This window comes from Sander vitreus, chromosome 5, assembly GCF_031162955.1.
Source record: "Sander vitreus isolate 19-12246 chromosome 5, sanVit1, whole genome shotgun sequence".
Taxonomy (NCBI): domain Eukaryota; kingdom Metazoa; phylum Chordata; class Actinopteri; order Perciformes; family Percidae; genus Sander; species Sander vitreus.
The window spans coordinates 28,902,841-28,974,929 of NC_135859.1; the positions used below are offsets into that span (position 1 = coordinate 28,902,841).

The window sequence follows — 72,089 nt, forward strand, 5'->3', positions numbered from 1 at the left end:
CACACACACACACACACACACACACACACACACACACTCAAGGCTAGACTCATTCTGGAGATGTCAAAAAGGCCTCTCACTCTTTTGGATTTATTAAACCCGAAACAAATCGGTACTTCTAACCCAAGAGGTGACCTTTTCAAAGGAAGTGCTGTTTTTTGTCACCTCAGTACATGCCCTCTGTGTTGTTTCGCTACCTGAGGAAAGCAAAGGCTAGAAGGTGTCTCTATTGGTTTGTGATGAAATGTTTTAATCTTGACAATTAATACTGTTTTTTTGTAAAGTGTTTTACTACTTACATCGTTAAGTTGTAGTACCTCACGTATCCCATTAAGACTGGGCTAAAGTTGGTTCGTTCAACATAATTTCAAAATAAAGTTCGGACCATCTTCAACATATTCATTTGAATTCTGATTCAAACACTGATAATATCTTGCCCAAGTCATTGAAAACAATTTAACTTTTCAACCAACTTTAGGCAGGTTTTAATCTAAATCCTAATCCTAAACAATCACTGTGTTCACTGGGATTGGCTGCATGGCATTTTCTGGAAGTCCTTGCTTAAATATGTTGTGACTATTAGTATTTCTGAGATTGCTCTAATGAAATCTTTGCTCAGTGTTGACGTTGGACAGGAAAGATGGAAGATGAATGGAACACAAGGGAACCTGTGTAGTAAACCCCTGGAATTCCCCTTTTACATTAGAGGTTTATAAAACTTCATTCATAATTAATAAATCAATGTTCTTTTGATTTTATCACTGTGCATCCATTAAAATATTCCTGCTGGTTTGTACATTCGGTAAATTACAAAATGTCTCTTTTTAATGAGAAAGATGAGACAATGTGGCAATAAACAGATTGCACAGTTTAAGTTTTTTGTACTTGATATCACCTTTTCTCAAAAAAAGTTCAGTAAACACTACACAGTTGAAAATGTATCAAGATGTTGCAGTTTGAAAGGAGCGGTGTTGCTACATTGTAAACTCTTAGAGATATCTCCGGAAGGTTAATAAATCCCAGAAAATATTCAAATTTCTTTGTAGTTTTTTCAGAAAATGACTTGAGGTAAAGACTTCAATCTGTAAGTAAGAGCCAGCACCGGAGAAAGTGACCCTGCTGGGGCCCTGTCAGGCCCCAGAGGGCCTCATTGAATGTGTGGGTGATTGAGTGTCTCTCCTGGTTCTTGGTTACAGTTGGAAAGTAGTGTGCCTGTCAGATTGTCTTCCCCACCCTGCTGTGCTGCTAAGTGTCCTGCTAGCCTCTGGGGCCTGTGGATGGGCTAAATACCAGTGTAATTGTCTGCTCAGGGCACAAGCACCGTTGTAATGTGTTGTACAACACCACCATTAACACAGGCCTGGGGCTGTAGAGACATTAAATGGCCGGGACTGTGTAGTTTATGTCCTCTTCCCCTTACTCTCTTTCTCTCTCTCTCTCTCTCTCTCTCTCTCTCTCTCTCTCACTTACACACTAACACACATACTGTCCAGCTTTGAGGGACCTGACTGGGAAATGAAACGTGATTCTATTGACTTCTGTTTTATCTTATGCCGTCTTTTGTACAGCAATATATAACCATCAAAGGTAGTGTGAGTTATTTCAGTCTGATGTCCTGTGTCTGCAAATGTAGGTATGTTTGTTTCTGTAAATGCAGTATGTGCAGAGTTAAGTACTGATTGTTTCTTAAGTTATTAAGTTATCTTGAGAGCTTTGCTTGAAAAATGTATATTTTAATGATGCTAACTTTCTCTTTTTATTGTCCAGGCACTACAGTATAATCCAGATAAGAGAAGATTTGAAAGAAATTCAGATATTTTTTATCTAGGTTACCTTTATCTTACTGTGCCATCACAAAATTTAAAAGCAGCAGTGTTATGTTTGTGGACTTTTTTTGCCTCGCAGGTTGCCCTAAACATCTAATTAGTTAAGCATTTTGGGGTTACATTCAAGACCTGCATACACTAAGCTGAAACCTACTGAAATTTGGTCTTCATATCATTTAATATATATTGTGACTTACAGGTGTCAATGTGTAGCGATAATATTTCCCTAAGAAGATGGTAGAATTAATGTTTAAGAAAAGGCAGTGCTCTTTTTAATTAGGATACAGTGTGCATTTATAATAAAGCAAATCATAGCATTTCTAATTCCTGACCTCCGTTATGGGAAGTACGATAACTGATCTAATCTAACTGTATGTCATTTGCTAATTTCCAGGTTTTTCTTCCTCCCTGACCCCCAACAAAAGTGAACAAAATGAGTAATATCCTTATCTGAAGGGGTTTCATGGGTTTTGTCCTTCAATTTAGACAAATTACTGTCCAAACTAATATAACATTTAAATTCCTAACATTTGAAAACATGTTTATCGCATAGGGTGTGTATGTAAATGTAATCTGCATGTAAAATACTTACTTACACACTCGCGTCTCTACACATGAAGCTGATGTTGTTTTCCTGATATCTTTGTACAAAACAGACTTGGTTAGTTACGGTGCTTTCCTACCTAATCATGCTCTTGTAGTCACTTTCCCTACGTTTGTTCTGAGCAGCAGCGGCGGTGGCTCAGCGTGGATTGACGAATGGTGTTGCCTTGGCAGCTCTCTGAAACAGCTGAACGACTTGGATAAACATATATGGCAGCTTTAGCACCCACAGGAGGTGTCCTTCTTTTCATAGCAATATATTTCACTCTTCCTGTGTCCTTTACTTTGGCATTTTTCTTACCCTGTCGACTCACAATTAATCTCTTGTTTAAACCATAACGATAGAAAAGTCCCGCAAATATTGATCGGGTTGCCTCAACTCATTATTGCATATCCATAACTTTTCGACGGATCACGTCAAAAAGCGATAGACTGACAGGCCATTTTGTGAGTTGATGGGGCACAGTAGCCGAAATGGAGATTTAGCATAGGGACGAGGGCTATGTCACGCCTCCCGGCAGTCATCTTCATCGGGGACAGATTGGTTAACAATGCAGGAGCAAAGGTTCCTCTCTGCTTTATTAGCCTTTGACCCCAACACTGATGCCTTCTGTCAGCCTGCATCGGCCCTCCGTTCTATTCAGCTCTACAGCAAACCAATAATGACCATTTAAGTGTTTTCTGACCTCCCGTAATGGCTGCAAAACACACTGCATCCATTTGAACAATAGTCTCCACAGCTCTTCATTTGTGAGATGAAAGAATGAGAAATATGTGGAAGATTTAACTTGCACACACATGAACTTGAATAGTCCTCATTCATGATAATGCAAAAGCTATTATTTGACTCTTTATTTAGTTCTTTAATAAGGGTGTTTGATGTGGCTTGAAATTAGTAGTAGCTCAGGTTTCACTACCAGGCTTACTGTAAAAGCAGTGGTCACAGTCCCCTGTGGGCACTCGTAGCATTTGCTTTACCACCACCAGCAATATTTCAGAAGCCTTAACTCGTAAGTGAAAATGCATTTGGTTGGTTTTAGTAAAACCAAATGAGATTTTTATTAAGAAGGAAAGTTACTTTACACAGCAACTGAAAATGTTGCTGATGATCATTTAATGTGACACAGATTAGTTTTTTTTAAATTATGAAATTTCCAACCTTGTCTGCTTAAAATTATGTTTATACAACATTTTTTAATGGAATTATGCCCAAATTATGGGTGTTGCAGCATCAAAATATCAGACACACATCACACATACAGAATATACATGAAGTAAAAGGATACAATATACATGAAATAATAATAGGATAGAATATAAGTTTCTACAAGTTGGGAATAAAAACTGTACAACTGTTTAACTAGTATTGATAAAGCTGTAGGTAAACAAACCTATTGTGCAAGTTGCAATTAGTGCAGTTGTGATGTCTATGAGTCTTCACTCACTGTCACTGTCTGTCACTCTTATCTGTCACTGTTACTAGTGGCGAGGCTGTAGGGATGGCAGTGGTGGTCGGTCCACCACTTTAGTCCAAACTGAAATATCTTAACAACTATTCGATGGATTACCAGGAAATTCTATACAGACATTCATTATTCCTAGAGGATAAATCCGAATTACTTTGGTGGTCCCTGTTTTTTTTCCTCCAACACTGCCAGCAAGTTAACATTTTCACTACTCCATTGAACTAGCTCAACATCTGGATTTCCACAAGATTGTGGAACTGAAATTCATGGTGCCCAGTAGATGAAGCCTTGATTGATATTTGTGGTTCAGGGTGAAATATCTCCACAACTGTTGGGTGGATTACTGCGCATTTTGGTGCAGACATTCATGGTTTTTGGAAACAATGGATACCTTATCTTTTCGGCATTGCAGTGACTTCCTTTTGTCATCAGACATCGGTTTCATCATAAATGTTTTGCAGAATTAGGAGTCATTCCAAAAAAGTCAGATATGAGCAGTGATTTGAAACTGAGGGTGAAGGTCTGCGGTGTGAACATCAGCTGAGGGGCATGAGTCTCCACTGTTCAGCGCTCAGAATTTAAAGCCTGTCTGCTCTTTGACTGAGTTTTCTGGGCCATTAAGTCCTGCTGCTGGCCTGATGATGAGAAGCCAGACGCCTATATCGTTTCTAGAGAGGAGAGCGTCCATCTCTACAAGGGTCGTCCTCAGTTGGACCCCCATGGGACCCTGTCAAACTGGCCAGGGCTGATTTCTTTAGACACAGTTCGTATCATTTTAATGGGAGACATTTAATCCCAGGCCAACCTTGTCATGTGACAAGCAACTCTTCATTTCTAAGATTGAATTTTTGTTCCCATGATGATAGCCTCCACTAAGTGCTCTTGTCCCTCACAGCACTGACAAATTCATACAGGTGATTGTTTTCTTTGGTAACTTGCAGGTTGTGCATTGAATACTGTCACACTGAGCAATTTCTAGACTGTAAGACATGGTTGAATGCTCTGGAAAGGCTAAATGGACCTTTAGTTTAGATTATTTTGTCAAACTTTTACACTTGATGTCACATTGTGTTCAAAATCTCTTGTGGTTTAACTACAATAACAACATGCAGCTAGCTCTGTAGCAAGTGTGTCAACATAATGAATTTATCATTAATGTCCTTAATAACGTACATGAAATTACTGTTTCATACACTACTCAACTTCTTTTAAAACTTAACTACAAAAAACATTTCTTGGACCTGGCTTTGTGCATGGGGGTATTTGTCATGTTGAAACAGGAAAAGGGCCTTCACCAAACTGTTACCACAAAGTTGGAAGCATACTGTTGTTTAAAGGGATACTTCACCGATTTAGCATTAAGCTTTGTATCAGCAGAAACACGGTAGTATTTTTGAATGACCGTGCTTCCCTCCCTCATGTCCCCCTGAGAGGGGAGATCTCTGTATTGTGGGTCTGGAAAAATGTATACCGATGACGCAAAAATCGTCGTTTTACGTCATCGGTATACATTTTTCCAGAGGCAAAGGACTACAGCCAGTACTTCCGCATAGCCCATAGGGGGTTGGACTCTGGGCTTTTTCCGGAGATTGCCGAGGTAAAAACGAGTGTCAGCCATCTTGAATCATCGCTTAGCTTCTCAGCAGAAACAGATTTATTCATCCTGAAGGAAATTTTAGAACAACAATTATGAGCATTCAAACTACCGCACACGTGTACCAACGGGATACATTGGTACAGATCGGAGAATATGCAGGACACTTTATTACAGACGGAATACTCGACACAGCTTCGCCCGCCTGCTCTGGCCGGTAAAGGGACATCATCAGCGGGGAACGTTGAACGAGTTTGCGGGTGGAAAACATTAGCCGGCCACCTGTTCCATCAATCCTGCTTGCAAGTGTCCGCTCATTAGACAACAAACTGGACTACATCCAACTTCGACGAAACTCCCAACACAAGTTCAGAGACTGCTGTGTTTTTGTTGTTGTGGAAACAATTGCTGTATCGGACTATCCAGCTACCAGGCCGGCTGGTCTGTCAGCAGGTAAGACTAGCTAGTGGAGGTGAGCTGTGTTAACACGGACTGCCTGGTGCAGAAATGGGGGTGCTTGTATCCAACTAACTGCTAACTGCTGGTGGAGTTTGTGACTGTTAAATGCCGACCATTCTACATTACACGCAAATTTGTATACTCGGTGATGCAGCCCACCAAGCGCTAATGCTAGTAGCTAGCTATGTGTTAGCTGAACTTTACGGAGCATATCATGTGCGTGCACTAACTAGCCTGTTTCGTATGTCGTTTTTATATAATGTTGTTTTCATATATTTTAATTGTGTAACCAATTGAGCCACGGTGAAACGTTGTTTCATGTATATGGTTGAAATGACAATAAAACACACTAAAGTTGAGTTGACTGTCTCACTGTCTGTCTGTAACGGTAGGCGTGGCTTGGGAGTAGATGCTAAAGCAGCGAAGCAAGTGCATTCTGGGATTTGGTGTCTTTCATCCACATGAGCCAAAAACACATTTTCTGGCTTTTCTCAGCCTAGAAGCCAGCAATTTCTTAAAGAATTTTACATTTCTACTACATAAGTGACCCAGTTTAAAGATATATTCATCTTTCCAACGGTGAAATATCCCTTTAACATATCACTATATGCTGGTGGTAGCATTACGTATATTAATTTGAACAAAAAGGCAGAGTCCAAATATTGAACAGCCTCACTTCAAAAGTGCGCAAAAAAATGGATGCCCATGTTTCCATGTATTATATTTAAGATAAAATACATAATCAGTCATTAAAGTCATTGTCAGAGCAAAAAGTTCAGTACAGTAACTCACATCATAGTTAATGCAGAAATGTGTGTGTGTGTGTGCATGCGTGTGCATGCGTGTGCACGCCTGTGTGTGTTTACTTAAGTGTTATCTACCCCTATGACCCTTGTGTACGGTGGATGAGTGTAGAGTATGAAACCCACAGAAAGAGCTTATCCCCGCTTCATCAGACTGAATTACCATCTCCTCTCACATCTGGGCTTTTGTTCCCCTCTTTGGCAGCAGCAGAAATGATTGCACCTTCATTCACTCCCTCCCTCCTTCTCTTAACAGGACAAGTGGGAGGTTAAAAAAAAGCTTCCTTTTGTTATTCCACACAAAGACTGTTTAATAGTTTGGAAATCTTATATAGAGTGCTGAGTGACTGGGAAAAGGTCAAAAGTTCATTCAGCAGAATAAACTTTCTTTCAATATCACCAGCAGGTAAAGTTGGTCTTGTAACAAGCTTTTTTTTGGACACAGCCTCAACCTGAAAATAGACTCTGTATTACACAAGAGCTTTTCTTTTCATGGTGTTCACAAGGAGAGAATTATTACCCCTCACAACTGTGTGTCAGCAGAATTGTACTATAACAGCTGAAAACTCAAAGATCTCATATTCAAATTGTGGGACTGGAATTGGCAGTAGTTAGGTGTCTAAAGACCTTTAAAACAAACTTCAACATGTTGGTGAAGTTGGTGCCAAAAACTCAACAACTTCATTACGAGTGACAAAGGTTTGTTCCCAAAATCATTGCTGTAATACTATGGTTTTAGGTGTCATTGGCAGTGGTAGAAAGTAGCTTTTTACTGTACTTAAGTACAATTTGAGGTACTTAACCTAAGTATTTCTATTTTTTTTACTTTCTACTTCACTAGATTTCAGTGGGAAAGAATGTACTTTTTACTCCACTACATGTATTTAACAGCTACAGTTACAAATTACTTTTCAATTTAAGATTTTACATAGAAAAAAAACATGTGGTCAGTAGGGGTGCACGATTCAGAAAATGTCACGATTCGATTGAATATCGATTTTCGATTAAAAAAACGATTTACAGTATGTAAATGTAGTTACTTTTCCCATGTGATTGCAGTAGACATACAATTTAAAAGAAAAGAAACACAACAAATTAAATGTAGTTTGATATTACTTTATATGTCTTTATACAAAAATAAAAAACTTTTGCAACTAAAAACTGCAAAAGTGCCAAGCTTTGGCCAGCTTTCAAATACATTTAATTCAATATTCAATATGTATAAAACTGTTAAATAAAAAGAGCTTTTATATTTAGCTTTAAAGTGCTGTACTCAGATCAAACAAAAAATACTGCTAAATATGGTATAAGGAGTACTTCAGCTACCAGGTTGACTGTTGAAATGTGAACTTGACTGTGCACATTGAACACATTGCCAAAGTTCTTTTTAGAACTGTGGCAACTACAGTCCATTCAACAGAACTTTTGTGATGTGTCAGAATCACATAATGGATACACATTTAGGTATGTGTGTGTGTGTGTGTGTGTGTGTGTGTGTGTGTGTGTGTGTGTGTGTGTGTAACCAATTCATAGTCCACCACTGGCTGGAATCATTCATTCATTACATTCTTTTGCAGAAACAGAAGCTGGTCTATGTGTTTTGGAGTGAGCATGCGTCGCTGTGCAGTTACGATGTCTCCGGCAGTTGAGAACACTCTCTGACGCAACGGTGGGAGTTTAGAGCATTGAAAGAGAGTGCATTGGTTGACTGGCATGTTAGGAGGAGGTACTTTAGGTTGTTGTTTGTCCACATCTTTAATGTTAATCTCTGGGTGATGCCGTACCATGTGAGTTCTCAAGTTTGTGGTGTTTCCAAAATACTTAACTTTGCTTTGCAAAGCCTGCATATAGCATGATTCCTATCAAGTTCTGTCTTCCCCTCGAGGTTATAAAAGCTGAAATGTGTCCAAACTCTCGCCTTCAATGAGGATGGAGCGTTCTCTTAATACATCCATGGGATGGAGCAGGTTGAATAATTCTTTCTGTGAGGTTTGCCATTGTTTGCACCGACTAAACTACTTCTGCTGCACTCGTTCTTCTTCTGATTATGACAAGAGTGCCCAGACGTCAGTGTGAATTTGACGCAGCGTCGTCTATGGGAATGGCGAGGTAATGACATTTCAAGACAACAGTGTCAAAACGAAAAGAAAAAAAAAAGAATTGATTTTTGGAATTCTGTGAATCGATTTTGAATCGGTAGAGCTTGAATCTCGATTCAAATTCAAATCAATCTTTTTGCACACCCCTAGTGGTCAGCTTCTAAAATGCAATTAGTCAAAGCTGGTCTAGTTTGGCCACATTGTCTTGTCTCAGATGTCTATGAGTTGTTGACGGGACGTTTCCCCTCTAAACTCTTCAGATGGTTTCATTAAAATAACAGTTTGAATCCCAAAGAGATCAAATTCAATATTTCACTAAAAGTATATTAGAGAAAAAAAACTTACTTTACATTCATCAGGTGGCCAGAAACAACTCCAATTAAATTATGTTGCTCTGTAACTGCTGGATGTGTAAATTGACAACTGTTAGCTAACTTACTACTTAAAAGATTATACTGTATGTCAATGTTGTGTTCACAACTTGTGAAAAATGATTATACTAGTCGATTAATTAATTCACCTATTGGACCAAACAAGCAATTTCAAGGCATCACTTTAAGATCTGAAAATTCAGTTTTCTGACATTTTTTTGACCATTCAATGAATCTATTGATCAAACAAATAATAATTAAAAAAGAAAATGTTTTAAGTGGTGGCCGGGTTGGCTCAGTGGGTAGAGCAGGCACGCATATACTGAGAGGTTTATGCCTCGACGCAGAGGTCCAGGGTTTGAATCCGACCTGTGGCGATTTCCTGCATGTCTTCCCCCTCTGTCTCACCTAGCTGTCCTATCAAATAAAGGTGGAAAAACACAAAAAAATATTAAATACATTTTAAATGTTTAATTGCAGCCTTAGTGTCATTCTCGATGGCTAATTGAGAACAAGTCTTTCTGGTGTGTCAGCAACATTAATCTGTATTTAACAGGAGAGCAGAGGACAGCCGGATGCAGTGGAGAACATGTGTACAAGCAGTGTCATGATTTAACATCTCTAGTGAAACTAACACGTCCAGTTGCTTTCAGGCTTTAATTACACATCATAGATTTCTTGCTGATGAACAGGCAGAGAATTAACAGGGAACGGGGCTAATTCACAGCTGCTGCTCTCCTCCACCCACATGCTGTTATTGCTGTACAAGTAGACCGCTGAGAGCAGGCTGCACTTAGCTACACAAACATTAGTATTAACGATTGGGCTGCCAGTTTGAAATTGGTGACAAACTGCAGACGGGCAAAAATTGGAGTCCGAAACCAATCAGGAAGTTAATGAGGAGAAAAATTACTCCTCTTTTCCCCTCCCACCACTGCTGAGGAGTAGAGAGAGAGAGAGATGGTGAGGGATGAGAAAGCACGAGGGAGGCAAATCGAGAAGTCAGAGGATTCTGGGAAACACTGGACATCAGCTCTTGTTTATATTAATGTTATACTGATCATTATGTTATTCTGACTAGATATTTGTGAAAGTCCAACATAATCATGAAAATGTAATGTAATTTTTAATGTTTTAGGCTGTGACTGGAGCACATTTAAACAAAGGGGTATTATCTGGCAGCGTTGATCGTAAAATATCTTTAAAAAACAGAATATTATATATTTTTACTAAATGTTTCTCATGATCAGGGCTGATCTTATGAGAACTGAACTAATGATTGTTTTCAAAATCGATTAATCTGCCAATCATTTTCTTGATTCATTGATCAATATTTTGGTCTATTAAATATCAGAAAACAGTGAAAGAATGTCCTTCACAATTTCTCAAAGCCCAAGATGATGTCTTCCAATGTCTTGTTTTGTTGACCAACAGTCAAAACCCCAAAGAGATTTACTTTACAATGATATGAAACAAAGGAAAACCAGCAAATATTCAAATTTAAGAAGAAATTTAGGTACTGATTACAATTAGTTTGTAGCAAAAGTACAGAAAGCTAGCATCAAATATTCAAAATTTGGCTGCATGTGTTCAGACAATATCTATGTATAACATTTTAAAACTTTGGCTTTTTTGTTAAAGGGAAATAGGATTTTTCATAAAAACATGCCTTTATTCTTTTGTCCTAGAATCCTATGTATTGTTTTGGTATTGATACGGAATCTTGTATCATATTGAAATAGTATAGAAAAATGTCAACTATTACGTGAATATTAAAACCATTCATTGACAAATAATTAATAGATGAAACAATTTATCATACAGTGTACCCTAAAACATATATGAAATACTGGAAAACAGAGCTGAACAATTAGTTGATTTATTGACAATCAATCCACAGGAAATTAATTGCAATTATTTTAATCAATTAACATTTTGAAAGCTAAAATACCACATTATTAGTTCCAATTTCTCAAACTGGAGGATTTGCTGCTTTTCAGTTTAATGGACAATTAAGTGACAAGATGTTACCTTGACGAGTAAATTTCACAATTTTGTGACATTATTTTTTGATTACTTGAGATATTGATAACATCAAAAATCATTAGTTGCAGCCTTACTAGAAAAATATCCATCATCAGTTCCCAGAGCAACATGAGACGTCCTACTGTCTCTTTGTGGATTACAAGAGGACATAATGGAACATTACATGCATTATCATGGACATTATCATTGAGCATTTTGAATTAACCATATACAGTAATAAACCTGTACTTGAGACTGTACATACATACATACATACATATATATCCATATGCAACTCACCAAGAAGCAATGTGAAATGGAGCAACTTATGATCCTTACAATTAAGACAACTTAAATTGTTTGTCCAACCAAATAATTTCTCATTTGAGATGCTAGAACCAGTGAATGTTTGTCATTTTTACTTAATAAATTACTTAAAAGAGAAACCATTTATCAAAATTGTTGCCTAATCAATCAGTTGACCAATTGTTTCAGCACAACACCAAAACTAATTCTAAGTTGTCTATTGTTAAGTACTTCAAAGTCAGTTTCTTCACAGATAAATCTCCTGTTATATGGCTTGATCAAGGTTATAAATGAGGATAAAACAAAACCGTTGAAGGTTCGCAAGAGTAATTAAATGTCAGTAACATTTGAACGCCTGTTCAAACAGCCTGACGTCTCTTGTCATTGTCCTCACAGTGTTATTAGAGTGCTATAAGAGTGTGCAGTTGCTGCAGACAAGTGTTGAAATGGGTGGATGCACAGACAGTGGCTCTCATGTTAACTGTAAAAGTTTGTTTTGTGTTTAGTGCCTTCCCTTTTTGCTGACTGATTCAATTTGCTATATATCCTGAAGAATCGTTTGACCGCGCAGCCATATTTATATCAGGTGAATACAGAGAGGATCATTTATTCTGCAGCACTGATGATACGACTTTCCTCTGTCTCACTATAGTATTTCTCTTCTCCTTTTTATTTACTCACCTTACAGTGCAAAGACATTTTTTATTTTATGTGTGCTGCTGTGCTGTCTACCTACCCAAGGCAATATGAGTTTATCATATTAATGACTTTGAGGAGTATCCAAGAAAAAAAGATTTGTTGCTCATTGCCTGAAAGAAAAGTGAGAGATTTGAGGTTTATTTACTTTTCAATTATATAAACATCCTTTACCATAGTGGAACAACAATTCAATGTTGTTTTGCCAAAACACTGACAAGTAAATATTATCACAGATGTGGTATTTTACCACTTTAACACATTTTGTAATGGCCCGGTTTTAAGGATGTTGATCTCACATTGGGGACTAGTATCCATTTTAGAGAGGGGGTTGTAGCCGATTCTGTGGTCTGTCCCGGGACCATGGTCTCTGGCACGGACCAGTGGTTACTGCCATTAGGGGTGCTCGAGACACTGGTTGTGACCAGCTCCTCAGTGGTCTGCCCTGTGGTCTGTCAAGCGGCTTTAGTATTTTCTCCCCTTTTCTGTCGTTTTGGCAGCACTGTTAGCTGGATAAATGTCAGAGATCATAATCTTTTGTCTATAAAATACACTATATCAGATATATTATGATTATTATTGTTATTTTTATTGATTATGAAGATCACTGGCACGGACCAGCTGGTCTAGCGCCCCTAGTGGTTGTGACCACTGGTCCGTGCCAGAGACCACTGGTCCGTGCCACAGAGCAACTGGTCGCGACCACTGAGGAGCTGGTCGCGACCAGTGTCTCTAGCGCCCCTAGTGGCAGTAACCACTGGTCCCTGTCAGAGACCACTGGTCCGTGCCACAGAGCAACTGGTCGCAACCACTGAGGAGCTGGTCGCGACCAGTGTCTCTAGCGCCCCTAGTGGCAGTAACCACTGGTCCCTGCCAGAGACCATGGTCCCGGGACAGACCATGGAATCGGCTACAACCCCTGCTGCCATTTTAGGTGTGTGATACAGCGCATCTGTCAGTATCAACACCAGTTGCAGCATGGGGTATTATGGGTTTTATGAGATCATGATGGAAACAAGATGACCAGAAGTTCCTGATGTGCATTAATTGCATTTTCTATTGCTGATTGCTACATTTGGATGGAAAACTGTCTACTGAGACAGGCAAGACGCAATGAATCATACAAATCAGCATAGGCACTCTTCAGACAGTCTCTCCTCGAAGACATTCGTGTTATTGTACTTGGTTGTTTACATTAAATTGACAATAGTTGCCTACTTTCACACCTCCACACACACACCTGTTCAATTGTGTGAAGTGGCCCTGACTGTTGGATTGTCTGTCAGCTAGTGTCCTCAGTGGCTCTCTGATCAGGACTCTCTTGTCTGTCTCGTCCCTGCAGCCTTCTCCCCCAGCAGCATCACCACTGGTCACGACTCCACCATGACCTGCAGGTCCATCAGCTCCCTGGTTAACTCCGATGTCAACGCTGAGTGCGAGGTCGGCAGCGAGACGCCAAACTTCACCATCAATTCCATCATCGATGGTGACGCCACCAAATAAAAGAAGCTAAGGATAACTTTACACAACAAAAGCATTACGAGATCAGTTGATCAAAGTTACTGCAGTTACTGTTCGCTGCAGGTTTCTCTGTTTGTGTCCAGCAGGCACGATAACGTATTTTCCACACCTTAGTTGAGAATACAGGTCGTCTTCGTATTTTAGCTAATTTTTAGCTGTTAAATGTTTTGTTGAAGCTAGTTCACCAGCATAGAAAGTGCTCGGAAAGTAAAAAAATGTACAAGTTCACAAATAACAGCACGCAATTACTTGAGAAGCATTCTCCAGAAGATAAAGATAACCAAACATACATTGAATAAGTCTCTTGATTATCAGTAATCAAGATTGGACCAAATTATTCATACTAGACGGTTGTACACTAGTTTTTCCTCTTCAGAATTAGGCTGTTTGGATAAACCCTTTATAAAGGCGACTAAATATACAGTAAATAAGTGACGTATTTTGTTTTTGTAAAGTTGTACACTTGTTGTTCCTTTTCGGAAAGCAACTGTTAATGCAAAGTGAAGTATTTTTTTATTATCCAAAAGATAAAGTGACGCAACATGCTGAATAATGATATTCAAATCCTTTTCAAGCATGCAGTAAAATGGACCAGTGCAGTTTTGACACAGTATGGTTAGATATTAGTGGACGATCTTTTGACAATCAGAATACAGGCTTAGTGTTTGCAATCACCGTTACTTAAATCTCAAGCACTTATTTAGAAATAGTCAAAGGCTAAATTTGGCCAAATGCCCTGGTTGACGTGCAATACATGTAGTATAGGTTAAGATTTTTTAGTTTGTATTAGTTTATTGTTTTTCAGCTTTTGAAGTCTGTTTTGTGGTCCAGTTAACCAGAAGACAAAGTTGAGCCCATCCTTTTTAGTAAGCACTGATTTGGTGATTTGCAGGTCAAAAGATGTCGAGGTTAAATAGTAAGTCAACACTAGGCTGAATAGCAGCGTTTTTCTGCCCTTTTTGGTTGAAAGTTTCAAGTGTGTTTCACCTGTGTTACCACACCCAACTGTGATGTCACGGTGCACTGACACACCCTGGAGTACACATCTACACCACTGCAACAAAGGGGAGAAGTTAAACCACTGGAGGTCAGCAACATAAAGATGTTTAGGTGGTGTTAGGCTACATCTAATAGTTGTTTAAACAGTATTTAGATGACTGTGTATATATATATGTATGTATATAAATACTGTCATTAAGACTTCGTAAAAACTGATACTGGATTTTTGAGGATGAAATAGTAGTTGAAAACTTTGATGATACATCGGATGCCAATTTTTCATAGACACAAACATTTTTGATAAGGATTCCTTAAATTTTAACGAATTGTGACAATTGAGATAAGGTATATTTTATCAGACGTTATAGAAACTTATTAATCTGGTGGTTTATTTAATGGTTTCTAAATGATCTCAAACATTTCTTTGGCATTTCTGTACAGCAATTACTTGTTGACATGTACACCACGATGAATATATCTGCTGATATTGGATAGCCTGGACTATTTATCCACCTAGCGCTATCAAAAACTTTCAAACTAAAATATTGCCCAGATGTATGCCTACACTAATGCCAAAGACATCTTTTGACCTGTTTGTACAGTGTGATCAGATCGTTTTGGAAAAATATGTGAAAATTGCATTTCCTGTTGTCCGGTATAAATAAATGTGTCACTGAATTAAAGTTTTAGAGTAGAAAACATCTCTGATAGAGACTCTGGGATATCCTCCTGCAGGACAACGTGTGACTGGAGGGTTAGCAGGGAGAAAAACAGGCAGGTTAGACATAAATCATGTTTCCCTCCGTTGCGTTGGCATGTGATGAGCACCGGCTGCTTATTTATGGCACCGATCCAGCGGCATCATTTATTCCACAGAATTTGCATGTCTATTGTATATTTAACCCCTTCAGGCCTGGAGTTTTACTAAACACATGGGTGACTGTTTACACCTTGGTACGGCCTTGTAGATACAGCGGAAGCTGAGTACCTGGATTTGTAGCAGTGATGTGTAGAGCTGAAACAATTTGTGGATTAGTTGACCCAGAAAATGAATCAGCAACCATTAATCATTTAAGGCATTTTTTTCAAGCAAGGTTGTTTAAATTGAAGTCCATTTTCTTTTGGTTTTGGACTGTTGTGATGTCACTTTGGGATCTGGGAAAATGCCACTTTCCATTGTTTTCTGATGCTTTATAGACCAAATAACTAATCAGTTAATAAATAAATAATTTGATGAATCTATAATAAAACATAATCGTTAGTTGTGTTTTTTAACATAAATACCTGGTCACAGTGTTGCTTTGTGTAAGTAAATACCCCCAAAGCTGTTTTTTTTATTCTATGAACTAATGAATGTAATCCTGTTGCCCACTTTTGAGTTGTGCTGTTTAAGTGTTAATTAAAAAAACAACTCATATGAGATTTTGCCAACTTTTCTGCCTTTGTGAAGCCGACTAGTACACCACTGTACTGCATATTGTTGATGTGTTTTGTGTTTTATGGAGATTCAGTTCCAATTGCATGCTTTGAAAGTGTTTATTTGTGTTTGCGTTTGAATAAGACAGCAACAAAAGTAATTTGGAGTCTCGGAGTTTATGTCGCTACAACTTTTAGGTAAATAAAAACGCTTTAAAGTGATGGAGTGTAAATGTGATGCTGGAAACAACAATATAAAACAGACAAAGAAAATTACTTGTATTTTCTTTCTGCTGCGTTGTGGGGACATTCATTGGATTCTGCCCCATCTGTTGTAATCAATAACGTGACCATCTTGTTTTTTTATGAAACGCACTTACTCTTAATTTCATCCACCAGTGGTTTTAGAGAGAAGAATGTGGAGTTACCTAGAAGGCTTTGACATTATAAATCACCTCTTGAGACCAGATTGTACAGCAGTATCGATTGATCCTGATATATCACAGAAATTTACTGTCACTTCTGTTTTCAATTAAAGATACAATCAGTCAGATAATGACTTAATTGGATTTTACAGAAGATTGAGTTTTATTGCCCCGTGCTTTACGAGTTTAGTTAAGGAAGGCCATTTTATCATGGTTGTCAGGGGCGACCGGCTGCCGCTTGCCTTGTCCTTCTGTAGCTGTTGCCCCGGTGTACAGCGCAGGGGAGAAAGTGTCACAGGATTGGTTTTCCTTGAGCTGCCTCTGCCTCCATGAATCATGCCCTCACCATAATAGATCAAATCTGCTCGGATCCCACCGCGACACCTGCAGGTGGAGTGATTGCTGCTCGACACAGACAGGAAGTGTTGGATGAGGACGCCGTGAGCTCAGAGGTGGAAACTTAAAACTGTTTTGGATCATTTTTTAGATTATATATTCATGTCTGAGGATGCCACTCTCAGTTGACTGGAGAGTAAAGAATATTCTTTAAGATTAGTTTGGATCAGCTCACCTGCTCAGGTGCCAGAGATAATCTGATTGGTTGTTTGTTACACCCAAGCGGTAACGTCCAGTGACAGAATTTTAATCTGGGGATAAACAATCGAACACATTTGGGAACATTCGTGGCCACATTAGGCCTGTCACCACATAAAGGCTCTCCAACAAAAAGTGTATGACATAAGCCAACATTTTTTTCAGTTTTTCTGCCTGAAGTGCTGTAATTTACAGAAACTCTAATGCAGATTTGCCCTCCCAACTTTCTTAGTTCCTCATACTTCATCAACTTTGGGCCACTAATAAGCCACTAATATCTGTATCGATGTACAGGGCCTTTGGATTTTTCTACAGACTGAAACTGTAAATGTCTCAAATGGAAACAAATTTGAAATACCAAAGCAATTGAGGCGGATATATTAAACACTTTTCAAGATCATACAGTAAATTTACCGAGCTAAATCACAAAAAGGAGCATCTTTTACACATTGAGATGCTGATTTGTACAATTTGTGTAGCCAAACATTTCTCTTTAAACATGTCATTTTTTGTTTTTCAAAGCATCTCTAAATTCCTTGAGTATTTTTGAAAAGGCTAATAGCCAACTTCTCTGCATGTACTGGCTGTAGTTGATAGTCTGTCCTGTTTGCTGGCTAGTAGTTGGACGATCGCAGTGCTGTTTGAAGGACAGGCAGAGCTCCGGTCATAAATGTCCAAGCACCAATAAACAGGCTGAACTAGACAGACTAAACCAACTTAACAGGCCGCTGTGACTCCGAGCATCCACAACCAATCTGAGGACGTTACCCATCATTTGTCTTTACACCTGCTCTGCCTGATCTGAGAGGAGGACCACACTTCTCCACCAGTGGAGTTTCTATAATTGACTTAGACTTTTAGATTTTCCTTTATTCCACGATGACACCCTCAAGAAGGTATATTGATGTAGTTACACATGAAGATATATAAATAAATAAATAATGAATGACTTATCATATTTATAATTATGTTAACATATTTAAAAAAAAGAAAACTGCCATAAAAGGTGAAGAACTGCCAATCACAGGATTGTATAATAATTGTGTAAGTGTCAAATTCAAAAAATATAATATTAGAATAGCTGATTTTGTCATTCATTTTTTAGAGTTTTTCAACTTATTTTGTAGTATCCTAAAAAAAAAAACATAGACTTCCTTTTTCCCTGGAGATTGATGGTGGCTGAGTGATGTTCTCACTGATTCAGACGTCCGGCTAATTTCTCTGTAGGATCTCCGTGTCCCGCCTCCCCGGGGAGACTTAAATCAGCGTTTCTGTGACAGGACTTCTGAGTGGCAGCAACCCCCCAATCAGCACCTAATAATAACTCCACTCGGCAGAGGTCAGCTCCTCCTCCTGCTCCTACACCTTCTGAAGAGGGGCCCTGCTGGAAGAGTTGCCTCTGCTAATATAAACATGAGGTCCAAGATGTTGAATGAGTGACAAGAGTAAAGCAAATATTGAAGAAAAATATAATTTTGCAAAGCAGAAATTAATTTTTGAAAAAACTTTCAAATATTAACAATAACTTGGAGGCCCCACTGCAGTGACTCTGAGGACCCCCTGTTGAAGATCTCTGCTCTAAATGATGTTAATTATGAACAGTAATCCTATACTAACATACAGTTGGCTATCATTAGGCCTTTTTTTAAAGAACATGTATGTTTGTAGATTAAAATCTTTTTTGTGTTTTATATTAAATGCACATTCAGCAGATGATATTTAAATAAGTCTTTCTGCATCTTTAACTTGCATCAAGATAAATAAATAAAATCAGGCTTTATGCCAATTACAGTGCATCCTGCAGTAAAAACTTGTATTCCAGTTTGTGTTTTAGTCTTTTATCAACGAACAACATGAATAAATTTATTATGCGTTGTGGTGTAGGCGTTCACCCGCCACCTCCCACTCCCCACAAATCTACTCGGCCGGCACAAACTGCAAAGCCACTCTAGTCACCTTGAAATTTCCTCTGCTATTTTCCAATTAAAAGCTTAATAGCCCTGGAGACGGGCTTCATGTGGGGAAGTTTACCGTGCTCTTATTCTCTGTAAGCCGCGCAAGGCTCGGATCCCATTATTTGCTTGAATAAACCTTTTTTACGGTCAGAAATGGGCCCCGGCTTTGTCCGGTGTTATGTTTCAATGCCCTCTATTAGTCCAGCAGAAGGGACATATCAGCATCCTCAACATAGTTCCCAAAGGGCTTTTATACATGTGGAGACCTAATCATCTAAGTTATGTAAGATTGTGTAAAAGGTACGAGAAGCTGGGAGCACTTTGTCCAAATTAAGTCTTATAGTCTGTGGGCCTGCAGGCAACAGGGAGGGGAAATATACACTAAAGTCCTGACTTTTAAAATCTAAATATATGAGATCTTTGAGCTGTATGTTTATGTTATTTCCTAAAAATGAACATTTGTGGGAATATGTATCTAAAGAGACCTGAGTTTTGACAGCTGGGATGTCACATTATTCTCATTTGAGTGTAACAATTGAGTTGTTGGACTTAAAAATAAGTGTAAAGCTTTAAGTCTAATTATTTATGATGCTGTCTTCAGTCTAAATGGCATGTTTTTTTTTCATGTTGAATTGTTAAAATATTAATTTTATGTGTCATATTTTTCTCAATCTACAAATCGGTGCCAACAGAAAAGGCACAGACTTGTGCATGTAGTCTTTTAAAGTATTATACATGTTTGATTGGTTGTTTGCTTTATGCAGGGACTTGTTTTTCCCCTCAGTGTTGACAGCTGGGATGTCACATTTGATACTCAGTTGACTTATGGCTACACATCTTTTACAGTAGGTATTTATGGTGCTACTATGAGTTTAAATGTCATGTTTTTTTTTTCCATCTTTACTTGTTTTAAGAAATGTGTATGCTTTATATTTTAAAAATCTACATTTGGATGCCAATAGAAAAGACACTAAGTTATGCGGTTTGTCTTTTAAACTTTATCTTTACCATAAATGTTTCCTGATTGCTGGGGGTGGCTGTGGTTCAGAGGTACTGTAGAGTGGGTCGGCCCTCAACCACAAGATTGGTGGTAGTTTCACTATAAATGTCATGTTTTTCTCATGTTAACTGTTATATAGGCAATTTCTTTAAAAATCTTCAAATGGGTGCCATCAGAAGAAGCACTGACTGTCTTCTAACCTCCTTTGAATCTTTTAATGGATATTTGTTTCATAAAGGAACCTACGTTTCCTTGCATAGAAAATGTTACATTACAGGCCAGTATTGACAGCTGGTGTGTTAAGAAAAGGTTTTATATTTAGCATCAACAAAGTCCAACAGTTAAGTATAGATTTATAAGCTTACACATATCTTTTTAGATATTTTCCCAAGGGGATAAATGAATTGTCCTGCAGTTTGACCTTTTTCTGGACCAATTCTGGAGATAAAGTTGCAGCTTCCTTGCTAAAGCTTTGAGGAGTCTCAACTTTTCATTTCAGCTACTTGATCAAGTCTTACAATCTTTAAATACATGGCGGGGATGTTTGTTTCCGCAACCCAGTATGTTTGTAGTCTTCTTGAATTTTGACAGAAGGTTATTGTCCCGTTTTTTTTAAGGAAACTCTACAAACGTGTGAACCTTGCAGGGAAACATTATCTGATCCTCACTGGCAGGTTGTTTTTTTTTCCCCTCTCAGCCTCACATGGACATTTTTTGCAGCGTGCTTTGACGCAAGTGACAGCGTTTGGTTACTCGTCTCCATAAGTGCGTGTCAGCCCTGATGCATATCTGTGCTGTCAGCCGGGGGAAAGGTGGATCCTCCACAACAAGCCAACACCTCTTATCGTCACCCTGTCATGCGTGTGGCAGAGCAGCTCCATCCAGCTCCATCTCTCGGACTGCTGCTGACAACAACACTCCCGCCCCGCCTCGCCTCTTCGCAGATGCACTTGCGCGTCCTGGAAAACACGCTGACAGAATGAATGGCTACGGGTCCCCCTACCTGTACATGGGGGCTCCGGTGTCTCAGCCCCGGGCCCCGCTGCAGAGGACCCCCAAGTGCGCGCGCTGCCGGAACCACGGCGTGCTGTCGTGGCTCAAAGGTCACAAGCGCTACTGCCGCTTCAAGGACTGCACCTGCGAGAAGTGCATCCTCATCATCGAGCGGCAGCGCGTCATGGCGGCACAGGTGGCGCTCCGCAGGCAGCAGGCCAACGAGAGTCTGGAGAGCCTCATCCCGGAGTCCCTCAGAGTGCTGCCCGGCATCGGCATAGCTGGAGCCGACGAGGGGAACCAGGGAGCACCGCCGAGGACTGAAGAGCTGGAGCTGAGGTGGAGCAGCACGGAGCCGGTGCAGGCCGAAGCACAAACATGCACAGGTGGGAGAATAATTAAGAGGACTGCAGGATGTAGTTTAACTTGAAATGTTTCAATTCCTGATGAATTATGACTTTTATTTGATGGAATTACATCAATGAAAAATGGCCCAAATTATGAAATGACGTTCTTTTTTTGCAGAAAAAAAACTAATAATGACAGAAATAATTAAAAACTGCTACTTATTGCAAGGCTATTGTACATATTAAATAAGTCACAGAGTGCCACATTCTCACAGGACCTTTTTACCAATACATATCTATGTTGTGCATTGTTTTTACAGTTTTCACACAATCATGCATAAAGATTATGTCAGAAAAATATTTGTTATTTAAAATAACAAAAAAATCCGTTCCTAAATAAATACATACAGATGTTTAATCTTGTAGGCTACACAGTGTTTGGATGGTAGCATTGTTTAAAAGTAGCCTACTTTAAGATAATGACATTTGTGTGCATTTTTAGGTCATATGCCTAGCTCTAAATGTTGCTTTATGTAGGGAATGACAACTTTGCTGAAATGAAAGGATTCATTCCAACCATTTCCATTAAAGGTCAAATAAAACATTGTTTGTTTTTGTGACATTTTTACAAAATATTTTTGAAAATGTTTGGATTTTAAGAAAAGCCACCAAAAAAACTCATTAAGCTTATATGAATTATTAAAAGGGATCTGACAGCATTTGTATTAAGTTCATGTCGCATTTTTGTCATTATATACAGTATATAGCCATATTGGAAGTTGCATGATTGTTTTTTTCTTTTTCTTTTACAAGGAATTATTTTACACTAAGCTTACAAAAATAAACAATTATTCAGTGTTTATCATTTTGTAAAATAGCATAGACCTGTGCTCAATTTGAGGCTGCAAAACTCCTTTTTAACAAAAGAATATCAATTCGTAGATAAAGCTGTTTTAATTTCAGTATTTTAATAGTTTGTTACCTTCTGTTTGTTGTTGAGCGAGCAAATACGTTTTTATTGAAGTTTTCATGAAAAAGCAATAGGCCTATGCCCAATATTCCCCCCTGGCGTGATAATTATAGGCTGTACTGAATTAGCCTATTGAATATTATGTTATAATATCTAACAGAACAGTGCAGATTTGGGTTGTTTTCTAAGACTTAAACATTTGGACACAATCACCGATCAGCTGACTCCACATCACGCTGACAAACGGAGCTGAGTGGTTTAAAAGATTACAGTAATCAGCGGCGGACAGGACCAATCGAATGTAATCGCCATATTTCTTGCAGGAGGTCAACTTCAGATGAAATGTTACCGAGCAACAAGCGATCTGTTTACAAAATGTGGTCAAAAGGCATCGACGGTAGATTCCTAACTGACACACAGTCAGCACTTTGTGTTAACAGCTTTGGAGAGGAGAAAGTCAAGTAAATCCGCATTATTCTCTGTGTTGGAGACAACTTGACAAGCGATTAATTCTGTGTTCCGTTTCTCTTGATGAGAGCTTAGGAGAGTGGACTTGGAGTTTGCATTCAAAGGACAGAAATGTTTTTGAAGTCAGATTGGTGTATTTTATTCACTGAATAGGCTACTTTGTGCATGGCTTTCCTGCAACCTGAAATGTGTGTTTCCTGCCCAAACTTGTTCCCTGACTGTCTGTTCCTTGTGTTGCAGAGCCGACAGAGGACGGTCCTGATGAGGGGTCCGGGGGTGAAAACGGGGGGAGCTCCAGTGAGAAGGAGCAGGACCCGGTCAGCTCCCCTGAAGGCTCCAAACCAAACTCCTGCTACACCCCGGAGCCCCCAGAGACCTCCTCCCACCCGGGGGACAGTCGCTACAGCCTCCCTAAAGCCGGCAGCACAGAGAAGGAGGCCAAAGCCGAGAGTCCTCAGAAGTATCCGGTCAGTTCTGGAGAGCAGGGCGTGCTGATCGAAGGCCTCGCCGGCTCCATCAACCTGCCCTTCAGCCTCCGATCCAACCGGCCGCCGCTCGAGGTTCTCAAGAAGATCTTCCCCGCTCACAAGCCTCCTGTCCTGGACCTCATCCTCCGAGGCTGTGGGGGGGATCTGGTGGGGGCCATCGAGGTACTGCTCTCCAGCCGGAGTCCTGACGGGAGCGCGCACCCGCACGCCGACCCGCACCAGGACGCCTTATTGCTGCCTTCAAACGGACACCTGTTCGAGCACACGCTGGGCTCCTACCACCCGGTGTCCTCCTCCGCCAAGTGGTCGGTGGGCTCTGCTTTCCGGGTCCCCGAGTCCCTCCGGTTCACATCCGACTCTGCTTCGGGCGTGGTGTCCACCGGTCCGCTGGGTGTCCCCCTGCAGCACCCGTCCTTCCCGCAGCCCACGCGCTACCCGCTCATGCTGCGCAACTCTCTGACTCGCAGCCAGGCCAGCCCCTTCATGCACAACGACGTGACTCTGTGGAATACCATGGCTCTGCAGCAGCAGTACCAGCTCCGCTCGGCGGCCCAGTACGTGTCGCCGTTCTCTCCCGCAGCCCCAACCGGCCCCGGTGGCTCCGTGTTCCGCAGCTCCCCCATTCTCCCCTCCAGACCATCAGAGGAGCAGCGCATCAGCATCCAGGAGGAGAGCTGCACGCTGGGATCCAAACCCGGCCTCTACTCCCCTGATGAGGAGTACGAAGAACGCTCCGACTCCGCAGACTCCCGCATCCTGAACTCATCCACCTAAAGTAGCAGCTGATGGACTTATACAGCAGGGGACACCACAATGTATTACTATGAATGGACATCCAGTGTGTGTGTGTGTGTGTGTGTGTGTGTGTGTGTGTGTGTGTGTGTGTGTGTGTGTGTAGCCAAAAGGGTCTTTTTCTGTCTTGTTTGAATTGAACTTTGTCAAGCAATCACCCTTTGATAAGGTGATGTTAACCCTCTAACATCCACTCATGCTTTCAAGATGTCAAGTGGACACGACCAAAATCGGATGAATGTAACAGACTCACATTGTTTTTGAAAATCTCTCATCTATTTCCTGCAAGCATGTTTAGTACTGTGAAAGTTTTCGATGTTAAGGATCATCAATGCATGTGAAGAGTATGCCAAATAAAGAGAGTTTTCCAAATGGATCAGATTGTTGTCTTTAGTGTCACTGACTATTAATAATTATTTAATTGCAAATGGTTGGCTGAATTGATATTTAACATAGGTTTCAATATTTCAAATGAAATGTTAAATACAGCTGGTATCTCAATATTGACTTTATTGTAACAGTGGTATGAATTACATAACTAATCTTATACCCTAAGTAAAATCATGTGTAGAGACAAGCAGTGGTAGAAAGTTACTAAGTACATTAACTTAATTACTGCACTTCGGTAATTCTGAGGTACTTTACTCGAGTGTTTCCATGTTATGCTATTTTATACTTCTATTCCACATACGTTTCAGAGGAAAATATTTTAAGACATTACATTTAACAACTTTAGTTACTTTGCAGATTCATAATAACGATACAAAATGTAATAAACTAATAAATTATATAATATTACAGTATACATGTAAAATTAGCTTCACCTTTACCAGCTGCAACACTGTAATGAAAACATTAATGCATCATTAATTATAATTAATTATAATCCATTAATATATATGATTTTGAAGTAGGCCATTCTGCATAATGAGTACTTTTACTCTTGGGACTTTAGGTAGGCTGATGCTAATACTTTGGTACCTAAAGTTTTGAATGCAGGACTTTCACTTTTAACAGAGTATTTTCACACTGTATTACTACTTTTATAAGTAAAAAGGTCTGAATACTTCCTCCACCACTGGAGACGGGACAGACATATCAAATCATAACAATTCAACAAATGCTCTACAGTAATCGGTGTTCTTTTTTGAGGTGACTATGTGGGAGCAATTTGCTGAATATTATAAGTGTAACAGCATTTCACATAAAGCATCGTGTATCTAACAAAATGCAGCTCTGATATACAGATCCGAGCATGCAGGATTTGTTAAAATATCACCACAAAACATAACAGTAACACTCACAGATGCTGAAAAGAACCACACATCTCTAAAAAGTCAACTTTTCATGCTAAACAGCCCTGTTTACAGCTCTGTGACGATGCATTTTCTAGCTGATCCAAGAGGCTTTTAAAATAGTTTATTTAGGTAAGAAGTAGGGGAATTTTCTCAATATATAAGGGTACATTTCAACCTTCGGTTTGTCACAAACATTCAAAATCAACATGGCTTTCACTGGACAAGAAGGGGATGGTCTGTAATCTGAAAAGTAACTAAAGCTGTCAGACAAATGTATAATTATGTAGTATTAATATTTTTCTCTGAGATGTAGTGGAGTAAAATTGTAAAGTTGCATACAACTACACTGAATTTGTACAGTACTTGAATAAATATGTTATACTCCACCACTGATGGTCGGTAATGAATTGGTCCAATACAGAAAAGAGTGTGTTATATAAAATAAATAGTATGGACACTAGTGTCATAGTATTCAGTTTGAAGTTACCCGTACAGGTGTTAACATTATGCATCTTGGTTAAAGAAATGAAAATGAAAAAATGTTAGAATAAAACGCAGTAAAACTAGACATTGTTGGCGGTCATTAAATCAGACCTCTTTTGAGACGAGCTTACAGGCCGAGCATCAGTCAGTTCGACCCGTCTGGAAATGTTCTTGGTACATCTGTGTTGCTGTTGTTTCTCACAGAGGTTTGGAATTAAGCTGCTCTGCAGTGCTGAGAGTCGCTGGTTGGTTTCTTTGACAGTCAGACTCTGCTGTAATCAGACCACAACTGACTTTTACAAGTCAATTAACAGCTGTCAAATCACTAGCTTTAAAAAGTGTGATTTTTTTTACACTCTCATTTATTAGACTTCCTGAATAGTCAGCAGTGGTAGAAAGTGACTAAGTAGTGTACCTAAGTACAATTTTGAGGTAGGCATACTTGTACTTTACTTGAGTATTTCCCATTTCTATTACTTTATACTTCTACTCCACTACATTTCACAGAAATGTGAATTGTTGTACTTTATCTCCATTAGGCAATGACACTATATTGTACTGATAATCCATTTTACAAATAGAGGTGCAGAAACGAAGTACTTAGTGATCATCTCCCTTAGTTAAAACCTTTCAAATGCCGCCATCTAGTGGTGAAATACATCTACATCATGTTTATGTCAAAGGCTAAATCTCACAACTGAACATAACACAGTTAATTAAGTTCAAAGCTGTAGAAAAGCCAAAGAAAAACAAAAAAAAATCCCCATGAATATATTTTTAGACTCATGTTATCATCATTCATTTTCTAAATGTCTCCAGGGTTCGAATCCCAATCCTTGCTCAAGGGCACCTCAACAGTTCTTCCTGAGAGTGGGGAGAGTATTTATTGTATCACTGTCTCTACAGTTTTCCCAAACCAGTCAAATAAAACACACTGTGTGTTTCTGGTTAACTTTCTAAATACAATTTCTGATCACGTTTCTGTTATGAGGTTGTTTTCCTCACTGAAACCTGCTCCAGTCTGCCACCCTGTGGCCCAAATGGGTATTTTGTTTTACTATATCCTCCTGAGGCCTACAGTTTAGTACACAATATCACTGAGGTCAAAGGTGACAATGCTTCATTTATTTCTCATCATCAATATTTTATTGCAACATGTAAAAGCAGCTGGTGCAGCCTCATTAAATGCAGCAGAGACTTCATGCAGGAAAATACTTTTGGTTTGACTATTTTAAACAGGCCCTGTTCAGACCTGGCTTTAACATGTTTCAAGTGGACAGCTACAAGTACATGTGTTCACACCTGATCTTGATTCGTAGTACAGACCTCTGGCTTTAGAATATGTCTCCATATGCATCTTGAGTGACCACCACTTGTGATTAGATCATACTGTCCAGCTCTACATGCAAAAACACATGTACAGCCTTTGTGTTAGCAAAGACAAAAGTACGTTATTGGTTTTAACGGTTTGAACCCGCCGGAGGCAGTAATGCCTAGTCTGAATTTTGTACTATTGGTGGACCAAAACAAACATTGTGAAGGTGTTACTTTGAGCTCTGGGTAATTCTTACAGCATTTCTCACTATTAACAAAATGTGTACCAAACAAACAATCAATCGATGGAGCAATTAATCATCAGATTAATCCATAATGAAAAAAAAAACATTACTTACAGTCCGACAAAAAAAATAGTTGAACTGATCTCCACTTTGTGGCCGGGTTAGGGTTAGGGTCTCCCCTTTCATGTCTTCATCTGTCCTGTGGAAATAAAGGCCTAAAAAATAATCTTTGTAAAACAAAAATGAGCTCCACTTCAACCAACATCAGTAAAATCCTGCTGTTACACGTATGCATACAATACATGAACAATAAAAATCTAATGATATAATATAATGTATAATAGTTTAAAAGTCACAGCGGAAATTTTACATTTAAAGTACATTTTGATTACATAATTTTACTTGAGTAACATTTTCAATGCAGAACTTTACAGTTTGGTGTCAGTACTTTTACTAAAGTAAAGGATCTGAATACTTCCTCCACCACTGCAGTCCACAGGTGAAGGACACATCCTCCTGTTTGTTGCACATTATCCAGGAGAGGTCGAGGTGTCAGACAGAGACAAATGTCCCGCCTGGTGTTGTATTCAGCTGCATGTGTTGCCGGTCCATCAGAGGCTAATTAACATAACAGGATCCCCAGTGATCCCACTCTGCTCTTCTGTCTATACACAGCTCCTGTTACACTTTACGGCATGCACAGCAGGACACTTCCAACAAGATGCTGTTGTTTCAATCAACCCCAAAAGTAAACTGGACAGCGTGTGAGAAAGTGTCATTATGTGTCTGTGTCTTTCTTCAGGTTGAGCCCATTAAAAAGGATCAGTTAAACCTTTGTACTGAGTAATTTCCAGAAACACCCAAAATAAACATTACGATAAAGAGCTATACTCCATTTAAGACAGATATACCCTTGTTTAGAAATACAAATGGTGGAGCTAGGCCTTCAAAACAAACATCATTTTTTTTCTTTTTTAAGTCCTTTTTAAGTCTTTAGGGATAGAAAAAACACCACAAGATTATATGTTTATATTTTACGTTTATTGAATGCTGAAAAATATGGATTGTAGACACATTTTCCAAAGTTTTTTGAGAGAAAAAAAAAAAGAAAGTGTTTGTTTAGTTTTGCATCACGATACCTGGGATCCCTTCAAGGATATGTGCAAACTCCTAAAGGATCCCAACTACCCTACAAGGACCCTTGAAATTCCTTCAATAATGTCTGGAGCCCCGTGAAGGATCGTTGGATCCCTGTACCCCTGTAAATCCATTCAGTGATACCCCTGCAATGATCCAACATTAAAACTCCTTTACTAACTCCTCAAGGGTACCTGGACAGTGTCAAAAAACCCTCCTCTAAAAATGCCTGAAATCCATTTCAAGATTCTTGGACCCTTAAAATTAGAACTCCCTCAAGAACTCATGAAACCTCCTCAAGGACCCTGAAAACTCTTAAAAGATCCCCAGACCCTTGCAAGGACCCCTGAAATTCCGTCAATATTGCCAGAATCCTTTCAAGGAAGCCCCATGTTGACCCCTGGGTCTCATCAGAGACTACTGAATTTTCTGTAATATTTGCTGGATGTCATTCAAGGATCCTGAAAGATCCCCTGAAGACCCTTGAAATTCCAACTCGCTCAGTAAGGCCTGAAATACATTCAAGGATCCATGGAACCCCGTCAATGATTTCCTGTGTTGCCTGGAACCCGTTCAAGGGCCCCTGAACCCCTTCAAAGATTGCTGGATCTCCTTCAAGGAGTCTGAAACCTCTTTAAGGATCATGGAAACTTTCAAAAGACCCCCAAACCCCTGCAATGACCACGTACGTTTCTTCAATAACGCCTGAACCCCTTCAACGATACCGGAAAAGACCAAACTCGTTCAATAACGCCTAGATTACATTTTAGGATCAACGGTAACTTCTAGTGGATTCCTCAAGGATTTCCAGAATTTGTTGCAGGGGGCTTGGGCTCTTCTTGAAGTTCTCGAGGTCCTTAAGGAGGTTTCAGAATCCTTGAAGGAGATCCAATTATCTTTTTGAAGGGTTCCAGGGGCCTTTCAAGTTTTCCAGGCTATACTGAGGGAGTTTCAGGCCATGACAGGGGTAAAGGGAGTTTTCAGGGATCATCGAAATAAATAAAAAAGAAGTTTTGAATGGGCCCATGACAAAGGATGCCAGGCAATATTAAAGACCTTTGGAACCACCTTACCACCCAAGTTCCTTTGAGCCTCTTCTAGATTCCCCAAGACCCTCTGACAGGCCTGTCTTTAAAAGATGCATGGGATTCCTTCAAGGGACCCTGGAAGGTCCTAAAAGATTTGCGGAAACCCATTCAAGAACCTCTGGAGGCCCCTTGCCCCACACTGCCATAATGAGCCAGCGGACACAGACAACAAATTTCACCTGGAGGGTCCAGCTCCGTGCGAATCCTCTTGTCCGACCGTCCAGGCGGCTCTCAACATCAAAGCATTCCTGACGTGGAAGCAGCAGCCTGGGGTGGCCGGTCATAACCTCCGTAATAAATTAGGACGAAGTGGCAAATAAAGCTGCACCTGCAGGCCTGACGTCTTCACCTCCAACACATGGAGGAACTGTTAAAAGGCACTGCCATCATCTGGAGAAAAAATTAAATAAAAACAATGATTTTTAGAAGACAAAAGTCATGTATTTCTCCATTTAATTAAAGTCTAGAAAAATGTGTTTTCTAGAACCCCAGAGCTAAAATAATTTATAATACATTTGCGAGTGATGCAATCAAAGATAAAAAGCCATGATGACATAGTTTGATAGCTAATAGCTAAAACAGCTTACTACCAAAAAAATCCTGTCTCTTAAAGAATATAGATGTCATATCAGATTAATAAAGCCATAAATGCTAAACCAAAACAAAACATTCAACAACAATAAACACATTGTTGAACAATTACTAGCCTAACAAATACTACAAGTACTTTGCTTAATAAAACATAATATTTTAATTCTAGAGATCCCATGAAAAGAAAGAAAATGTTAACAGTAAATAACTCAAGATACCACAAAATGTCCTTCATATGATTAATATAAGAATGTGAGAATGAGTTGACATGTTTTTATATATAAAGTGAAATATAAAGTTATGAGATCTGAAATAAAGAAAATAAGTTACACATTATACGAAAATAAAATGTTACATGTAGGATTTGAGCACTATAGTTTTTCAAACAGGACAAAACAGGTCACTACCCTACCCTTATTTTGAATGGAATATACAATATGTCTTCCTTTTAACATCACTTTGTTCGTTAATTTCACATAACAACTAAGCAGACAAAAGATTAAAGTCAACATTATTTTCCATGCAGTAGGCCATGTGGATGTCTGTATTGTCCTGTTGTCAGTTCCCATGAGAGTCAGTTGGTGCTGAGTGAATGCTATGATGTCTCTTATTTCTTTGCGAGTCAAGCTTTTAGTCAGCAAGCTGCAAACAAAGAGCCAAAGATAGAAAGTTGTCGACATTCCTCTTGTAAATTCATTCATTCAAAGCCATCGGTCACACCCAGCTATGTGCAAATAAGGGTGATAAACAATCACTGGAATTATTGTATTAGCTATTGTATCGCCTAAAGACAATGAAAAAAGAAGCATCTTTCTGTTATAGTTAAGCAATCAAAGGTTGTTTTTTTTATTCTTAGAAGGATCAAATGGCATTGCATTTCAAAATAAACCTCATAAAAATGAGAAGGTTAAAAATAGGATTTAGTGTTATAAGCATGAAGGGATGAGGTAATGTGTATTTAAGCCTATAAGGACTAAGACACAGATATAAAGCAGTTGATTTATTTATTTGGCCTAAGGTTTCTTAAATTTGAAAGGCTTTGTGTTTAGGGTCATGGTTTGGTTAAGGCCTAAAGTTAAGAGTTTTTATTTGTGAGTTTTAGAAGTTTAGAAGGGAAAACTTGGGATCTATTGTTAAGATCAGTTAAAGTTTGTTGCTGTAAGTATATTTTAGGGTGGGTTGTACTTGTTGTGTGTGGGACTATGCGTGCTGACATGGTGTTATTTTTGTCAGGTGTGATTGTTGTGAAAACATTGTAATCATCATCGTCAGTTACTTCTGGCAGGAGGACAGAGTGTAACAACCTGCAGGACACATTTATCACCTGTCTAGCTGCTCTGTGGCAAGGCAGTTTGATCTCTGTGAGATATATTTACACACATCACAGATTAGACACTATGCAGGATATAATGTGCTTATCATCACTGTAATATTATTTATTTATAAGACTTTCATTGTGGCCCTCGGATAGGCTATAGGCCTGGTCTTTTTTCTTCTCTTTTTACATTTTTGTTGCACTATCGCTTAATTAATTAATTAATTAATTTATTTATTTATTAATTAATATGCTATTTGTCAAAGGATTTGCACTGCATCTGATGTTAAATAGCTTGTTCCAACCTATGCTATTTTATCTGGTATTGGTGCCATTGTAGAGGGGATTTTTATAATTCCAGGGTCACTGCACAATAGCCTACAAACATAAAATGTTGGATTGTGAAATACATGGAAAACTGATCTGAAAAGGGCTATGTATGTAGCCTATGTTTTTTGTTTATCTTCAATTGAAAGATTAGATGTGGCCTAATTTACCTGCAAGTTTGATTACATGCATTTAGCACACAAATAGGATACAATAGCCAACAGTAAGATTTTATGGATGAATGCCTTGCTTTTACATTATTAAACACTGTAAGCCATTTTAAGTTTACATCTCTCTAAACTTTGACAATAGAGTAGGCTGACAACATTAACAGGCTGTTTCTTTTACATATCTTTGCCTAAAGGCTCCCCCTATTGTCAATCAGTCATTTATAGCTTATAGACTGTCTGGTTCTTGTCCGGTTTTTAACTGAACTACATTACTGAAAAGTCAACACGTTGCTGAGGAAAAGTAATCAAATTACTGTTAACCAGTACTAAGAGAACTCTCCCCGGCCCCTGCCCGAATAACTGCTCGTAATCCTATTGGTCAGCGCGTGTTTGGAAGCAGCCAATCAGAGGACAGAGAACGCAGACTGAAGAGGTTCATAGGAGTGGCGCTGAGAGTGTCTGCCTCAGAGGAAACTTGGATCTGTTCGGAGTGTGACACTCATTTATCCACTCAATTAACAGCTAATTACAAGCCTGTTCTGGAGTCTGGACTGTGTGTTTCTGTGTGTGTGTGTGTGTGTGTGTGTGTGTGTGTGTGTGATTTATCACGGCGCTTAACGACGTCCCACGCTGCTGTTAAAAACCCGGGACCCGACCGCTGAATCAACTTCTGGAGGTAAACTGGACTCTTTTCTCATGTTTTTATATGTTTATTTACAGAGTATTTTGTGAAGTCTTGGGGGGATAATACAACTCCAATGTTTGATCAAATACACGCATGAAATAACTAATTAAATGCCAAACACTTAGCCCGGCTATAAGCTACATTTTGGGGCACAGAGAGAAGCGATGGTCGAAGTGTGGTTAGACTATTATTGGGCTGATGTGATAAATCATAATGGTCTCTTGAGGTGATTTATTTTAGGCTTCCAATAATAGATTTTTATATTTGCTCACACCCTTTGCTTTCTAACATGTGTAGGCTACAAAATTAAATAGCCTACGTTTCTTTCTAGTTTTATATCTTCAATAGCCTAATCTTAAATAAATGTCAGCAATCATATTGCTATAGAGGTCTCTTTCAAAAGTTTAGCTTTAGTTTGTGTTGACAGACTGGTTTCTGCTCTTTCTCGGTTTTAATGAATACTTTTCCTAATATGTATTTGCAGATGACCTAGTTAAAAACTATGCGTTTATCAAATCTTTTTTTTTCATTTTCCTTGTGCATGGATTTTTCTCTTTTGTGTCGAGACATTTAGAGGTAAAACAAAAATAAACAGCCTAATCTACTGCTAAAGCCTTAGAAGTTCATTTTAACCATCATTAAAATAAGTAAAGCTTGGTTATTGGAGATGTGTTATGATGAGTGATTATTTTATTTAAATGCCATATAAACCTGCATAATAGCTAATAATAATAGGCTAATAATAATAACCATAATGTTTCATATTTGTCAACAGACATACACTGGGTGTACAGACAGCCTGGCGGAGGACTCGGGCAGACATGTCAGACAACGCCGGTTGCGAGTTTGAAATCGACGTGGAGAGCCTGGAGACGGAGAGCGACGACCTGGCAGACTCGTGCAGCCGCCCCGGCTCTGCCCCGCTCGAGGACGACGGAGACGGCGGCAAGGACGACGACAAGCAGGGCCCCAGCGGCGTGTGTCCGGGCGAACAGAGGAAGCTGAGCCGTACGCCGAAGTGCGCCCGCTGCCGTAACCACGGCGTGGTGTCCTGCCTGAAGGGACACAAGCGCTTCTGCCGCTGGAGGGACTGCCAGTGCGCCAACTGCCTGCTGGTGGTGGAGAGACAGCGGGTGATGGCGGCGCAGGTGGCCCTAAGGAGGCAACAAGCCACTGAGGTAGGCACGGAGTGTGTGTGTGTGTGTGTGTGTGTGTGTGTGTGTGTGTGTGTGTGTGTGTGTGTGTGTGTGTGTGCGCTCGCGTGGGTGAATGTGTGGGCCTATGTCATCCACGTTAAGAATGCTTTTATTTAGCAAAAGCTAACAAATTGGACCCCGCAGTAAAAGTTGTTTCACCTCAGTCAATATAGGACACTGCTTTCCTGTGAGTACCCGACTGAATACGCTAAAAACACACAACATTGCCAATTAAACAAAACATCAAATCCAATCAAGTGTACTCAAATTTGGGTTTGCATTATAGGAAGCCTCCAAATGTATCTCCTCAGACCCCTCCTCTCGCTGGCCTCGAAAGCAACGTTTTTGGTGTAAGGATTTCCAGGACATGTTGATCTTGCTTGACATGTCAGAAGCCAATGGCTCGGTTACTGCCGTCCGTTGACATTGCTTCAAAATCCCTAACTTCTGTTCGGATAGAGAGAAAAGTCCATGTTAAAAATGTAAAGATATCTTTAAAACTACATTCAATTAGTTAGAAGTAAAACACACATCACAATCAAATGGCAAAACAATACATTATACTGTACATTGAAATAGGTCATTTGCTTAAAATAAGCTTCAAATGTGACCATAATAGGCCTGAGACGTTTTTGATATATCAACAGAAATACAATTGTTTAGTGTTAAATTACATTTGTTTTCTAATGCGACAGAATTACATCCCTGATATGCTTTTGTTCTCTTTGTTCCCTAGCCTAAAAGTCACTATGTTGATTTTTTTAAGGTAAAGCATTAGCAACTTGAAACATAGCCTACAGTTTTTGTTCCAAATTTGGAATCAGGTTTAGTTTAAGTTTGGATGTAGTGGATCAGATTAAGGTTGAGGGTTTGGCAGGTAATTGAGGTATTTAATGTAAATAGTACCATATCTCTTTGTTTGACTGAATAAACATGAATGTCAATCATTTGTTCTCAAAGTGGCTTCGCATAATCCCTGAAAAGTTCTTAATGTTGTCCCAGTAAATAAACGATCATTATTTAATATAAATCAAGGCCTAATTACATGGTTTAATTATAGAATGTAAAAAGAAGTGGTCTGTCACTGTCCAATTATATGTTTCCATCTTTACTTGTCAACAAACACACATCTCCTTTCCTCAACGTATTTCCTATTTCCCATTTTAATGTGTGTGTGTGTGTGTGTGTGTGTGTGTGTGCGTGCGTGTGTGTTTTGACTGCGGTGACATTCAAATATTTGAGAATGTCTGTGGCGAAATAGCCTAATGAACCACGTCAGCTGTGGTATTTTGAAGATGATACCAGATGGAAGTTTTTCTGTGTGTGTGTGTGTGTGTTTGTGTGAGAAATGTTTATTACAGTCTTGTGAAAATATTGCAGTTTAAATTAATGCAATCAGGTTTAGTTGTAAAACTGTTAAACATTAATTTCTCTCATTTCTTTATCTTTAACATGCCAACAAATTAATGTATTAAACATATGATTTATTAAAGCTGGGCTAATTGATACCTCTAATGTTTAAATGCTAAACATATTGTAGTGATCCTGCTTTAACTTAAAGACAGTAACAGAAAACAGTATCATGATTCATATTTTAAGTATATTATTATAAAGATGTTGGCTTATATTATCCAAACACTGGACTTGGACTTTATAGCTGTGACAAATCAGGCATTTTTAAAGGATCAAGAAAAACATCCTGACAGCACTTCTTTTTCTGTTTTTTTTTCTATTTATCAGGATAAGAAAGGAATATCTGGGAAACAAATCCCAGCAGAGAGGAGGACGATATATCAGCGACACATTCGACCGTCCACCATGCTCGCCAAAAGCATCCTCGAAGGTAACATATCTGACAAATATAGAAACATGTTTTATTTTGTTTGCGTTAGATGCTTCCGATCTTTTTCAGTTTCTCTTGGCTCGACATTCTGTGTCCCTGTTTAACTATGATAAAACCTCACTTTCTCCTGTCTTGGATTTCTATCTTTTCCATTAACAACAACAAAACAGTGCTAAGGACTGGTTTACATCTGTAAGCAGTTACTTGATAAACTTGTTTGGCATGCAATAAGTTCACTAATTATCATCTGCTGTACTGTCACGACTCACAACATAACAAATATGATTTAATTACTGAGCATGATTTATGTTTTTTTTCAATCCAAAGTGAAATTTTTGTTTGGTTTCATTTTGCATGTTTATCAGTGTGAACATTTCTGAATGCATGCTTGACTTCAGCTTTAATCCAAAACACATTGACTGTCATAAACCTTGAATTAAATGGGGGTTCTTTTGATGACAGGATACCGTCCGGTGCAGTCTGATCCATTCCTGGCGGCCAACCCGTCTCTCCCCCCGCCGCTGAGCGATCGCATGAGAAAAAGAAGGGCCTTCGCCGACAAGGAGCTGGAAACCATCATGCTGGAGCGGGAGTACAAAGAACGAGAGCTGCTGGAGAACAGCCAGGCGACCATCTTCCCTAACAGCATGGCTCACCACGCCGCAGAGTACAACTACAAGACGGCCTATTCGCCAGCAGCTCAGGTTGAGCCCCAGCCCAAAGAGCTGTGCAACTTCCTTGGCCGTAACTGCCTGGATCTGTCCATGCAGTACCCTGCCAGCTCAGCCAACGTCGAGCTCATCTCCTCCAACGTCAGCGTGGCCACCACCTACCGCCACTACCCGCTGCAGCCATCACGAGGCGGCTTCATGATGTGGCCCCGCGGTGCAGCCAACCTGGGCGACGCCCTACTCTACCAACAGTGCCTGTTCAATGCCACGGCGGTGCAGAACATGAAGCCAGGTGCTGTGTGGGAGCCCAAGGCGATGCCTGCTGAGAGCCAGCCGCCAGAGCAGGAGGCTGCTAAACTGGAAGGATCCCGAGCAGCTGCGCTGCAGGACTCATCAGACCCTCTACGGGCTGATCCCAAACTTCACGGTGTCACCCAGGGGGGGCAGAGGGAGTGCTCAGCCTTCTCTCCACTCAAGAGGAGCTTTGGACAATCCTTCCCCAACAACTCACATTCCCAAAACTCCAGCCAAGTCCTGAACAAGCTGAGCAAGGACAGCGCTAAGCTTTCCATGAAACTTAACTCCTTTCAATCCCTCATCCAGCACTCGCTGAGTGAGAAAACCAGTGGCGGGGCCGGGCTGGAGCTCAGGGCTCCATACTGCAAAGAGCTCTTAGAGGAGGCCGCACGAAAGTTCAGGGAGGGCTCCGCCAAGGACATTCAGGCCGCCAAAATCACTGACAGGTACGCCAAAGACTTTCTGTCCAAACCTGTGGGAACCAAGATGGCGTCCAGTGAGTCTCTGTCCTTCTCTGTGGAGGCCATACTGAAGAGACCCACACCTGCCATGAGTCGAGCATTCCATTAATTTCCATTAAGTGTCTTTTCTTGCACTATAAACTTCAGGTTTGTCTCAGTTAGAGGACATCTCAAGTTTTGGTTTTGGGGTCAAACTAAGTATAAATAGACAAGCTAGAAAATATATATTTTTCCCAATGTAATATTTATGTACTGTATATATTTTCCATGTGCATGTTTTAATAACTTTATTGTGTAGAGTATTTAAACATTATCCCAATGTTTTCCTCATGTCAATAAACTTTAAACGATTGAACTCTTTCCATAAAAACTCTTGTATTTCATTTTATGCTCAAGTTATGACATGTTTAACTGTGAACAGGTTTTTGTTTAGGTCAGAAGTTAGTCTGCACACACTAGTAAATCACTGTGGTTTTTTTTACATTCACAACAGTTCACACCAAACACAAGATATAGCACTCATAAAAAACAACGTATTGTACACATACTATTACCAGCAGATAGAAAACAGTTTATTGTTTGTTGTTTTTTAAAATATTGTCTGAGGACAATTTTCTTTGACCATTTCTTATTTTGAAATCTTTTTGACACATTTTGTTGATAGTAAGATTTACAAAATAAGTGCAAATATTCAGTTTGCATCTGTGTGTTGTTGGAAAAGTTCCAGTTATTACGGACGGAATTATCAAGGTGATAATTCCGACAACAGCAGATACATTAACTCTTTATGTATAACTAGAATATACAACAATCACATAGATTATGGCAAACTTTAGTGGAACAGAAGTAGTTGCTGTTGACTTTTCATATTTCCTGTCACAAGTCCTCCAGAAATAAGTGATTTGCATATACACAAATCACACAAACAGAACACATAAATTAAGTGTAAATGTAGTCTAACTGTGTTCTGCCGAGGTTTGAAACATGATATCAGCCCATAAATCTGTGAGCAGCATCATCTCATCTGTTCAAGATGCCTTTCTCCACTCATTCCTTTACAGTTACGGACTCTCAGTGTGTGTGTGTGTGTGTGTGTGTGTGTGTGTGTGTGTGTGTGTGTGTGTCCACGCTGAAAGATAGCTTCAAACATGGGTTTCACATGAGCTGCAGAACACTGATCCGTGCAATAATGAACAAGACGAAAGGTTAAAAAAAAAGTCACTAATCTCTTCTTTCTGGCACAAACGTTCACATTTCATCGGCATGAATCTATAGCCAAACCACTTTAAAGCTATATTTTCTTGTCACTTTACTTTTTTTTTTTCTTCTACTCTTAAGCCCACTGAGAAATCTCATGTCAGGAGGAGATTGTGGCTGTGTGATCGTTTCAAAGAGAGTCCTGTTGTTCCTGCTGTAATTGGATTTGATCTGATGATGACATTTTGTGTCACGAGAGAGAGAGCTGACATCATTTTAAGTAGCCTGCGGTGTCAATTTCTCTTACAGTGTGTATGAGGGTGAGAATAGCTTGTGCAATCGTGGTAGGTTTACTATCAGATGGAAAACACTGGTGAAAATATACATTTCCACTAAATATAGGACGTCTTCACTTTTCAATTTATTTTTTGAAATATACACTAAAAGTGTAGTTAGTAAGTCTTTACTAACTACACTTTTAATATAATTTTACTATAGAATATATTTCAGAAAATATATTGTTTTAATTATTCTTTTAAAAATACATACTTTTTATATCATTGTATCTAAAAATTTAAAAATACAAACATTTTTAACTATAAAAATGTGTACTTTTAAAATTAAAACATTTTGGGAAATACTTGTTTGCTGAATACTCTATATGCTTATTCGCTTTTACAGGAGAGTTAGAGACCAAAGATTAATACCACTTTCATGTCTGTACAGTAAATATGAAGCTGCCAACAGCAGCCAGTTAGCTTAGCCTCGCACTTTGACTGGGAACAGGAGGAAACAGCTAGCCTGGCTCTGTCCATTGGTAAAAGGTCTGCCTATCATCACCCCTTGAGCTCACTAATTGACACATTATGTCTGTTCTTTGTTACAAAAAAACTAAGTTTATGACAAGTTGTGGTTTTTAGACAAGTTTGTCAGGCAACCAGTAGAGACTCCATTAAGGCTAGCATTTCCCCCGTGTTTCCAATCTTTATGCTAAGCTAAGCTAACCGTTGAAAGCACAGAAAAATAATAGTAAGTGGACCTTGGGTTAAATCTTTTTTGTTTTTTTGTGACCTCCATTTTATAATGCTTGCCTTGTATTTACATGTTTTGAAATGTGGTTGTAATGCTTACTGTTTAATTTGCTACATTGTTAAAAAGATAATGTATAGGGTGTGTATTGCCTTTTTTGAAAGCTACAGTGGAGAAAGAGTGGGATGAAAAAGCAGTCGACACAGTTTCTTTTACACTTTGGTTTGTCTTTATCATTCTTATCAGTACATGAGGACCTCATGTAAATCCCACCATAGCTGTGCACAACTCCAACCTGAGTAGGTCTAATCAGCAACAAAGCTGAAAACACCTTTGAGGGTATGTGGGGCCTTTGATCTATAACAATGCATATTTCATAAATTGATCTGATATTTTGTATGTAAAGTTGTATGTAAAATGTATAAGAACAGAAGTAAAAAGTAGCATGAATTGGATATAAAGAACAACAACAAGTACAAGTACAAGAAACCTCATAATTGTACATACAGTAAGAAAAGTACTTGAGAAAATGAAAAAAAAGAATTAACATGGAAAATATAATTCTTTATCCAACTTAAACATTTAAAGCCCTGATGTATCAAATCTTGAGATATAACAAGATATAACAAGTGGTCAAATAAGACATTGTTCTGCCTGCATCTTGGTGTGTGTGTGTGAGTGTGTGTGTGTGTGTGTGTGTGTGTGTGTGTGTGTGCGTGCGTGTGTGTGTGTGTGACACAGCAGTTGGCTGCTGAGCAGAAGGTGACAGTGTTTGTCTGCACTAACCGCCACTGATAAGTATCTGCTGAAGTCCGTACTGAGGTCTCATTCCCAAAGTGTGAGATTAACATGTCAGCAGAGTGAACTGGATTGTTGACTCACCCCCCCTCCTCCTCCCTTCTCTTCCCCCTCTCCTCCTCCCTGCCGCAACCAGCCTCTTATCAACACTTGTAGTTCACACAGTAGCATTTTGTGTGGGATACGCAGGTGTCGCTTGGCATTTAGAGGCTTCAATGACTTTCCTTTATGCTGTGATGTTGGGAACAACATACACACACACACACACACACACACACACACACACACACACACACACACACACACACACACACACACACACACACACAGTATATTGTATCTTATATTCTGTGTTGTACTGCTGGACTATGCTATATATTACGTCCAACATTTCACCTTATACTATATTCTATATCCCATACGATATTAACCTATTTTGTGTTAATATATTATACTGTTTAATTTGATACTATATTATATTTTTATTTTTGTCCTTGTGCTGCTGCAACACCTGAATTTACCCTCTGGGGATCAATAAAGTCTTATCGTATCTCAATCTTTATCTTATATTATCTAATGTGGTCATGTCAAAGTTCAACTTTTACAACATTTAAAGGACCATATACCAGTGATTTTTTTCAACATGTTTTCTACAAATTTAAGATTCAACATGCAAGGCTTTATTGTCACATGCAGAGAGAACAAATGGTGCGGTACGATGAATTATCTGTTTGCTGTCGTCTCTGACTGCAATCCATAAAAAATACTTCAAAAAGTTAAACAAATAAAGCAAATATTAAGTTATAACAGGAGATTACAAACAGAAGAATAATTAGACATAAAAAGTATGGAAATTACACATTTTTTATTGAACAAAAGTCTGAAGTGCAGCATTCACTCAAATTATATGTATATTACATTTAAGCTCTTCATTTCTTTATGTACACTATAGGACAAAAGTGTGTGTGGACATCTTTGTCCATATCAAGCCTACGTTTGTGGACTTAATGTTAGCATGCTGAACTAAGACGGTGAGTGCAGTAAACAATAAACCTGTCAAACATCAACATGTTATGCATGGAGACGTTAGCATTTAGCTCAAAACACTGCTGTGCTTAAGTACAGCCTCACAGAGCTGCTAGCATGGCTGTAGACTCTAAAGGCTAAAGGTTTTAGTCTTGTTATAAGTGTATACAGAAACAGTTCAGCCTGGAGAATAGTCCCATTGTCAATCATATGTATTGTTTTGTTGGAACAAAAGTCCAACAAAAATAAAATAAAATGTAATGATCAGCGAGTATGAACTTCCCCTGCTACGATACAACAGCTCCATTCTTCTTCTGTCCTCCTGCCCATATAGCATTTGGCTGCCCTGCCAGTGATTGTGACATTGGTTTATTGCTTTATCACAAACCAGCTCTCAACCCATAACACACACACACACACACACACACACACACACACACACACACACACACACACACACACACACACACACACACACACACACACACACACACACACATGAACCCTTCTCCAGGTGTTGAAGCAAGCCATCCGTTCCACTGTTGCCGTTGTCACGCCAGTAACTCCCAGACCCTCTGATACGCTACAATCCTTTGCACATTAAGAATCTATTAAGCACCACAAACTCAAGCACACACATTCACGGAAAAAATCCCACGGTGGGTTATTTTGACTCTAGAAATAAAGGGCACATGCTGTATTTTGAATTTGTAATCAGCGGGCGTGAAGAAAAGGGTAGGATCCCTATTCATTTGTCTCTACCAGCAGCAGCAGGGAGAGGAACACCAGCCAGTTACTGCATTCCCTCCCAGCACCTTGTAATCCAAGAAGAAATGTGTAGCACTGCAGCTTTTTTGACAAGTTGCTCCCACTTAATTACCATGTTGTCAGGGCTGACAGGCCTAGGGTCCGATAGGGGCGAAAGGCTGGTGGTTCATTGCTGGGGTGTCTGGGAATATCCTGAAAACACAGTCACATACACTCCTCATCTTTTGCAGTTAGTTAACTTGGACATCTGCAAGTACATAACAGATAACAGCAGGGTAGAGAAGTTGTTTTGGTGTTCAAACATGTGGAATAATGTTGTGTTGAGTTTGTTTCCACACACGGGTGGACCGGCGTGATCCCCCCCCTGATGCCTCCATATTTATAAAAAAGCTAAAGTGTACTCTTGGATGCCCCTCTTGTAGATAAGAAATGATAAAGTGCCCTAGGGTGCCCTTCCAGTTGAGAAAATGCAATGCAGTGCCTTCTAGGTTGCCCTTAAAATGGAGAAAACACGATATATAGTGCCCTCTAGGGTGCACTTCCAGTGGAGAAAACGTGGTACCCCACCACGTGCAGCTGGTGCCTTTTTTTATTTTTTTCACGCCTGCCACTCAGACAGCCCGAGTCTGCCACTGTTTCCACACAATGTAGATTATCTGGATAAACTATTCGCTGCATTGGCATCATTGCAGCAAAACAATGGCACTTGGAAAATGAATTTTCGCAGGCTGCCTTATGACTGTGTCCAGTTAAAGTTAGTTTAGAAGTAAGTTTTAATTTTGAAATTATTCCTGCCTCAAAAGCAGCTTTACCATCTACAGTTGCTATATCTAAACCTCCAATCTGCCATGTTTACACAAACACAGGCTGCAGGCCAACACCGACACAATATGTCCGCTGTACTGCACAGCGTCCAGTTGCCTCCTGAGACTCGAGAATTATTTTTTCTACCACCGGCACGACACCTGTGCTCTTGTTTTTGTTGTTGCAGTAGCCTCCAGCATCACTTACAACGTCTGCTCACAGTGGGTGGAAAGAAAGACGGTTTTACAACACAAACTGAAATTTGGAGCACTAAAGAAGACAAGTCAGGCTGTGGCTCAAAGTAAACACCTTCTCCTCAGGTACATAAAACAATTAGTTGGGGAGGGAGAAGTAAGCAGAGATTATATCACATCTGTATACTGCATTGTGCTTTGTTTCAGTAAAAACCAGTTGTTAACAGGGAGTCCACTTTAATTTGCAAGTTGAGGCTACTTGAAGGTGTGTCTAGTCTTCTCTGGAATCATTTTGAAACATTCACGCAAGGATCAAGGAGAAAGGCAAATTCAGCCACTTCAAATCCAGATGATACCAGCATTTGCAAGTTAATGCAAATAATTGTAAATCTTTGAGCAGCCAGTGTCTGGGAAGGTGAACCTTGAGAATGAAAAAAAGACGAAAACAATCACCTTTTACTTAATGTGGCATCTATTTTCACCACCAGCTTGTAACATTTAATGACCCATGTTTCTCATTGCTGCTCCTTTTGAGATGTTCTTGATTCCCCCATTTTTTTTTTTTAAGAAAGAAAAATGTCTTTATTTTGTGACTTATACAAACATTGGCTTCTTCTCCATCTGCGGAGCTTTTGCAGGGAATTTGCTAGTCTAAACATTCATGTAAATGTTATGGAAAAATGCTTTGTGTTGCACAAAGAAACCCAAAGAAAATATCATTATTCTCTGCAGTATACTGTGCGAACTTATAACTAATGTTGTTTCTGTCAGGGTTGTTGTATTTGCTGCCTTCTGCAATCCCCCTGAGTTTTATTCACTTTGTAGCTACAGTTCAAATGGAAAAAAAGAGATGAGTTGCGGCTGTTGCAGCACTGACACCACTGCACGTAGAGGTCGGTGCAGGTGATGCAGCTGTAATTCTACAGTGATAAATGACTACCGCACCTGGCTTAAACTAACTAGAGTAAACACTGCGATTGCTAAGTTAACACTTAAAAGCTCTGATTTGCATAGGCCTATAAGAGTGCATTCAAATGTACACTCCCTATATGGCCTCCCGCCAGGCAAACAGAAAGTCTATGTTTAGAGTGAGGCATCTACTTGTTGTCTTTTAAGGCTGAGTAATAAAAAAAAAGACACTGATAACACAATTTTTTTTTTAATGACTCCATTACTACATTATTTAATGGTTTCATTTTTAAGGCATTTTATGAATGAAAAGATACAAGAACTCTAACTGCACCACAGGGTGTTTTAGGTTATTTTTAGGTATTTATTTCCTTTGTCCCTCGACTGTTCATGTGTAAACGACTCTGAGTAATGAGACAGATAAGAGGAAAGTGTTTTTTTAGTCCGTGAACAAGACAGGCAAATCATCAGGTGGAAATGGATCATGCTGGCGAGCTCTTTTGTCTAATGCCATGTCCTCCCCCCTCTATTGTAAATTGAATAGCTAGGTTTGTAACAGTAGAAGGAGCAGATGTCAATATTGTGAGAAAACCCAATGAATGTTATATATTCAGGTTCCATTCATGGCTTCCACTAACCTGCATTTCTTCTGTGTTAAGTAGAGAATATGTAGATAATAAAAGCACAGTTCGACAGTATACATTATGTGAGTGAACACTTAGCCATATATCCAATACGTTAATTACCTGTACTTTAAGATTGGATTAGATTAAACGTTATTGTCATTGCACAGATTATAGGTATCAAGACAACAAAATGCTGTTCAGCATCTAACCAGAAGTGTAAAAAGCAGTACAGTGCATAGTAATACACTAGATATACACAGTATGAAAAGTATGAACATAGTAAGCAGTGCAGTATTTTACACCTTATGAGCTGCATGTCTTTAGTAAAATGAAGTGATAGTAGTATATATTGGGACACAGCTACAGTGTAAATAATCCATGTCTTCATCATCACCAAGTTTATATAATGACTCTGTTTCCTGTTTAAGAATTCCAGTCTTTTCAGTTCTGAGTGTTGCAGACGGCAACTTGTCTCATCATGTCATGCAGCCAGCTGTCTCAGTACAATATGTATTTCCATAGTAAAATATGGATTTAATAATCTGTCCTCAAACTAGCAGTCAAAATCCAGACTGGAACTTCCTGTGTCTGCATGGGCAGAGTGGGACACTTTTACTCGTCCATCTGGAGGAGCTGATGGTGCTCATATGTGAATGGAGAGCTGACACCAGTGCAGGATATATGCTACTCTTAAGACTATAGTTAACCTACTCCTTCAGTGAGTTAAATATAGGGTGCGTGTACCTGCTTCAGTACATGATAAACATCGCAGTGGCAACGTTTAGAGTCAATGCAGGATTAAGTGCACTGTTTATGTCATGTGGCATTAAATAAGGGTGTGGTTCAACAGGCTTTGACGTCAGAGGCGAGGTTCATGTCCGGTCTCAGAAAAACTATTTATGTTGCTTTTTTTCATGAGGCTTATTTTTAATTGTTTTTCAAATCAAAGACCCAATATACAATACAGCAACACAACAAACACAAACATCAAATTTATAGGATGGCTAGGAGGCAGGCTTTTTAAAAAGTTCCCCTCAGCTCCATAGAGCTTTATACCTTTTTTTTTTACTTGCGTGATTTTAGAAGGGTTCCTGAGATATAAGATTTTCATTGCCAATGACTGCTAATTGTTGTGCATATGACGATACATAATGTGAGCTTCTTTTAGCTCATTGTTTTGGTTTCAACCTGATCTCACAGAATTCCGTGAAATGAACACGGCCCCTTAACTCAAAATCTGTGGCAGTTTCACGGAATCGCAAAACATTCCGTGATGGGCCCACGGAAGAATGCCGTCAAATAAACACGGCCCCTTAAGTTAAGGAAAAGGTCATGGGTGGGCTTACGGTTCCGTGACACGTGAGAAGAACGGGACGGAAAAGAAAAAAGCGACTTTAGGAAACGCAGAATTTCGGACTTACATAGTACTCACTACCATAGTCGCTCTTAATGCTACGTCATCTTCTCATTGACTTTACATTTGCATTGTTTTCTATTGTTTACTATGTAATGTGCTGTTAACAGTTTGTGATCATTTCACGGAATTCTGTGCGACCAGGCTGCAGGCATCTGTTACTAGTAAAAAAGGTTCTCAAGCCCTCTGTACACGACCTGCTGAGCAACGACTTTAGTCAGTCAAAGTTAGTGACTAGCTGGTGAACAGAGTGGAGCATTTAAAGGTGCTGACACACCAATCAGACGACAATGAACTATAGTGACGAAGGCCGACTGTGGCGTCCCTTCACGTGTCCTCACGTCTCCTCACGTCTCCTCACGTCGCCTGTCTTGGCCCAAAATGTTGCACTTGAACACACCGCAAAGATTCAAGGGCAAAGTAGCACGTACGTTCTGTGTCTGCAAGAGACAAAATAACTCTCCATGCCAGGAGTTGGGGGTAATCAATCTGCATTCATAAAGGGAAACGTATGAAGGGAAACCTATGGAAACATTTGCAATGACACGTACAACAAAACAGCGTTTGCCCAAATCTGCCAGCGTCAGCACAGAGCCTGCGGCCCCTCTGCTTCACTCCCCGCTGGGACGACAGTAAACACCGGGAGACCACATTGTCCATTTCCCGGGCTGTCATTCGTTCTCTCGGCAAAGAAGTCTCCCTGCTGTGGGGAAGCGGAGGGACCGAGCAGCCCACTGCGGATGGCTGGCTAGTTGGCTAATGTTAGCTTGCTAATTCCACCCAACATGCTTTCATGCTATACTGGTTACAGATAAAGAGCCAAACAAAGTTATCACTAATTTGGAAATAGCAATGTGCTTTCCTACGCTGTGACACGAGTGTACACAAAACATTAAGTTGTTAATGTTTACTAATTTAGTGGCTGACTCCATCAGGAGTTGGTGGAAACTTGTTTATGTTCAGTGCTTCCCAACAAATCACATTGGGTGTATCCCTGAGGCCTAACAAATGTTCCTTTTACCTGTCTACTGTCAGCTCTGTGTGTTGTAAAGAGATAAAGATGCATGCCCAAAATAAAAGCCCACATTTCTGGTCGGAAGGAGGAGAAACGCACCTACTTTTACCTATCAGTAGTGTTTGGATTATGTGCAAATATCCCAACGCCAATGAAAAAGAGAGGCTGTGTTCGGAAAAAATGAAAAAAGTCTATTTTTACCAAACTTACCTTTTCTTGTATAGAATACTAAGCTATTAGATAGTTTTTGTTGGCATGATTTAATAAATCATCTTTAAATGTTAAACATGCATGTGGCACAGTGAATCCTTAGGATTAACTGTATCTGTGGATCTTAGTGACTACCTTACCTATAGGCCAGTAAGCCTGTCATCAGTGGGTATTTATATTTGCTAATAATATGTTGGCTTCATGACATTTTAATTTTTGAAAAAACTTTCAAAAATTAACAATAATTTGCAGCCTGAGATAGAGGTCAGCTCAGCCACAATAACACCTGTGTTGGAGTTCAGTTCCTTTCACATTATTATGTAGTCGCCTTGCCAGAATGTTGCTGCAAAGGTTGCTAAAAGTGATTCATCCCTTCATTTAACTGCTTCTATCCTTACCTAGTTAACACAGATCAGCAACTTTCTCCTTGTTACCTAAATAACATTTAAGTCAGTGGAATTCTACTGACCCCTGAAGGTTTCAGTGTGTGTGACCAAACCTGTTGCCACTATGACACTTTGGGCCTGTTTAGTCAACACAGCCTGTGCTATTTTCTTTGTTTTCACATCAACACATTTGTCTCCTGTACAATACAGTGTGAAGAAACTGGTTTCCATTTCTTATCTCTCCCGGTGTTTCAAGAGGCTGTTTACGCTGTTGCTGGATGGAATTTAATGTCACACCAGTGTTTAGACAGACATCTTTCTGTGACGCAGGGAGGCTCTTGTCTGATAAATCTATTACTCTTATTGTTGTGCTTTTGCTTATCTGACACCTGAATAAGACAGAATCTGCTTTCCCCAAAACCTTGTATAAATACCGAGAAAGAGTTGTGATCTATGATCTGATACCTAAACATGACCTAAGAATAACATTATTGTAAGTTCCAAAGATCAGGGGTCATAAATATCTCTATTATTTTTCCGATAAAGAAAATGTCTCTGCATGGTTCAGATTTTGTGACAAATTATCAACTGAAATTTATATTTGAACTAGAAGGGAATGAGAGAGCACAGACCTCTGCCAAGGCAGGCCCTATCTCACAATGTTAATGAAGTGTCAATTTTCCCAGTCGGGAACTAATATTTCCGATTATTCCGACACCACAATGTAGCACAAAGGCCCTGTCTCACAATGTTAACAAAAGTGAAAGTTTATTTGTGTATCTGCCCTGTGATTCGGATCCGCTCCCAAATTTTTCCGCAATCCTACTGAACTTTTGTTGCATGTCGTTTCCGTCTCTCTTTCTCTCCCTTATTTACTGTCATCCATCAACTAATAATAAAGGCCTAACGGCCTAAAAATATACTTCTCTTGCAACCAATCTCTTGCAAACATTTCTTTCATTTGAAAACGACCCTTCCTTTTCTGCCCGCGCTGGACTAACTTGAAGCCTGCAGTCAGGAGGGTCGTTACCCTAATTTGGTGACACCTATTAAGGCCTCTGCGACGGCTTCCCTCCTTGTTCCATGCATTGAGCCAGTATGTGACAAGAAGAAACAACAAGAAAGTAATCTGCAGTTCAGGTCTGGTCTTCTCTTTCAGATTTAGCTCTAATTAGTAATTAGTAATCTGGTCTTCTCTTTCAAATGTAGCTCTAATTAGTAATGAGTCATCTAATTATTAGTAATTCTTCAAACAATGGGTCCTTGATTTCAGACAGAGGTGGGCAAAAACAGGCTGCTTATTTTTAGTTGGTGAACATTGATTTTGTCGGCCGAAACAACTAACAGAGTTTATAAACTGTTGCTAGCTACCCAATTAAGCTATGGTAGCTCAACTGAGATTTTAAAGCATTTTAAAATGAGAACCCTGTGAAAGGGCTTTTAAATATGCACTAGTCAAGTAAAGTCAAGTCAATTTTATTTTATATACCCCAGTATCACCAGGGGCTGTAGTACTTAAGTCCGGATTCGGACTTGAGTCCGGACTCGTTGGTATTTGGACTTGGACTTGTCTCAGACTCGGCTGTTGGACTCGCCAAATACTCCAGTTGGTCTCGACCGAGTCCAGCACTATATGCTTTTTTTCCCCTTTTCTTTAAATAACTTCCTCCTTCAAAACAAAACCATTGATGAAGCGCGCTTGTTCAGAATACAGGGATAGGCTTAATTCATAATCCCTCTAGAGCGGGCATTATTGGTTCTCGGTATACAGTATGCCTGGCTGCGTCATATGCCTCAATCATCAGCCATCAATCATTTTCATTTTGGCCACAGACACAATGTCAGCGAGCACTTTGTACTATGGATTCTTCAGGACAAGTATTAAGTTCAAGAATGTGAACATGTCAGTTTTTTTTGTGACACCTGTGTTGCTTGTTATTTGTTAAATTTTCCATTGGCAGTCCAGAATGTTCTTGTTCCACCAGAATAAAAAGACTCAACATCTAAAATGTAAATGTGCACTTCAGCTTTATGTGAGTTAAGTGAAATTATTATACTTAAAGTAAATAACATGGCCTAATGTGATCCTTTCTTTCTAGGTCTTGACTGTCTCTCATTAGGACTCGGTCTTGACTTGAACTCAAACCTTTTTGAACTCTGTCTTGACTCGGTCTCAACTAGTCCTGGTCCTGGCCTCAAGGGGCTTTATGTACAGCATACCCTTTGTCCTTAGACCCTCTTTTCGGATGTTGAAGGAAAAACTCCCCCAAAAGAACCTCTTCATGAGCAAAAAAGGGAAGAAACATCAGGAAGAGAAACTGAAGAGGGATCCCTCTCCCTGGATGGACAGAAAGATGTCATGTGTATAGAATAACCAACATAGTAAAATCACAGTATATACAATCAGGATGACACAATTCTAAATAGATTGTAAACATATAGGAAAAAATATGGATCCAGGAGGATGTCAAGCAGCTTTCAGCACTACATAGCTACACGCTAAAAGAGGCAAAAGCTAGGCATACATGTCCCTGGGAAAAGGCTGCACTTTCCCTGAAAAAACCCCGCCCCTATAGGTAATTTTTACAAGCAGCAATTGCGACCCATATTTACATTTTATTGTTAGGCGGCGCCTTTTAGTGGCCAAAGTAATTATGATGGGAGCAAAGCAGGAAGTCATGTAATATGGTAGGACAGAGAAAATCCTTTAAGGGTGGGTGGGAGATGTGGTGGATGGGTCAAACAGCAAACGCAGGACTTTTACCCAGGAGAATGGTGTTCATATCACATTTGAAATAAAAAGTAAATGGCGAGTTATTTATTTTTACGTAGCAAACAGAATTACGTCATGTACCTATGCATGGAAATTATGTAACGTAACAGATTTTAACCCAAACCATGATCTTTTTCTAAACTTAACCAATTAGTTTTGTTGCCTATCCTAACCAAACTGCGACTTTTTCCCAACGTTAACGCGTATTTAAAACGTATCTAGATACATAGCCTACGATACGGTTCAGGGACAGTTCGATTCAATGTTGAAACGATTCGGTGCGGTATGATGAGATACGATTCAATCTGATAGAAACAGTTAATATTTGTTTAATGTGCCGGGCCATTGGCTGAATCGTGGTCCATTTAGACTGATTCAGGGGTCTGTGTATCAATGTAGTTGTTTCTATTGGTGAATCTCTACACCCCTGGTAAGCGACTTATGTGGTCGTATGGTTTGGAGGACTTGTTGAACTGATAAGAAGAAATGTAAAATTAGACTTAATTTGGCAGTGAACCAAACAGTAAATGGGCTGTAAAAGACACGTTGAGCTGCAGAGTTTCAGTGTGTTTGTTTGACACCACAAAATCTTTCAAATGACATGTGGTGTTAGATGTTAACACAGCAAACATAATATATAATTAGTGAAGCTTTATCCAGGACTTGTTGATCCAGACAGGCTGCTTCACCTGCTCCTCCACGCTGATAAGACTTTGTGTTACTGTTCGTGGAAGTGAATTATTACATAGTTTAGCCTACATAAGGAAATTCTTGCAAGTGATACCTGTCCGCCAGTTTGTCCCAGTAGGATAAAGTGAGCGAATCAGACTCGAGGGTCAATAATGAAATCCAAAGCCTGCAGATGAAAAATAAAACCCTCTCGTATATTTGACTCAACCTTAAACATTTTACAGGACTTTTCCTTTTTTTATGGTGCTACATGAAAGTGTTTTATGGGGAACCTGCGTGACACAGGGGTGTGTGTGTGTGTGTGTGTGTGTGTGTGTGTGGGGGGGGCATATACCACCTCTGAAGTAGAGTTTGGACACTTGACTCATCCAATACATCACCTGTAAGTCTATCTTTGGGAGAGACAGCCAACCTGCCTTTGATCAGGGTTTGCAGAATCAGGGCCTTCACTTTTAGAGGGGGGGGGGGGGGGGGATGGGGTTATTCCATACTGTAGTACTGTTCAGTAAATACATACATCTACATTTACATTCCAGAAGTCATCTTTTTAGATCACATTGTAAGTTATTGAAACTGGAAAAGACTTGAGCAAAACACCTAATAAAGAAAAGCCTCCTCCTGGTTGTCTGACCTAACACACACACACACACACACACACACACACACACACACACACACACACACACACACACACACACACACACACACACACACACACACATACACACACCATCTCACCTCTGCATTAAACACCACAGTGCAGAATATTAACACTGAAACAGGATCTTCAGTTTCCTGTCCAGGACGCCGTTTAACAGGAGGTTTGATGTGGATTATACTGCAGAACTCATTATCAAGAACCAATGAGGCTTAAAATATTCTCACCTTGTGACAATTTTGACTTGGAGTCATTTTCCTGCAGTACAAAGAGGCTTGAACCTTTTTTTCTTCTTTTGAATGCATATCATCCCTGTGAGAATGAATAGCGGATGTGCAGAGATAAAAGAAACAACAAGGACAAAGACAATGAAATACAAGCATTATTTGCCCACGAATACGCCAGGGTCTAACATGAGTAGAGGTCAGAGTAAACATCAAGTTTATGTTGGGTCTAAAATACCATATAGTGTGAGTAAACTGCTCCACCTGTAGGGAATTTATCAAGAGGGTCTTTGGAGGACAGCAGGAGTTCTTTTAACATGTGCTGCTCAGCTGCTCGCCTTATAGAGGAAAACCTGCACTCGTTACAATAATGGAAGGCAAGATTTACGCCCCTGCTCGGACAAAAAAAGAAGAAGAAACTTTCAAGCCACATTTCCTATGGGGTGATTATTGCTCCAATTCAAGGAATGATGTAACAGTATATATCTGTGATACTAATGGCTCTTGTGGTTTGCATGTGGAACAATGTCCCAAAGTCCTAAACTTTCCAAGTAGCAGAAACCTGCTGCTGTGGTTGAACATATCTCTGCTTTGCATGTCCTCTATCATAAGTAATATGTGTGTAAAGAACAAAAACCTAGAGGCAGGAAAAATATCCACTTCCTCTGGGCCTGAGAGGGAAGTGTCGACAGCTGAGGTCCTCATGTGAACATACGGTTTCAATGCTTTTACTTCTCGAGTGGAAGACGTAAAAAAAAAACACCCTGTAGGCCCTCCAAGGTAACATATCTAAGTTTAAAAAATGCTATTAGGTGACCGTGTGTTGATATGCTTAATAACTCATCGTCTTTTAGATTGATTTAGAAAGGTCCTGAATAAAAATGAAGTCTCTGAATGTGAAAAAAAAGATGTACAAAAGGGCAGTTATTAGTCTACTGTATAACATGGTCTATGATGCAGCAACTATTGATGGTTTTCACAATCATGTGTTCTAGTGTTTTCTGATGATTAATCAAGAAATCAGATAAACACCATTTTAAGTATTTCTCAAAGAGTAAAAGAGTAAAGTAAAAATATTATAATCCAGAAAGAACCAGTGTTGGAAGAAGTATTGTAGATTATTTACTTAAGTAACAAAAAAACAATACCATAGTGTAAAAATACTCTGTTACAAATAAAAGTCCTGCATTCAAACTCTTAGTTTTTCCAAATGTAAAAGTACTCACTATGCAGAATGGCCCATTTCAGAATACTTTATATTATATCACATATAATCATATAATTGTACTTTACTTGAGTATTTCCATTTGATGTTAAATTCTGCTTCTACTTTATTACATTTTGGAGGCAAACAATGTACTTTTCACTCCAGTACATTTCGTTTACAGCTTTAGTTACTTTGCAGCTTCAGATTATTGATACAAAATATCAATCCAACTACTAAATGATATATTATTACAGATTAAGCTACACAGCAGTATATAAGGTAATTATAGCTCCACCTTTACCAGCTGCAACGTTAAAGTTCTAACACTAAAATGCATCAATGATTATAATACAATAAATTATATAATGCATCCATGACAGTCAGCTCTTGTTGCAGCAGTGATTACTGTGTGTGCACTTATCTGCTGTATGAGAGGATCACAGTGAAACAAGGCTTTGAGGCAGAGAAACAGAAAGTTTTTAACCACTCAAATTACTTGAGTTCTTTGAGTTATCGTTTTAGCCTGTACCAGTTTCTTATCTTTGTCTGAATGCACCTGTTACATTTATTAAAACGTTCCATGTTTCCATGCCATATGAGACTGGAAATGTTTAATATCATTTAGCAACATGGCTCCATTGGACCAATTTGAGGTTGAGAGGCTGAGGAGGCAGGAGCTCTGATTTCCACTCCTCTATAAGCATTACCTTATTTGCCTACTTTCCCCTGCTGAACCACAGGTGAGCTGAGCCATGTGCTGCTTCATACTGCTCACTCAAAACAGCTGCAGGCTTCATATAGGAACACTTGATATGAAAAAGGAATTAATCCGATCTTGACCGCCATCAGCAAAATCCCCATCAGTGCAGTAAAGACTCACACGTGGAACCACAAAGATTTATCTGGATTAGGAATGAGGTGTAATGGTATAAATATTAGTCTACAGTAGCACACGCTGTGTTGTGTCAGCATGTGTTTTCAGATTTCTGAAAAAGTCATGACTTTTTGCCGGTTAGCTCAGTTGGTAAAGTGAATGCACATATGCAGAGCTTTATTTCTCAGCGCGCAAGGTGCAGGGTTCGAGTCCGACCTGTGATGGTTTTCCTGCATGTCTTACCCCCTCTCTCTCCCCTTTCATATCTCAGCTTTAATATCCAATAAAGCCAGAAATGCTCCAAAAAAAAAAAGAAGTCATGATTCATAAATAACACTTTGTCCTGGATGACATTTTTGGCAATGGTTGCTTTGTGAAAAAAGCAGCGGTGGAAGAAGTACTCTGATCCTTTATAAGTAAAAGTACCTATTGCGAGTAAAGTCCTTCAGTCAAAATCCTACTTTGCACTTAAAGTATCAAAAATACTGTAGTAAAATGTCACCTGTGACTGAAATATTATTCTATATGACATTATATTAGATTGCTAATACTGATGCATCAGTATTTAAGCAGCATTTTACTGTTGACTCACTAATGTGAATATTGCCTAGTTTAACCTACTAAAGTGAGAATGAGGAAATCCAGAATACTTTATATCATCTTATATACATCTTAAAGCAGTGGTGCAAAGTACATTTACTCAAAGTACTGTACTTAAGTACAAATTTGAGGCATTTTCTTTTAATGCCACTGTTTACTTAAAGCAGAATTCCGGTCAATTTCAACACGTAGCTCTGTTGTTTGTAAATTTGGAGTGCTGTCAGTAGCGAGAAAAACGAAAACAATCGGTACTGCCTACACCGTGTTATCCTCCTGCTAGCGTTAGCACCCAGGAGGCTGAAACCGGGCAAGTTTTAAACATGCTTTTAGCCTCTTAACATGTTCGAAATATCATTACAAGTGCCTACCCATGTGAAGTGATTCCTTCCGAGTGAACCCAGTGAATCTGACTACAGTAGATGTGAAAGAAAATCAGTTCTGTTTAGTTCCATTTTGAGATGGCAAGACGAGTTCTTAGGGACCGTCTACAAACTACACAAACAACACCGAAAAGAGATACAAAAATATTTAAAAAAATAGGCATATGCTTATTTTTTTAAAGTAAGTGCTGTAGTACAACTAGCAGCAGACACATTATAATTGAGGTATTTGGAGACACTACCTTATTTAATCATTAAATTAATTTAAAAAAAATCTTTTCGGTGTAGTTTGTAGATGGTCCCGAAGCACTCGTCTTGCCGTCTCAACACCTGAACTAAACAGAGCTGAATTAGCACAAATTGTATGCATTACTTTCACATCAACTGCAGTCACATTCACTGGGTTCACTCAGAAGGAATCACTTCACATGGGTAGGCACTTGTAATGATATTTCAAACATGCTAAGAGGCTAAAAGCATGTTTAAAACTTGCCCGGTTTCAGCCTCCTGGGTGCTAACGCTAGCAGGAGGATAACACGGTGTAGGCAGCACCGACTGTTTTCATTTTTCTCGCTACTGACAACACTCCAAATTTACAAACAACAGAGCTACGTGTTAACATCACAACTTTAACAACATTTAACTTTAACAACATAGTTTTTGGTCCATTATGTGTATTTGATATTTAGTTACTTTGCAGGTTTAGATTAATAATACAAAATATAATAACAAATAATTAATGATGTAATGTTATAGATTGATATAACACTTTATTGATCCTGGGTGGAAATTCACAAGCTACCCAACAGTGTAAAACATGATTATAATTAGCTCCACCTTTTACCAGCTGCAACATTAAAGTGATGAACAATTTAATGCATCCAAAATTATAATCCAATAACGTAATAGACATTATTCTGAAATGGGCCATTCTGAATGATTAGTACTTTTGGTACTTAAAGTACATTTTGATGCTAATAATTTTTCCCTTGAGTATTTCTACACTGTGTCATGGCTACTTTTACTCGGTTCTCCTCCATCTTAAAGCGACTGTAGTGATGCAGTGTTGAGGACTGGACCTGGAGCCACCTGAGCCGTGTGACCAGCCTGTCCACAAGGATTGATGGGAAAGCCAGACAGCATGTGCAGTGTTTTACTATGAGCTGCTCTTCTATTTTCTTACTGGAAAGAAAAAAAACTCACATCCATGAAACACACGTTTTTAGCTGCCCAGCCGAACAGGAAAGGGGGCTATATAGGCTATAGCATGACATGTGTAAGCAGATCTAGCTGCATTTGAAGTTTTAAAAGCTTCTGCCTGAAAGATTTAGTATTAAGAGAGGGGAACTGTATACCACACCCTTGCAGGACCCCTTATAAATTGGAATCAATTTTTCAAAGGAAATCATAAAAGCCCTTTTCCTTTTCCCCTCTTGCCGTGCCATGCTGATGGCTCCATTTAAAGTGGGCCTATCCACATTCTTTCACCATTACTGCTAAGTATCCGCCTCGAGCATTACCTTCACTGACAGAGCTGAGGTTAGAGTTAGAGTTTAATGGCCCAATTTGAGCCATTTTTACATTACATCAGGACATGTTGTGGTATTGTTTCGGAAAAAAACGAAAGAAAGAATAATACTGGGCCGGGGAGAACGACAAAGCCAGTCACTTCCTACAAATTGACCCAGCTGATGATGAGAACAGCAAAGTAACGGCGCCTAAAAGCTCCCATATGTTTAAAGAGGATGGTTTCTAGTCCCGTCACGCTTCACTTGAAGAGCTTGTAACAAAAAGAAAAAAGGGGGGGGGGGGGGCGCTCTCTCCGGAGGTATGAGTGACGCAAGTGGCTCCCGTTCGCTCTTCATCCCTGGTCATCACCGCTTTCATCAAGATCCACAAAGTTCGTCCAATAACGGCCTAATAACGTTTATCACTTTGGTTTATTGTTTCGCTTATTCCTTGTTGAGAAAATGTCACAGACTGTGTAAAACTCCCACATGAAAGGGAGGTTTTGGAGTACAGACTATGCCTTTAATGGGCTTCAGTTTCAGTGGGTTGACTTAGTTTCCATTCTTCAATGTGCAAAACACTCATGTACTGTACGCTCTGGTTGTGACATCCCAAGTGTCACAGGCTACATCTCTAAAACTGTGAATTCACGTCAAAGTGTTTGCTTCCTTTAGAGGGGCAGCTGTACTGCATGAGTGATATGCTAAAAACCCAAATTTACAACAATTTGTGGGATGTTTTTAACTCTTTTTAACTTTTGTTGACACGGACAGGACATTGGTGACAGAACTACTCAGATCATTTACTTTACTTTTAATACTGAGTAAATGTCGAAATGCCATAGTCAAAAAAATCTCTATTACAAGTAAAAGCCCTGATTTTAAAGTGTTACTTAAGTAAAAGTAACATAGTATTATCAGCAAAATGTACTTAAATGTAAAAAGTATAAGTGTTATGAGTAAAAGTATAAACCAGCATACAATAAAAAACACTAAAGTACTTAAGTACTTTTAGTAACATCACCAGGACAGGATCACATGATGGACTGTGTTGTCTTCTGTCTGTAGGCCTACATTTCAATTTTAACCATCACCTTATTGGTTTTAAAACATCTCGCCAAAGGACTGCAGTTGAAAATCTACAGAAATGCTGATTAATGGACATTAAACTTATAAATAAATGAAATTAAAGGAAATTCAGTTCAATTTATTTCAAATTTTGGAACTTAGGAGAACTTTCCAACAGGGACTTGAAGACAGGCAGATCCGGTCTGACAAAAAAAAATAAAAAATCAACAGATTCGGTCTAAAATCAAAAATGTTACAGAGAAGCCACGGTCCAGAGGAGCAGTACGTGTCACTTCATGTCTGTCTGCCGTAAACATTATGATGTACGATGTGAGAAGACGTGTTAGCACGTCTTCTTGGATCCATTCAGTTATTGAACATATTGACATATCCGACTGAATATCATTTGGAACAGGACTGATTAACTTTTAGCAGTGACTGTTCTGGCAATTTGGCATAATGAATCTGGTTAGAAGCCAAGCTGTCTTACTGGATGATCAGCCTTCTAAATCAGCGATTTCACTCTTTTCACTTTGCCTTTTCTTCTTCCACAAGCAAGAGATTGTGGGCTGACAAAGCCGGTGCCTGCACCTCTGTATGCATTTTTTTTATTGAATTACAAATAGCTGGTTGTCGGCTGTCTCTGCAGTATGTTGTCTTTGTGTTATCTCAATGCTCTGATTTGTGTCTGAGCTGGTATAAACAACATATGTGCATTAATACTGTACAAAAAAACCCTGCTTACAGGGTGCATCTTCTGGTGGCTTAAAAAAAAGAAACTGTCAGTCTTCACCAGGCCACTCACCATTTCCCCTCGTTCCCACAGGGATGTAACAGTTAAATGAGGCAGACGATGAGCTTCACCTCCCTGTAAAGCGTGTTAGTTAGATGACTTGCGGGTGGTCTCTGGAGGACCCGAGTCCTTGTAAAGACGAGGACCTCAGCATCTGTACGCTGCCCTCTTCTGAGTCTGGTGGGGCCCGACTCTCTTTCAGTTTGATGACCCACCCAGCTGGAGCTCCAAAACACTAATTGTGTTAACATTTACTTCCATGGGAAGTCCAAAGAGTGAATATATTCACTTTTAAATTGCTGACTCACTCTGGTGCTCACACTTGATAGGTGATTTTGGAACTTTTTTTCACAAAGTTTGGCAGATTTTAAGACTTCGGTGATGGAAATCCAGGTTCACCCCAGTTTCATGTCATTCTAAAGAGATTTAATGTGACAGAAAGTGCTTCTAATTTATGGGATGTGATTCTTGACAAAGCACCAGACAGATGAAGCTACGTAGCAAACAACTTTCCAAGCAACCAGTAGTCAGTTTTCCCTGAAAGAGAGTTTGCGTTCACACCTGGCAGCTTTTTAGTGCAGCCAGTCCTCTCCTGTTGGACAGATGTTTAATAATGCACCTCAGTTCTGCACTTTGACATTTACCTTACATTTTCTTATTGTGTATCCACATGAAACACAGTGGTGCTCCAAATGTAGACCTTTTTTTTTTTTTTTTTTAACCATTTTGTAAAGCAACATTTTGGTCCTATGGTCTAAATCACCATGCATGGCATCATCACACTTTGCAGATATCTCAAGAACCTACGTCTCGAGTCTTGGGCTTTAAAAGCTACGTGATCTCAGTACTCTTTAAGTTTTAGAAGTTGTGGGGGTGATACAAAAAAATCATTTGACGTCTAGAGAAACAGGAAAGATGACGAGAGACAGGAGAAGGATGAAGGCCTGTGAAGGGATGTTACCGGTAAACACTTGTTTCCCTTGGACATTTTAAACACTTGGTTTTGTGTATTATTAAAGCATGCAAGGTGAATAATTAAACTTGTTAATACTTAATAATAACTTGTTGCCCTACAGCTGTGATAGGAAAACCCCAACCCTCAGATATTTACTCCTTTCTGCTTCCTTTCTGCTCTGAAGAAAAATATCTCCTCCTTTCTCTCAGACTCACATAGTTTCCAGTGTGACTCCCTGAGGTGCCCAGCATGGTTCCACAGATTTGACCAGTATGGGCTAATGGTAACCAGACCTCAATCTCTCTCCTCCTCACCCCCTTTACCTCTCTCTCTCTCTCACATCTGTCAGGACTGCTCATCCTGCGTCTTTTCTGTCTCAATTCAACCATCCATCTTCCTTTATCTCTCTACTACATTCACGGCTCTTAAAGAGGTAACGTTTTTCCTCTTTTGTCTCTCACTTTTAAGATTCATTCTTCATTGTCCTCTATAGAGGGGATTTGCTTTGCTACTTTAAAGCTCAGTCTGGTTCATCTACTGTTTCTGTAGCTCAGACTTCACCTGTCGCTCAGACAATGTTCTTTCTTCTTCTTCTTCGGACGTTCAATAAAGTTTTCAATTCTAGGCTGATAAATAAAAGCTATTTGCTTATTTAGAATAAATCAAGGACCTCGCTGTAGCCAAACAAAGAAATATAGATTCCAAAAGTGTTGTTTCATTGTTTCAATTAACTGCCCGGTTGAATTTTAGACTGGTCAACCTTTTTAAGGTAACAGAAGATTCATTTCACAGTAAAATTAGATCGTTTTCATGTAAAGACATGTTGTATACGGTCAATTATAGACAGTGGTGGAGGAAGTATTCCGTTTCTTTAATGAAGTAAAAGTACCAATACCACACTGTAGAAATGCTCTGCTTTAAATAAGACACATTGACACCACACTGGAAAATGAAATGTTTGGCAAGAAACATGAAATAAACAATCAGTTATCAAAACAGTCACAGATTTCTTTTTTGACAATTGACAAATCAAGTAAATGCTTCTCTGACTAATTGTTTGGGCTCAATTTTTAAAAACTCATAGTTTACATTTTTCAAACGCCTAATGTATGTTACATCTTGATTTATATGTATTAAGTTTGTAAAGTAACTTTTGCCTATTGTCAAATCATTTTAAAGTAAAAAGTACAATATTGCCCTCTGATAAGTATAAAATGTCCTGAACTGAAAATACTCAACTACAGATACAGCACCTCAAATTTGTATTGAGTCAATCTCTCTGAAAGGATTCAGTATTATTTACTGAGATGCATAACAGCACATTAACCCACATTATTTTTTGCATGTAGTGGACCTCAGTGAAATGAAAGTGATACTAATGTTTGTGTGTGCCCCTCAACTGACTGATAGTCATCCTGCATCCTTCTACAGGTTTGAACAGCAGAGATAATTGTCCCACGAGATATCGTTCCATATTTGAAACCTGAGGTCGTACGCTGAGCACTGACGTACTTAAACCTCTTCAAACATTTTGCCATCTAGCTTTACTCGTTTCTTAAGTCTGCACGGTTCGAGCGAGTTAATCCACCAGGAGCCGACGTGAAAGAGGGCCTGAAATGGAGAGGCGTCTGAGGTTTTCAGAGGCGTCTTTCTTTCTATTTTCCCTTTTATAGGGAAGAACGAAGGTTGTGATATGTTTGAACAATGTATATATGCTTTAATTCTGTAAGGAACATGCCGGGAGTAAAATATTAGTTACTGTGAAAACTTCAGCATGTGACTTTAGCGGGCTAAACGTGAAGTGTAGCCTGTAGGCTAACTGCGTCATGTTTAAGCTAGGTTAAAGCGTGGTACCAATGTAACGTCACCGTTGTGTCTGTTTTCTCGTTTATATTGCATGGATATGCATTGATATTCATGTTATGACTGCAGTTTAAGAAATATAATGTTGAATATTACAACACTGAATGTGAAGAGTCAACATGTTGGTGCTGCTACTGAAGTTAAAGGATAAACTGTAACAGCAGTATTTAGCTTTAGATCAGTAACATTATATGTCCTATTGTGCTGTTTTCTAAGTATTTTGCAAGGTGCAGCTAAAATCTACATTGATGAGAAATTGTTTTATTAAAAAATACTGTTTCAAGGTTATTTACAAATACTGTTCTGCTATATATTTGGTAACTCAATTTTAAGGTTTAACTCGGGCATTTTTTATGACAAATGTGTTTTCCTGTTGGTTTATTGTTACATTTTGTAAACATGCTAATATGATGTTCATGGTAAAATGCATTACAACCTTGGACTTTACTGAAGCTACATTGTGTCCGTGTTTTACTTTCTATTTTCCCCTTTATAGGGGCGCAACACTGGCAGTACAAGATGATAAAAATAAATATTATGATTATACAGATAGAGGAGAGAAAGTTGTGGCAACATGATGATAAAAACAAACGGAAACAAACATCTTTCTTGCTGAGACATTAAGAATTAGTGGTGCTGAGTGGTCTAATTCTGGTGTCAGTATGTCCTCCAAGTCCACTGTTTTCCTAACCATATCTGAAACTAAAATGTAAATCACACACTAATAAAAAACTGAATGAAACTGTAAGATTTAAATTACTAACCCCTTTGGCCTGGCAGTTTTCTTTTACCCACCATCCTCTGCTTCTCTGGTGTTGTGTATTGCTCACCCACTGAGCCTGTGTGTGTGTGTGCGTGTGTGTGTGTGTGTGTGTGTGTGTGTGTGTGTGTGTGTGTGTGTGTGTTTTTCTCCACCAGAAACCTTCCTGCTGATCTGTTACTCAGCAGCTCACTTCAAGCTGCGTCCACCAGCTGCTGTGTAAACAGGGCTGACCAGACGCATGCAGTCCTGGCAGGTCAGTGAATCACTCACAGATCTACAGCAGCCTGCTGGGAAACTGACCACATATTCACTGAAGACGACTGGTGCTTTGGTTCCTGCCTGAGAGGTTAAGAAGGTTAAGAAAAAGAATGCATTTACAGAGGAAAACAAAACTTTATTGATCACCAGAGGAGAAATTCAGAGGTTGCAGCAGCACAAGGACAGAAATAAGTGCAGATAAATACAGAATTTAGTTTAACCACATTTTTTTAACAAAGAAGAGTAAAATACACTAAAATATAATAATAATGGTTAGCAGAAGACTTTGCTGTGATTAGACTCGCAATTACAGAAAAAGAGAAAACAAGTACTGCACTAAGATCAAGAATCACAAACAAAATAGAAATGCAAAATGTATGCACTTTTCATTAAAGATTATGAAAAATATAAAAATAAATGTAATATGTATATATGCATAAAATATATAAAAATATATATAAATATTAAAATGAAAACCTGTAAAGCGTTTGAATTCGCAAAATATTCATGATGGAATGTCCAAATGTTCACAGTATAAAGTATGAAAGAATATGTACAATGTGCAAAGATAATCCAATGTTAATGTTACTCTTTGAGTTAAACTGAGACTCAATCAGTCAGTGTTGTAAAATTGTGAATGTGAAGAATAATATAGAAACTGAGATGCAACTCAACACGCAAACAAACGTTTAGATATATCATAAATCAACCCATTTCAAATGTAAATGTATTGGATATATGGCTTTTTATTCTGTTTGTTTTCAATCAGATAATGAACCTAAATGTTTCTAAGACCTCTTAATGAAATAGGTGGCTTCAGCTGCACACTGAGATGACCATCAGTGAACTCAGCTGTGCAGGGGAGGTGCTGAAGTGATATATAGGACCCAAAATGTAATATGCTGAATTCAGTCAGTGTTGTGAGTGCAAGAACAATGTGTGTGTAAATCTACAACAACATATGATGTATTAAACTACCCAGCAGTATATAAAGTAACCTTTACTGTACTTTTACGGAAGTAAAAGATCTGAGTACTTCTTCCACTACTGGTTGTGTTAGACTACAGTAGTTTAGACATAGGTGTTCCTAATAAAGTGGACTGATGATAAGCTCTTGAGAATTAATAAAGCTTAGCGTTAGTTCATGCAGGACACTGAAGACATTCCCCCGCTGATTGAATTATCATTCCTATCAGACACACACTTATTACAGCCATTCTCACATAAAGGCGGTCCTTTTAAATGTGACTTCCTCCTCACTGATCCCTGCTATACTGACGCTGCTTCACACACTGCAGCTGCTGGCAATGCTTTTCCTTCACCTCCCCAGCCTCCACCTTCCTAAATAAGAGTCCTAACATGACTCAAAGTTTAAAATGGTTTTCAATGTCTTTCTTTTGGCTCACTCTTCATTTTTACCCAGGGGGGTTTCTGCATGGTGCTCCCTGTTTCAGCTTAACATGCTGCTTGACTGGTCCAGGGAGCATTATCAAGAGTGGAGCCATCAGCGCCAAGCATAACTGTATTTTCATTTGTTGCAATAAGTGGTTAAATCCGTGACGACAGTGTTCCTGACTGAACTAGGTGTAAAAATAGTTGTTCAACAGCAATTGTATGTATCAAAAACAGCAAAGAGAGCATATTGTTCTGCACAATACCTTGTAGAGGCAGGGCAGAACTGCGACATGAGAACTGACCTGAAGTCATTTGGATACGTTCGGTCAGTTATGGAAAAAAGAGAGAGCTGTGTATATCAACTGTCCAGATTTGAATAGTTGATTGAGTAGATTCTGTACCACATCTGAGGTCTGTGCAATAGCAGCAGAGCTAATATTTTTTTAGCCCAGAGAAAGCTGCTGCAGGATTAAAGCAGTCATGAATTAGCTGACCACTGAATAAAAACTTCAAAACCATCTTTCAAATAACAAAAAATAAAACGGTGATTGTTAAACTACTCAAAATGAATCGTGCCAAGAGTCGAGCAGCAGGGCCCGGACTTGACCAAACAAGATACATTTCCATCTGACACATGTGTCCCTTCAACCCTACATAAAAGAAAGGTGTAAGTCAATGTGCATGACCTTGCATAAACACTTGCCATAAACGTTAACACAGAGGATTTGAAATGCTTCAGCTCCTTGATGTGGGCTCGCTGATGACCTGCACAGATCTGGTCCTTTTGGCAGAGGCCAGCTGCTCCTAGAGGGCTACTTCAAATCATCGGCCTCGGCAAGTATGACGCAGCTATTTCCGTGCAGGCAGGTTACAATAGTAACAGGAATGCTCGCAAACCCGTAAAAAAGAGCAAACGGGATCTGGAATCTAGATTGGAACATATAAAGCAGTGCATTAATCTTTGCTGGAGGTTTTCCTTTTGTGCCGACGACGACCTCTGCATCTGTCCGACTCACCACCCCCCGCCCCCTCTCATCCACTACAAGTATTTAAAATCCTACTTAGTGACTATATTTAAGTTTCAGTTTGTGTTGATTTCATCGGCCCCTTTGGACAAAAGCGGTAGTTTTGTTTTTACCACACTTGTTGTCGTGAAGGTCTAGGAGTTCGCGTTACGGGGAGGTCATATTTTATATATTTAGTTGCGATGAATGTTTTGCTCAGGCAGATAATAATTAATTTACAATAAGATCATAAGTTACAGATGCATCGTTGCATTTCAAGTGTTTTCATACGGTATCGTGAGCTAAACCGGGTATCACTGTCACTGTGTCACAAGCCAAAGCATTAAGAATTTGTTGTAGCAACCAATGTAATAACTTAGATTAATATAGCACATTTCATGAAACCCAAGGATGCTTTACACAGGTACAAGGGGACAAGGGAAAAGAAATTAGTAGGCCAACACAAACACGGACTAAAAGGAATAAAACGTCCACGCTAAATGGAAGGGGGATGTAATTTAATGTTGGCTACTGACGTACAACCACATCACATCTAAAGTTAATTTATGAATGAAATAGACTTATTAGATACATGAGGACCAATTTGGGTATGTTTTTGAATCATTTACAGTCCTGTAATTGTCTCCATCTGTTGAAAGCCAGACCGAGTGTGACTCAGTTTTGCCCGTTGTCTTTCACTTTCCCTTTTAGCTTTTAGTTGTTCTTCGTTTAATTTCCTTCTTTTCTGTGATGGCCCTGCCCCAGTATCAGCCATAACTACAGCAGATAACTTCTAATATAAAATAAAAATACAATTAGGCCTACATAAAGACATCCCCTGCTACTTTTTACCTGCATACTCACTAAAACGTGGGGTATACTCGCCGCAGCCGACCTGTCGAGCGCCAGTGTGACGTCATGGGAGCGCCGTAACTTTTTATACTCCCACGTGGTGGTCGCGACACTAGTTGCAGTCTTCTCCCGAACAGAGGTGTTGCTAATGAGGAAAGGCTACCGAACTTGCTATTTCTACGGAATAGAAGAAGAAGAAAAAGGTAAACAACGGCAGAACTGGCAGCAGCATTGGCGTCAATGCTTCGATTTGATTCGATGACCTACTTCGTCGGATCAAGCCTTTCATTCGCCATAAAAGAACTCATTTTAACCCAGTAAGTTTACAAGAGAGACTTGCAGTCACTTGAATTTCCATCACGTTTTGCACATCTTTTTCGTCCGTTTGAGGTTTGACTGGTGGTCTTTTGATGACATCATCTCGCTGCGCCCTCTTCTTCTTCTGCAATTATTTACTTGCACCCGACTTGACAATCAGCACCACCAGCTGTTTACCTCAATGAACCCACTCCTAATATTTGTATAACAGTACTGGTCGGAAAAGTTTGTTCATTTGCATTCTCTTTTGTCAATTTTCTAGAAGTTCGTTTGCATTTTGAACGTAATGTGGATGGAAACCTGAAACATGAAAAGGGGCCCTAACTAGAAACTGCTCTTTTGTTAAGCCACATTTTTTGGAAGTCACTGGTTTAATCTTTAATAAAGCATTGTATTTTATTAGCTCGTCAGGTTTTATGTGAAATATCAGTATGAAAAGTAACTAGTAATTAAAGCTGTTAAATAACAGCAGTGTAGTAAAAAGCACAATATTTCCCTCTGAACTGTTGAAACTAAAGTACAAAAGTACAAGTACTCACCACGCAAAATGCCCCCTTTTGTTGTCTTCACGGTACTGAAAGATGTTTTTTTTTAAACTTATGCTCAGAAATAGTTTGTACACACAAGTAATGTGTGTGTAACTTCAACCTGATAGGTTTAATCAGCAACCTAACTGAAAACACCTGTCAGGGGCCTTTGGTCTATAACAATGCATCATATTTCATAAGTAGATCAAATGTTTTGCATGTAAAATCAAACAACTGTAACAGTTAAATAAATGTAATTAATTAAAAGTACAATATTTATCTCTAAAATGCTGTGGAGTAGAAGTAGAAAGTAGCGTGAATTGGATATACTTTAGTTAAGTGGAAGTACCTCAAAATTGTACTTAAGTACTTGAGTAATGTTACTTTCCCAACCGTGGCGGAGTCGGGGCAGGGTGAGGCAGGATACAAATCTATAAAGGATGTAGGGTGATGTGATCTACTGAACTAATCTTGTTCTCGGATACACAAGCTCTGAAGCTTTGAGTAAATCAGAGGAGACTCCCCTCTGCCCTCCCCTTCTTCTTCTAAAGTCTTTTTTTTCATCTTCTCTTTTTATTCCAAGATCCCACATGTGCCCAATATATCACTTCGACTGTATCACCTTCTCCCTTTGTTTATCATCTCCTTGGATAACCATGTGGAATCCCCATCTCATCCCCTTTGCCTTGTCTCCAGGCTTTCCAAACGTATTTTATAAGCCACCAGTTACTGAGCCTAATGGTTTGCAGCAGCAGAGCTGGTAGCGCACATGATATCTTGAATGTAACAATCAAAGAGGCATGCAAGATTTCGGTATTTCCGCTGGCTTACAGATGTGCTGCCGCCTTCCAGCTCCAGAAGTTGTAATCTAAGTTAAAGACATGGAGGGAGAAGGGAAAAAAAAAATACTTCAAACAAGCAAAACATCTTATTGCCATTTGTTACTATCACAGATAAACATGAGCAGAGAGAGATTGTACAGTGTATTGTTAACCTCAGTAGCTTCAGCTGCCTGATGTGTGATAAAGAAAATAAATCAGATATAAGACATTGATTTATGGATCGTCACTAAGAAAATGATTAATGTGCAAAGACATGGCTGGTCTAAATGTTTTTGGGGCCCTTGAAAAAATACAGTAGCAATTTGCATATACAGTACCGAAATGTGAAAAACAATGTGTCAAGGGGTCGCTCGTCATGATGAACATACAGAGAATTATCACCTGAATCTGCAGCTCCCCTCGGCTTTATGGAGCTTTTGTTAAGTACAAGGAAAGATTCCAATGAGAAGAGTTTTCTTGTTGCATGAAAATCATTTTATTGCCTATTACTTTACAATTCTAATTTGCGCGGGGAAAAGGGAATGGGAACAAAGGCAGTATGGAGTCTCGTGATTCCTTTATCCTGGGGAACCCCAATTTCTTTGCACTGTAAGTACAGAAGGTCAAAAGTAAGTCAGGAATTCAGACATCTTTTGGCCATCAAAAGGTAGGAAAAAAAAAAAAACAGAACTACAAAAAAGAATGAGATCCAGATTGTAAAGAAAATTAAAAAAGAGGATGGTGCATCATTTTTCCATTTTTCAAACGAAGTCATCTCACCTTTGCTACGGCGGCCAAACGAGGATCCAAGTGGAGAAATCGGCGTAGTAAAGATTCATCATTTCTGTCAGTAAATCATTGAGCTCAAAGGGAGCTGGATCCAAGTTTGGCCTGATCTCAGATGCTCAGTGGAAACCTGAGGGGTCAGTTTGACTCTATGCCAGCCCTGACAGATAAATATGCTTTGTGCTTCCAACATCTCGTCTACATAAAGAGATCTCTCACTGCGCTATGACTCTTTAATGCTCTTCTCAAAAACCGTAAGTAAGTTACATTCTGCTGGGTGTGAAACAGGTTTTCTTTAAAAACCTGAGCTAAAGTGTTCTGATGTACATCGAGGCAACTAAAGTTGGTCGAGTTGGTCAAAAAAGTGTCTCGGAACACACCGAAGCGACGGCGGCCTGAGCGTACGTTCTGCGCGTGAGCGAAACGTAATACATCTCCATAACATCAGGCGGTGCTAATCTGTATTGTCGCCCAAAAAATTAAAACCGGCAGCTGATTGGACAAATGCGTCACGTGGGTCTGGCTTCTCCCAAATTTCAAAGCCAGACCATTAATGGCGGCTCGTTCGGAATACAATCTCGTATTTTACGAAAATAGTTCACCGAAACGTGTGTCTGAAAACATTTTAAGCGAGAAATAGAATCTGTCTTCATTTCAGATAGACAAAGGTCAGTTTAAAAGATTTTCGGCAGATTTTGAGAGGCGTTCGTCACGCTCATCCCGCTCGTCATTTCTGGTAATTTGTCATTGAGTCCGACTGCCCACTGGCCGTTTCAACAAGTCAAATCAGCCCAAATGAACGCCGACGGCTCCTCCAACTGACAACGGCAATAAATTTGAAAAGCATTAGATAGATAAAACAGTGTAGTATTTCACAAGAAACCTAAACCTGTAGATCTTTTTACAACACAGGTGCAACTGAAACAATGAGCATTGTGCATGTGTTTTCATTACCAGTTATTCAAATCATTATCTGATCTATGTCAGTAGAAGTGCCAGTTTCCCGACTGATGTCAGCATAGAAAAGTAAAGCCGTCAGTCAAATGCAATGGAGTAGAACTATAACTTTGCATAAACTGAAATATTCGTTACGAACAAGTCCCTCTTATGCATCTGTTATCCAGATAGGCAGGGACCCCAAAAATATTGGTCATCCCCCCAGAAGCTAAATCATTGTCACACCGATAGCCGATGGGTTCTGAGATTGACAGATTGTTGACTTCTTGCTATTCTTCACGTGTTTTCAGTCAACAGAATAGAAATCGAGCAGCAAACAACAGCTTTGTTGATTTTTGAAACGGCTATTAAAGACATGAAGCTAAAATGAAATGTCACTCTGAAATTTGACACACTTCTGAACTTTGATGTCAACAATAATAAAGGGAATCTTGACTAACAAGGTGGTATTTTAACTTCAAATTGGAGCAGAAAACTGAGGTGTTTTTGTTGAAACGGATGCTCGGTGTGATCTGGCATCACAGTAGGTGAAGAGAGAGTCAAAGAAGAAAGAAAGGAGGTCACACAGTCTCTTGCAAAATATGGAGTGCTAATGGCAGCAGGAAACGCATATTAATTTTAATACTTCACACGCAAATACTTCTGTACTCTCCCACCGGCTTGTGTTACTCAATGCTCAGAAGACAAAAGCCAAGCGCTTCTCATGTTTCTGACCCCAGCAGACCCCCTTTTCTTCTTCTAGTTGACTGTGCAGGGAGTGAAGTTTAGCTGAGATTGGTTAAAACCTGAGTGTACTGCTCCCAGGGGAAGACTTCAGCTCTGACTTTATTGAGATAAAGTGATCTTAATTCTTCTCGCGAGAGTGAAGCCGGTCGCCTTGGTGCACTTTTTTTGTTTTTGCAGCCGACATCCTTCGTGTTTTAAGGGGAAACAGAAAGATGTGTGCAAACCAACAAGCCGGATCTCTGCGGGGACTTTCCATGAATTTGGCTAATTTTGGACTTGTTTCCATTAGACAAGCATTTCTTGTTATAGTGGAACATTTGACAAGCTGTGTGTTGGTATTTCAAACAGAATGTGTCACATTAGATGCTGAGTTGGTTGCATGACAGTAAATTTGCTTAACTGTGAAGTTCACTTGCAGGGAAAGAGGAAGTATAATTTAAAAAAAGTATAATTTAAAAAAATTGACAACAACAGACATGAACAATTAAGGAACACAGGACTTGTGTATCTTTTCTGAACAATCTTCACCGATATCGGAAACCGAAGCTGACCAATCATAGTTCATGCTGTTTTTAGGAAATGGACATCATCTCTTGCGAAGTCTACAGCTGTCGCTAAGGAGGCTCCATTTCTACATTTTAACTCATAACTCAAAACTATAAATCCAAGTTTAGTCAGAGAAAAGTGGTCCAGTTTAACTGAGCAATTGAAACAAAGCTCAATCTCAGAAAAGCTGATTCACATTCAAACTTCTCTACCTTGCTAACAGTGAATGATTGGATGCTTCAACACATGCTGAAATCATTCATGTTGACTTCCAGAGCTGAATCAAAGAGTTGCTGACAGTCCTCATATAACTTAATCCTGAGCAGGAGGAGGAGGAAATAAAACCGCTCTGTGGTTTGAGAGCACTTGGTAGAGAGGAGTGACCCAACCTGGTGAAGTGTAACTGAGAAGGCCATGTCTGGTAACCCCAGGTGCAACAGAGGCGTTAAATGATGTGAGGAAATAAGCAATAACTGTGGAGTGTGTGTGTGTGTGTGTACTCTTTTCAAAAGTGGTGTCAGGGTCGATAAGTGTCCCGCGGCGGCAGCGACCAGCTGGAAACACAGAGCAGCTCTGACTCAGAGTCGGCAGCAACGCTGCTAAATCAGTTTCACATGCAGCAGGTTCAAAATATAACCTGCAAAAGTCCTTGTTTTGTATTTTACTTCATTTTTTTTTTTTTTTAAATGTTTGGCCGTGGTGGAGGTGGTATTTAGACTATTTATTTAGACTTGAGGAGAAGTACTAATGTACTACTGTAAAAATACAAGTAAAAGCACTGAATTGAAAATGTTACTTAAGTTAAAGTGTTTAAGTATAATCAGGAAAATGTACTTAAAGTATTTAAAGTATACTAGTAGTATACTAACATATATTATGTCATTACATTATTATTACTCAAGCATTGGTAAATGTAAAAGCAGGATTTTACTGTTGTAGTTTGTTCAGGTGGAGCTCATTTTTAACTATTTTGTAGTGGACAGCAACTAATTATTATTTTCATTTTGGATAAATCTGCTGGTTATTTTCTCCATAAATCCATGAATTGTTCGGTTTGTAAAAAAAATCTGAAAATAGTAAAAAATGCCCAAAGTGAAAAGTTTTGTCCAGCCAACAGTCCAAACCTAAAAATCATTTTGGCCTTAATAATTTTCAGCTATTGGGTAGTTAAGCATCATATTTATTAGCTCTTCATATTTTTTGAATGCAAAAAATATGAATTTGTAAAGTAAATAGTAACTAAAAATAGAAAAACACCTTACAATATAAGGTACGCATACACCAGGTGTTCTTGTTATTTTGTCCACCTTTTTGTCTGTGTGGGATGTAAAGAAAGTTAACTGAAACCTTTAATTTTGTTTACAAATCCAAGAGTTTCTTGAAATTATAAAGTAAATATTGTAGGCGGTTATTTTGGTTTTACTTATAAGTTCATTAACTGTCTACGACACTTGTTAGAATAAGTTATAATGTTCTGGCTGTTCAGTGAGGCATCAGCTGACACACTATTGTTTCATTTTATACTTGAACTCATGAAACAGATGAAATCATTGTTGGAAATTGGTCTCTCATCACATGGTTTTCCCAGGCGGAGATGGACCTGAAAGAGCACATTTAATGGTGTTGTTAAAACTGAAAACAAGTGAACTGAAACTCTGAATAAAACAGTTTCATTGTTTGGACAGGAATCAACAAGTCCCTCTTAATAATTGTTCAGTGTAAAGTTACAGTACATCAGTCAGCCATGACGACAACTGACTGTCGAATGGTGGAAATAGTAAAGAAATACATTTAGTCTTGTCACGGTGGTGTGTATGGGGTTGTAGTATG

General features: G+C 39.2%; 3 protein-coding genes across 3 annotated transcripts in view; all 3 read left to right on the top strand.

Annotated features, from left to right (window-relative positions):
* Positions 1-16,406, top strand: part of dmrt1 (doublesex and mab-3 related transcription factor 1) — a 34,316-nt gene extending 17,910 nt beyond the window's left edge. The window contains 1 exon segment of the mRNA XM_078251397.1: positions 13,591-16,406. Coding sequence (XP_078107523.1) covers positions 13,591-13,751 — 161 coding nt within the window. The 3' untranslated portion in view covers positions 13,752-16,406.
* A 4,518-nt stretch (positions 16,407-20,924) lies between these two features.
* dmrt3a (doublesex and mab-3 related transcription factor 3a) lies at positions 20,925-24,592 on the top strand. The gene is made up of 2 exons (XM_078251398.1): positions 20,925-21,537; positions 23,177-24,592. Exons 1-2 carry the CDS (start codon positions 20,940-20,942, stop codon positions 24,196-24,198), a joined length of 1,620 nt encoding a protein of 539 aa, XP_078107524.1. The 5' UTR covers positions 20,925-20,939; the 3' UTR covers positions 24,199-24,592.
* Positions 24,593-32,633: 8,041 nt separating this feature from the next.
* dmrt2a (doublesex and mab-3 related transcription factor 2a) lies at positions 32,634-37,697 on the top strand. The gene is made up of 4 exons (XM_078251399.1): positions 32,634-32,860; positions 33,645-34,047; positions 35,806-35,908; positions 36,371-37,697. Exons 2-4 carry the CDS (start codon positions 33,691-33,693, stop codon positions 37,444-37,446), a joined length of 1,536 nt encoding a protein of 511 aa, XP_078107525.1. The 5' UTR covers positions 32,634-32,860; positions 33,645-33,690; the 3' UTR covers positions 37,447-37,697.
* Positions 37,698-72,089: the final 34,392 nt, after the last annotated feature.

Bases quoted from the DNA above. Each gene is read 5' to 3' on its own strand.
- dmrt3a (XM_078251398.1), top strand. From the start codon at position 20,940: ATGCATATCTGTGCTGTCAGCCGGGGGAAAGGTGGATCCTCCACAACA. The intron at 21,538-23,176 runs GTGGGAGAATAA...CTTGTGTTGCAG, and splicing joins CGAAGCACAAACATGCACAG to AGCCGACAGAGGACGGTCCT.
- dmrt2a (XM_078251399.1), top strand. From the start codon at position 33,691: ATGTCAGACAACGCCGGTTGCGAGTTTGAAATCGACGTGGAGAGCCTG. The intron at 34,048-35,805 runs GTAGGCACGGAG...TCTATTTATCAG, and splicing joins GGAGGCAACAAGCCACTGAG to GATAAGAAAGGAATATCTGG. The intron at 35,909-36,370 runs GTAACATATCTG...TTTTGATGACAG, and splicing joins CGCCAAAAGCATCCTCGAAG to GATACCGTCCGGTGCAGTCT.